Source organism: Centroberyx gerrardi, chromosome 2 (assembly GCF_048128805.1).
Source record: "Centroberyx gerrardi isolate f3 chromosome 2, fCenGer3.hap1.cur.20231027, whole genome shotgun sequence".
Classification (NCBI taxonomy): Eukaryota; Metazoa; Chordata; class Actinopteri; order Beryciformes; family Berycidae; genus Centroberyx; species Centroberyx gerrardi.
The window spans coordinates 34,655,702-34,719,263 of NC_135998.1; the positions used below are offsets into that span (position 1 = coordinate 34,655,702).

Below are 63,562 nucleotides of genomic sequence, written 5' to 3' on the forward strand. Positions count from 1 at the left end.
GAGGAGAGGAGCGAGGGTGAAGGGAGGACAGGAGGAGAGGAGAGGTGAGGAGAGAGGGTGAAGGGAGGACAGGAGGAGAGGAGAGGAGAGGAGAGAGGGTGAAGGGAGGACAGGAGGAGAGGAGAGGAGAGGAGCGAGGGTGAAGGGAGGACAGGAGGAGAGGAGAGGAGAGGAGCGAGGGTGAAGGGAGGACAGGAGGAGAGGAGAGGAGCGAGGGTGAAGGGAGGACAGGAGGAGAGGAGAGGAGAGGAGAGAGGGTGAAGGGAGGACAGGAGGAGAGGAGAGGAGAGGAGCGAGGGTGAAGGGAGGACAGGAGGAGAGGAGAGGAGAGGAGCGAGGGTGAAGGGAGGACAGGAGGAGAGGAGAGGAGCGAGGGTGAAGGGAGGACAGGAGGAGAGGAGAGGAGAGGAGTGAGGGTGAAGGGAGGACAGGAGGAGAGGAGAGGAGAGGAGCGAGGGTGAAGGGAGGACAGGAGGAGAGGAGAGGAGCGAGGGTGAAGGGAGGACAGGAGGAGAGGAGAGGAGAGGAGCGAGGGTGAAGGGAGGACAGGAGGAGAGGAGAGGAGAGGAGCGAGGGTGAAGGGAGGACAGGAGGAGAGGAGAGAGGAGAGGAGCGAGGGTGAAAGGAGGACAGGAGGAGAGGAGAGGAGAGGAGCGAGGGTGAAGGGAGGACAGGAGGAGAGGAGAGGAGCGAGGGTGAAGGGAGGACAGGAGGAGAGGAGAGGAGCGAGGGTGAAGGGAGGACAGGAGGAGAGGAGAGGAGCGAGGGTGAAGGGAGGACAGGAGGAGAGGAGAGGAGAGGAGCGAGGGTGAAGGGAGGACAGGAGGAGAGAGGAGAGGAGCGAGGGTGAAAGGAGGACAGGAGGAGAGGAGAGGAGAGGAGCGAGGGTGAAGGGAGGACAGGAGGAGAGGAGAGGAGCGAGGGTGAAGGGAGGACAGGAGGAGAGGAGAGGAGAGGAGCGAGGGTGAAGGGAGGACAGGAGGAGAGGAGAGGAGAGGAGCGAGGGTGAAGGGAGGACAGGAGGAGAGGAGAGGAGAGGAGCGAGGGTGAAGGGAGGACAGGAGGAGAGGAGAGGAGCGAGGGTGAAGGGAGGACAGGAGGAGAGGAGAGGAGAGGAGAGAGGGTGAAGGGAGGACAGGAGGAGAGGAGAGGAGAGGAGCGAGGGTGAAGGGAGGACAGGAGGAGAGGAGAGGAGCGAGGGTGAAGGGAGGACAGGAGGAGAGGAGAGGAGCGAGGGTGAAGGGAGGACAGGAGGAGAGGAGAGGAGGAGAGGAGAGGAGCGAGGGTGAAGGGAGGACAGGAGGAGAGATGAAACGGGGAGAGAAGAGGAGGACTGAGCGTTATTTACATTTAGAATATTTACATTTTAGGAGTTTAGCTGATGCTCTTATCCAGAGCTACGTTCACATGTTCATAACTAATAACATCCATGTGTGTGTGTGTGTGTGTGTATGCATGTGTGTGAGAGTGTGTATGTTTGAGTGTGTTTGTGTGTTGAGTTATTTAATGATGAAGTGTTGATATTTACTTTTTTGGTGAACCCACTTTCCCTCAACCTGCCTCATCTACTTCTGGTCACCTGGTTTTAAACATCATAACTCAGCTACAACACCCCAGTTAAAGCTCTGTGTGATAACATGGCACAACAGCAGCTCCTCTGGTCAGAATTCACAACGTCGCTCTGTGGATTTTACTGCTGTCGCACTTTTAATAACGTCAGACAACAAAGCAGCGTGAGCTTATTGATCAGTAAACTCTCCTGACTCTGCAGGCTGCTGGGATCAAACTGTTTGGACACAGAAACACTCACAATACTGTGAGATGCAAATGAAACACTGCGCCTGCTGCTGTAGAATACTACTCACACTAAAAGCTAATATATAGCTACGATGCTAATGTGGTAGCATCTACTAACATAGTACTCAGATGTTACGGAAAACGCATCACTTCCTGTGCGACTTCTACTATTTCCCTCAACCTGATCTCACAAAAAAAACATGAAATGAACACGACTCGTTAACACCAAATTACATGTTGGTGGCACGTAAAGTGTTAAAACTCCGTGTTCCTAGTGTGAAACATGAAGGAGACGCGACTATAAACACACTGCAGCAGCTCAGCGGACAGTCAGGGTGTTGTGGTCGGGTGGAGGATGGACGGACGAGTTTGACTTCTGAGTTCAAATCCCAGCATTTACGGAGGATATGTTTACTGTGAGTCACATTTTAATTTTTTTTCTTATTTAACCATGACCGAAGCCTTTCCCAAACCTTAACCAAGTTGTTCCAGTTGCCTAAACTTAACCGTTACCCAACCTTTAGAGCGTAATTCAATTTGTGGTGGAGAAACGTTATTTTCACATAATTCGTGTCCACAGCACGTAAATCTGTGTTTTCGTTTCAGAGTTTGTGTTAATTCCACGTATTTGTGTGAGATCATGTTGGTTTCCCTCCAGTCTTCTATCAGCACACCTGTCACATGTGACGTTGATGGTTTGGTTGGAGCTTGGAAAGGCAAACTGTAACACTAAGAGACATTAAAAGTGAATCTTTTACCACAAGTACAGATCCTGTACAGGCCCACGGTGCATGTGTTTACCGTAAATCCTCTAATAGTGGCCGGTAGTCAATTAAAAGCCGGGTCTCCGATAATGGCTGGGGCCGTCGTCGACACGAAAATAAAGGCCGGTCTCAAATACAGGCCGGGGGAAAAAACAAAGGAAACAAGACTAGGTCAAAACCTAGTATATGGCTGGACCGTGTCCGTCTCCTCTCTCCGCCGCTGCCTCTCCACCGCGCCCACGGCACGCATTGATCCTCCCGATCCGAGCCCCGGACCCCCGCCGAAATCTCTGCCAGATCACCGGGAACACATCGGCGCCCAGGTTCAGTTAGCTTCAGTTAGCTTCAGTTAGCTTCAGCTTACATGCAAACAACGGTGGATACCGGTAAACTCCTGCTGCCTGTTATACATGTAACTGTAGTTTGTAGTAACGTACAAGTGCCACAAGATGGCTCGGCCGGCGGAAGTCTCTGGAGCGTGCCGTCGTCGATTACCGTAATTATCGTAATGCATTGCAGTAACAAAAAAACGGCTACCTAACGAACCCCAACAGAAGCAGATCAGAAAACAAGGAGGCTTCATACTAAAATATGAGCAAATATACTTATCAAACAGAGGGAATTAGAAATAAAGGCCTGTCTCTAATATAAGCCTGCTTCCAATAAAGGCCTGGTACCCTCTGCAGTTGAGGTAAATAAAGGCCCGGGCCAATATTAGAGGATTTACGGTAATTCCACTAACATTACTTAAACGCACACTATGTAATTTCTGCCGCTAGGGGTCTCTCAATCAAAACAATAACAAAAGACGTAGTTTGATGACATCGTGAAGTAGCGTGGGATCATGGGAGTGTTTTTTACGGGGACAGCTTCGGCAACAGAACGCGCAGCAAACGGGAATGAATAATCGTGATCCATCAAGAGTGAGCAATAAAAACAATAGAATGAAAAAAAAAACAACAGAGTGGCTAGCTAGCTAGTTGGCCGACTTCCTTCCTCACTCTCTGACGTATCATCTGGTGTTTCCTGTGTTTCCCCGGAGGTTAGGGGGTAAAGGGGATATGACGCCATTGACAGGCGACCAAATGAAACGCATCGTTACCTTGAATAAAATTACGGATTTCTCTGGGTTTGAACATTGTTGGAAACATTTGGGATAATGTAAGTACACAACTCAAAAAAATATATAACATAGGTCTAGTCGTTTTTAGATATTTTAATGCGGAAATGTTACAGATTATACCTTTAAATACTACAGGTAGTAACGTTACCTACCGTTAAAGTTCGTAGGGCAGCAGAAGAAGTAAATTAACGGCGGAGAGTGGGGTTCACTGTGTGGGACTCAATGTGGCATTTAGCCCATGATAGGCGAGAGGCCAACTCTTAGTGAAAGACGCCCTCTAGAGGCCATCTGAAGCCACAGGTGTCTCTTCTGTATGACTGATTGCCTGACCTGAATTTGGCTCCTGACGCCGTGGGAAAAAAAGTCGTCACACAGCTTTAAAGTCGAGATGAAACGGCATTTCGAGAGTATCTAACCTCCGTATCGTGACGTATTTCCGAGTGAAACAGGAAAGACAGGCGGGACGTAACGTTGGGAGGAATTTGATTTGAACGTTGAAAAGTGGGCGTGTCATAACACCCGAAGACACACCGAAGTACCGTGCTGTTGCTAGCTAGCTAACTAATGAATCTTAGCTCTGTGCGCTAAAAGTTGAAGATTGATTGATGGGTGGATGTCATGATATTATTGGTTGAAATTGGTTGAGGCATGCTTACGCAAGCACACGGCATATTTTGTTTTACAGGAAGAAAACATGATTGAATTTTGATATAAGTATACAAAGAAATAGATTTTTTGTATTTTTTTGGCATATATTGTTAAATAGGTGCACAATATGACTGGGGATGTGATCTAAAAGGGTTAAAAAGGCATTTTTCATTTCATCTCGACTTTAAGATCTTACTCTGGTCATAGAAACCCAGTTAAAGGAACAAAATCCCTCCTCAGATTCTCTTGTTATATCTCATCAATCTGTGATGTTCAAAACATTCCAGGAGTTATTTAGTGATGAAGTGTTGTCTTTTACTTTTTTGGTGAACCCACTTTCTCTCAACCTGCTTCGTCTACTTCTACTTGACTTGATTTCCTACATTTCCCACAATGCTGATGACAGATCTTCAAAGATGCTGCAGTGCATTCTGGTCTCTCTCCTGCTCCTGTGGGTGGAGAAACTGGTCTCTCTCCTCTTCTACGATGGATTTCTCCCTGTATGATTGTTGAACGTCTCTTGGTGCAAAATGGCGGCTCTAGAAAGAAGCCCTCGCTCTTTGATTCTGAGGGACTGACACCAAAACCTGACGTTTACCGCTGAGGTTTTACATCCTGAAACATTTTCTCATATCAAACTCACGCTGGAAACTCGAAGGAACATCGCCAATAGCTGTTTTGAATAGTGTTTTTGACACACACACACACACACACACACACACACACACACAATGATTCTCTAGTTTCTGTCCTTTGCACTCATTCATCACAGCAGGAAAGGAAGCCGTGAATGTTGAGTTATTCATGTGTTGCATCACAAGAGGAAAATACTTTGTTTTTATGATTTGAAACAGAGAAAAGGATGAAGGTGAAAGAATGAGAAATGAAAGAGGAAGGAGAGCAAGTGATGGTTGAGGAGAAGGCGAGGGAAGAAAAGAAGAAGAAGAGAGGAAAAGAAGGAGGGAGTGGTTGAGTGGAAGGGTAATGGACTGCAATTACACAGAATAGGCAACAACCAGTACACACACACACACACACACACACACAGTACTTACTGACAGTGGAAACGTTTTAAACTGTTTTACACATATACACACCCACTCACACATACAGTAAGACACACACACACACACACACACACACACACACACACACTCAAACATACACACTCTCACACACATGCATACACACACACACACACACGGATATATACACACACATGCATGCATGCACACACCAGTTCTGACTTTTTTCACTTGTACACAAACTCTAAAATTAATTCATAATTTAAGAGACAAAATCTTCATATTTGTGAGAATTTTATGAGCCATTCAATCACATTCTCTTTAAAAAAATTATAAATTTTTGATGTGTTGTAAGAGTAAATGTATGTTTTGGATAACAATCAAAGAACATATTTAAAAAATTTAAAGTGTAATACCCACAATTATGTTTGGAATAAAATCGTCAAAATAAATGCTTGAAACATAAAATAAAATGTTAAAAATGCCATCTTGCCATTTATCTCAAATGTATGCCATTATATGTGATGATGGCAATGATATTTTGCCGCAACATGTTTGTTTAGCTGTTAAATATTTTTAAATTCCTAAGACTGATGTTCCCCGGCATGCTCAGGCAATTATTATTAAGGAATTTACAATCAAATTTACATATACAGTATGAAAAGAGGTTTTATGTGGTTTTATTTTGCAAACTTTTAGGTATCCAAAAGTGCCTGAAAATGAAGAATCACCCCTTAATTCAATAATCCTAAATTTACAGTAAAGTCACACATTATCAGCAATCATCACCGGTTATCTATGATTGTGTGTGTGTGTGTGTGTGTGTGTGTGTGTGTGTGTGTGTTAGTGTGTGTGTGCATCTACAGAAACAGCCATTGTAAGTCCCACATTTCCCTGAATGCTTAATGCACTACTGCTGCACTGTTGCTCCACCTATATTTACAAAATGTAAATTCTGGACACCTTGAAGCAAATCAAAAGGTGCAAAAATGATCTTACAAGTGCTGATTTGAAAGCTCAGATTTATGCAGCGTTACAATAAGCCTGCTGACTTCTACCTACATTACTCTAGAAAGCACAGGGTGATGAACTAGTGGAAGATACTTACAGTGTAGTTCTGACTTTTTGCTGTTTTATGTCGTATAATCCTACAATCTACATATTATATTCCCTTTTCTAACATGTTTCTGAGCAATCCAACAACTATCATATCATATAATAGTAATACTGGTAATAGTAATAAAAAGTTAAATCTGAGTTTTGGTTTTCATGTCATTCAGTTTTGTTTCATTCTTCATTTTATTTTGTCATATACATTTTTGCTTGTAACATGCACTTGTGTTTTCTGTAAAGTGTAAAGCAAAAAGTCAATAAACATATCTATTATGTAAAAAAAAAAGTAACTAAAGTTTGCAGGGAGTCATTGACTGTCAGAGAGAGTTGTGAACTGGTGGATTGTGCGCAGTACCTGCAGTGAACCACTAGATGACGTTATTGACTAATTCTGGATTGACACTTGCAGTTCAATAAAGTCTCACTACTTCCATCCTCTGTCCATGCCTGTTTTAGTCTCGCACATGCAGGAGATTCACTGTTGGCCACTAGAGAGCAGCATCACTGCTGCACCCACAGCTCAGAAACGCTCTCAGGAACCTCAAAGATGGAGGGCTTCATTTCAAAACACTGTCTTTGAAGTTTGAAAAAAAAAAAAATGTTACTTGGAATTCATTATTTCAAAGACACAGATGTTTCTACCCTCAAAAAATAAGTATTTTGTAAGCCATGGTCTTGATTTGATTCACAACTTTAATAGCAAAGCATCATGATACTTTACTTTCATGGCAGCAGTCAGTTTAAGGGAAGTCGGGATTTTTCTCATTTTGGGATGAATCTCTTCAAATATTTATTCTTCCAGATAATTTAATGACTTATAAGATGTGATCCTCTGATCTATTTTGTGACCCAATATAGTTTTACAATGGTCTGTGCTACACATTATGTGGCATTTGACCCCAAACTGTGTGTACTTGTGTTCAACTTCAGTCTCAAACAACATTTTTTTTTTTCTGTGAGGACTTTGAAGCTATGGATCATTAAATGGCTGTAAATTGGTCTCTGGATTACAAGTCTGTCCCACAATAAGAGAACCAGACAGCTTTTCAGTCTTTCTCCACATGTAGCCCAGAGGCCTAAAGCCGTTTAGCTCTGCAACTCTAAGAAAACTCACATTGTTGTAGATTGGACAGATCCTTAAAGGGGCAGCAAGTAAATAAGACCCAAGGCCCCAGGTGTAGAATTTTTTAAATGTAAAAAAAAAATACAAAACATTAGATGCATAAATGTCATAGTAATTTGTGTACTTTACAAAAAGTGACAAATACAGACTACATCAGATCAATTAAAAAATGCATCCCTAATACATAATAATGAGGTGTTGCTTATGATAATTTGTGCAGTCAGGTATGAGATGTTACTTTTTTAAATCATTTTCAATACACAAAAGAGAACCCACAAGAGACATCACAAAATCACAATTAAAAGGAGAAAATATTTAGAAATAATTGTAAAAAGTGCAGAAAGGAAGTAGCCTCTAAATAGAAATAAACTGTCGTCACACAAGCCATCGCACAATTACCAAAGATCACCTCTTCATTCAAACCAAAGGACAGAGATGAAGAAAGAGTTGGTGAAACTCTCTGTCGCTCGACCCCGGGGGGCGAATACGCTATGTAAGCCCCGCCCCCCGCTCCACTTTGTGGTCACTGGAGTCCTTCCGCCCGACCCTGAGCTCCGTCAGTAGTTGTAAACCCCAAGAGAAGACAACACACTGGCTAAGAAATAAAAGAGCAAAACTTTTTATAAGATATTGCAACCCTTCATTGAATATATAGAGAAGCTTCCACCAGACCAGATATTTTTCTTCTCTGTTTGAATGTCTGTTATTGTTTTGTATTGTCTTAGATGTCTTGTTAAATTTGAAAAAGTAAAATAAAATATATATATAAAAAAAAAAACAGTTCCACTCAACACTGATTTTCTGATTGCGGAAAAACATCAGTGATTAACGCATTTAAGACAACTATTGAATAGAGACATTTTGAATTAAAAATTAAGAATTAAACATCACTCGCAGAACGCCTTTTCAATACAGGAAGTTGCTGATAGAACCGGGCAATGAGCTTGTAGTCCTTTGTAGTTTTTCAGTGTTTTATCAGAGAATTTGGAAACTCTGATCTATTGAAGCACTTTGACTTCATGTGGGCAAGACCCGACCGAAAATTTGCCAATCTGATAAGCTTTCTGAAATCCTTGAACCCCTTTCTGTTACACGAGTAAAACATATTGTTTGAAAATAATTTGCAATATTGGAGGGGATACTGAGAGAGATATTGACCGCGTTTACATGGACTTGAGTATCCCGGTTCGGGTTTTTGAAGTATCCCGTTTTTGTGTTTGTGCATGTAAACATCATATCCCCATTTCAGAAACCTGGATAAGCCCTTATCCCGGTTTTGAGAAACCCGATTATGCTAGCTGGAGTACTCCGAAAGAAACCGGGATACTGTTGCATGTATACATCTTATCCCGGTTTCTGACCGCTGCCGACTACCTTCAGCCAAGTGACAGAAAAACACAAACAACGGCAGCAACGAGAGCGTCTCACTTCTGGAGCGATGAGGAAACGGAGCTTTGTCTTTCGGTGATGAAAGAATTAAATATACTTGGCAGTTTAGATGGGAGAAAGCATCGAAATGCTGACCTATTCAAGTCTGTAGTATACAGACTACAGGACGCCGGTTTCCCAACACGTACAGTGGAGCAAGTCAGCTCACGGTGGAAAATACTAAAGAAACATTAATTTACTATGTGGCCAAACATCAAAACAAAACAGTCAAATTAATTTAAGGTTAACAGTTACAGAGGAATATCAGATTAACGATTTCAAAATTGCACGTTTGTGTTGTAAACATCACAGGCGCCTGCACAAATAGCATGCAGTAATCAGTAACCGGGATACTAGTATTGATCATGTATACGGGGATATGAATAACCAGATTTCTCTGTGTTCCATGTAAACGCCATATCCCGAATATGATCAAAACCGGGATAAGCCTCATAACCGGGATACTCAAGTCCATGTAAACGCAGTCACTGAGACAGAGAAACACTCCAGAAACAATTAGAGGAACCTGAAGAGCAGTGAGTGACCAACACACACACACACACACACACACACACACACACACACACATTGATCAACTTGTGTTTTTGATACTTGTTCCATTCCCATTTGAACTGTATTATTTATTGTTGAACTGTTGAACTGACTATTGATACTCATTATGTGGTGTCAACCCAGCACACACACACACACACACACACACACACACACACACACACACAAAGTTTGATCTGTATTTTAATGCTTTTGCAATATTGTTGTTAACTTTCAGGTCAGTAAAGCCTGTTCAATTTAACTGAACTGAATTGAATCAACAAGTCAGTCAGACAGAAAGATAGAGAAACAGAAAGATAGAGAAACAGAAAGATAGAGAAAGAAAGCAGGAGAAAGAGACAGAGAGAGCGTGAGTTCAAGGGAAAGAAAAAGCGATCGACAGAGCCGCAGCGAGAGGAAGGAAGAGATGACTCAGAAACAGTAAGAGAGACAGTCAGAGGGAGAGAGAGAGAGAGAGCGAGAGACAAAGAGGCTCACAGAGCCAGTGAGAGTCAGTTCTGTTTGGTGCTGTGGTTAAATATGTTTCCTGTCAGCGATAATAATAGAGCTGCGTGTTCCTCTCAGCGAGAAGCGTGGGAGGAGTGGCGTTGTGACACGTGGGACGGCCGCTCTTACTGTCACTACAGGGGAAATAGCAACATCCCCTCTAACACACACACACACACACATGAAAAGGGAGAGGGGGTGTTTCAGCATCGTTTGAAATCCAAAAATACTCTCCCCAAGAATTATCTTGTTCCACACTACTTAATGATTTTTTTTCACAATTGTAAGAAACAATTTCTGCTTATTCAGTACATATTTCACACACACATGTATTGGAAAAATACTGCCTGCATGTGGAGTCTAAGGCTGCTGCCAATCTGCAATCAGCATTAGCAAGTATCATGTAGTACAGGCTACTGGGGATGGGACAATATATCGAAATTCAATCTATTATAATACAAAAATATGACAATCTGTATGGTGGGTCGGGAACATGAATGGTGATATCAGCTCCATGTTATTCTGCTGTAGTAATCACAAATGAGACGCTTGACCATCACAGTTTCACAAGCTCTCCATCCAAATTATATTATTTACACTTTGTTATGACATTTTAAAGTTGTTGTTTACATTCTAGCGAGCCAATGGCATCGCTAGAAAGATTTGAAATAAACATAATTCTGCACAGTCAGACTTTGTTGTCATTGAACTTTTATTTATCACATCTTATCCCGGTTGTATTGAATTGTGAACCCCATATTGTGTATAGAATCGTATCGTGAGAGAAGCAGATCCTCCCTTCCCTATAGGCTACAGCAGAGAGAGATAGATATAGATATAGATATAGATATATCAGTGTGTCATCTGCATAACAGTGAAACTTAATATTATGTTTATGGATGGTGTCACCAAGCGGAAGCATATAAATGGAGAATAAGTGAGGGCCTAAGATTGACCCTTGTGGAACACCATATTTGGGAAGAGCTGAGTTACCTAGCACAACAGAGGAGGTTCTATTCATAAAATCCGACTTAAACCAATTCACAGCTGTGTCAGTGATCCCTACCCAACTGTCCTGGTGATTAAGCAATATGTTTGGATCAATCAGGATGCAAGTCACCTTTAATCAGCAGCAAGGCGGAGGTTGTTGGTGGAGAACTCTAAAGCCTCACATGCTGTTTTTTATTCATGAATGATATTATTTCAGAGGGTTAAGGGTTACACAACTTTTTCCAGTACCTTGGGTAAAATTGGTAATTTGGAGATAGTAATGTTGAGAGAATAAAAAGATGCAGGTTAGTGTTTTTTCAGTAGAGGATAATGCCATGTTTAAAGTAAGTATGATGGTATGGTACATACATACACACATGTATACAGTACTGTGCAAAAGTCTTAGGAACCCTAGATTTTTTATATATAAATTTTGTCTTAGATGTTTATTTATTTGTTTTCTGCATTAGTGTCAGTAGACTGCTCTTTATAATAGTAAGTAATTTTTTTGATATTTAGAAACTAGAAACATTATTTTTGCAGGCATCTTTGCTTTACAGATTTTTTTACATGTGCCTAAGACTTTTGCACAGTACTGTACATAGACACACATACATACATACAGAAATACATGCATACATACATATGCATACATACATACGTACATACATACATACACACATACATACACACATCCATTTATAAATGATAGGCAGACAGATAAATGATGGCGGTGTGGGTCAGAGGATGTGACACAGGAAGAGTTTTGCGTGGGTTGCTTCAGGAGAGGAAGTCGTAAACCGTGGGCATGTTGTTGTTGTCATGTGTCTTCTTGTGTACGTGACTGCAAGTTAGCATGGAAACACACACACACACACACACACACACACACACACACAACACACACATACATCGATCTCAACCTGTTTCCCCCCACCCACTGAGATGACCTTCAGACAACTAACTTGGTACTAAATATACCCACATAATGCTCACACTGCTGTGAAACTGATGTGAAAAATAACCTCATCATTTGCAAATACAAGCCTGGGAAACAGTTTTGAAAGGGTCTTTGATTACTGAGGGGGATTTTAAACATTTGATGATGGATACACATTGCAGGAATCAGACGTGTGACCTTTTGGTTTGGGGGGAAATGCTCAAAATTACATAGATTAGATTAGATTAGATTAGACAGATGGGTGAACTCTAAATTAACTCTAAAGCGCATGGAGGTCAAGCTGAAAAAATACATATTTCTTAGTTTCGGAAAAGTTGACAGATACAAGGTTTTCCCTGGACAGTGATGACATATTTTTGAAGTCAACTAGATTAAGGACAAATTAAGGGGAACAAATAGGCAATTTCCAAAATTTACTCCCATGTTTGGTGTAATCTGTCAGATGTTTCAGAAACTTTAATGCAAAGTCAAGCATCTGGGAAAAAACAAATGAAGTACCTGATGAAGGGGAAGAGAGAAGTTGATGCAGCATTTTGAGGCCTTGTGACAGTTGAGGCAAGGACTGAAGTAGACGTAAGTAAGTTGGTGACCAAATAAATTGGTGGCGTTTCAAGTTATTTATGAACATAACACTGTCACAGTCAGATCTATGAAGAGTGAGGGAGTCACACAAGGAGTGGGATGGATAACAACCACAAGACCAAGGAAACAAGCCGACTCCTATTTGTCAGCAAAACAAACTGAAGACAAGTCAAACGGCCAGGGCTGCATGTTCGAGATGAAAATCTGCTTGTAGATGAGATGAAACTTTATTGATCACTGTGGGGAAATTTGGTCAACAAATTGGCAACAAAAGTCATGGGATTCAGCAGGGAAAAGGAAATAAGCCAAAAGCACACAACTAGAATATAAAAATAAACTATAATGATGGTAGAAATAATGAAATAATGTAAATATAAACAATCAAGTAGAATATAAATAATAATTATGTAAACATGCTGCTGACAGTTTCAACATGTGAAGTCGACTGTAAGAGTGGGAAGAAGTGGATTACTTTCATGGATTTAATTACAGTTGTTATTTACTGTTATGTTACTGCCAGTCTCAACTGCTTACTTAAACATGGATTACTACATATCATGAAAAATGTGTTGTATGTGTACATATAAGTAGATATAAATAAACATATATACAAATTTGCTATATATGTATAAATATAAGCATGTATAAACAGTGTTATGCTCTGTTATGTTCAGCCCTGGGCAAAACCTGTTTTAAAATGTTTTTTCTTATTGTAAAATTATTATATGAGCTTGATGTCAAGTACTTGAACAGCTGCAAAGGTGAAACCTTGAAGTTGCAAAATAAAGTAAAGCTCTTTTTAATGTTTGAAACATATTCAACAACAGTCTCAGCCTGGATTTGACTTGTATTGTTCAATCCAGTTCAGTTCAGTTCAAATCTTGATTACATTACATTACGTCATTTAGCAGACGCTGTTGTCCAAAGCGACTTACAGTATTGTCCTATAAGGGGAATTCAATTTGCAGGCAGGGTTTCACATAAAAACACACAACAAATCATCAGCTGATAAAACCAGAGAGCGTGTTAATACATCAATACAGTACAATAAAGTCACTCACCAGTGATAAATATTTAGCTCTTATACAGGCAAATCATACTTTGTGTTGTGAGTTGTGAGTAGCAGCTTTACGAAGTGAAATATCTGTGAATGGGAGGACTTGTAAAGGTTTTTAGTAAAGGTTTACAAAGGGAAAGATTTCCACAAGTCCTACAGCGGCCCAGAGTTTCTAAACAAATAATCTTTACCAAATAAGTAGATTCCTGCTCACACAGATCACTTCTGCTTATTTTAGACGTTTCGGTCCTTCTGCCTTTCTCCAGACTTTACATCCACATAGACACACAGTGTATATATACAGCGGTTAATAGGTGCATAATAGTTTGACCATCAACACCTGTGCAAGGGCCTCAGGCTCCATGGACAATACAAGACTATTTAAACTATGTATAATTGAATCCATGGCTCTTCAGATAGAGTAAATGTACAATCTGAGCAGGGCAAAGCAGGAAAAAAAAAAACAGGAAAAACAAATACCTGTACAAGATAGGTGAATAGACAAAAATGGGGAGAAATAATATACAAGGTTGTCTATAAACCAAAAAAAGGGACCATGGTCGAGGAGTGCATATCTATCAAAAATCAATTTCAGTCTCAATCACAATTAGAGAAGGAAGCAGTACCCATCTGGCCTTCTAATCTACCTACACACACCGCCCACTTTCTTTACTTAGCCACCACATCTTCACACACCTACATCCTACCATCTCCCCCAGTCCCTTCTTCAGAAGAATTCTGCAACATGCAAATCAGCCGTAACATGGTAACTCCCACACAGTTAGAGAGAATTCATCTTTTCAAGCAACAATACATTTGCATATTTGTTTTGCCAAATCTTTGAAACCTTACCACAGCAGCTGCAGCTCGCCCATCACTCTCTAAGCAGGGAGGAAGTCAGAGGGGAAAGAAGTGGTGACAAATGACCTTATGCACACGGCAGCCATTTTGAAACTTGGGGTGGGAAACTTTACCCCGAAGATTGTCGTATAAAACTAGCGTTACTTCAGCACGTAAGTGGGGACTTCAGATAAGATAGACCTAAAAGTTATCAATTAGTTATCAATTTTGGGAACAACAATCACAACAACTTGAATTTAGCAGGGAAGCCAGTTAGCTAGCTTACTAGCTAGTAAGCTAATCGCTAGACTCTGCTAGCTAGCAATAATGGGCCAAATAGGCCTACATTAAACCTGCAATAAGCGATTTCAGACCTTCTAACCAATCCTGAAACTAATGTGTGCTATGTGGAGATTTCCTTGAGACGTAACAACAAATATCAGCAGCAGCTGTGTTGCTGATTTCACGTATTTTCTAAAGCTTGTTGTCAAATTCCGCTCCTGAACGAAGCTCCTCCCGCTCCATTCAGCAGCTTTTCATTTTTTTTAAACTAGCTTGTCTCCTCCCTCGCTGTTTAAAACCGGCCCTCACCCAATCCTGAAAAAATTCTCGTAATGTAGGAGTCGATGAAGCGAGCGAGTAAACTAGTAAACTCGCTACCTGCCTCTTCACTTGTCATTGTGGGACATGTGACCTTCAGCAGGAGAAAGATCTGGCAAAGCGAGACCGGTAACCGACGACACTTCTCCGTACAGTTAGCTTTGCTAATAGCCTCAATGCATGTTTGTCCTTAGAGGCCTCCGTAGTCCAGTAGTTTTGCTGTGCTTTATTACCTCCGCCAAGGAGGTTATGTTTTCGGTGCCGTTTGTTTGTTTGTTTGTTTTTTGAACTTTGTGGAAGGGTGTAGCATGGGCCAAGGAAGAACCCATTACATTTTGCCCGAAATGTAATGCGAACCTTGGCGGAGGTCTGCGCTCTCCGATTGCCCTTCTAGTTTACAAATGTGTTGAGATTTCTGTCACCCTCTGGTGGTCGGAAAATTGCTTATTGCAGCTTTAAAATGTGAACCTATACCTCTGGATTCTTGAGATCCATTTGTTTCTATTGTTTTGCATCTCGGCACACAACAGTAGGACAGAGCTGGGCTGGACTTGCTCCGGCTCAGTAAACACATTTGTTAATCACACAATGTTGCACACAAGATTGGTACCAACACAGCTTCTTTACATCTTACAAATAACATTAGCAATGGGCCTCTTCTGTTATTACGTGGTTGGAGCCCACTTTACACAGTGACAACCTACCTGGGACTTTAAGCACCAAGCCAATTATTTTATTCCCGTTTGGTTGGTGCCACCTTTACTTAGGGACAGCCGAGCCAGGGGATTTACATGACTACCTCAATATGGCACTTTACATTGTTTGGTTAGAGCAACATTACAGACAACCTGCCATGGAGATTTGTCATATTGCACTTTGATTCCCATTTGATTGGTGCCAACCTTACAAAAGGGCGACCTGCCTGGAGAATCATATGTTGCATTTAGATGACTGATTAGCGAGCTAACTTTATATTCATGCAACCTGGCCTGGAGATTATAAAACCCGTGCTCCACCCCAAGTGCTCAAAATGGCCGCCCAACTGAATAGCAGCAATGCTGACTCGCCTATCCTTGAAAGATTAGTTTCATGTGGGGAAGCTCAAGTGTTGGAACAGCTCGAGTTTGCAGATGTCAATGCTTGAAAAACAAAAGGCTGCACACTCAGATTCACCTTTCTCAAAACTAAATTCTAATCTAATAAACAGTGACGTTTACATAGAAATAAATGTCTGTTTTGCTGCTGTCTATCTCATTGCTATAACACAACAGTGATTCAACCTATATCCAGTTCATGAAGCTTTTCCACTGTCTGTTCTAAACAGCCGGTGTCTGGTCGCTCTTTCCTGGGAAAATTCCTCTGCCGCACAGGAAGTGATGCGCTTTACGTTTCCGTTTTTTTTTTTTTTTTTTTGAATCAACAGAAGAAGAAGAACTGGGTAGTTAGCATGAGCAGCGATAGCCGCCATGGCTGAACAGACAGAGAAAAGAGAAACTCAAACTGCATCAACAGAAAATCCAAGCTCCGCCCACACTGTTTGATTGACAGGTGATCTGTGGGAAGAGCAGTGCAGAAACACCACAGGTGAGGCTGAGCAACAAAGATGGAGACTACATAAAAGACCTTGCAGATCTCATACACAGTGGAATACACCGCCTGCCAGTAGAAATATAATGAATGGTTATAAATCCATGCGTTGTGTGAACTCTACTCGGAAGGGTTGGTTCTATTTTGTAGCGTTTTTATGGACCCAAGATCGGGATGCTATTTCTGAGATGGAGAAACTAAAATAAAACAGATCTGGAACCACAAGATTTAAGAAGGTTCCCCATATGCTGCAGCCTGCTGGTGAAAAATAGTGGTGAATTATTCATTTTTCTCAAAATCTATTCTCTATACAACAGGACAAGACCTAAAACAGCAACTCTGCGCCTGGGAAACTGGCTGAGTAAGATTATGAGACGATGAATCCGATTTCACGGTGCACTTTGCCCTCAAAGTCTGCCCACAGACTCTTTTTTTGTCGCTCAGTTTCTAACATTTCTGCAGACAGCTAGTCTAAAATAGCTGTGGCCTGCACGTTGCATGGGCGTGTATGTAGTTCTCTCTGCAACTTTCTGGCTATCTATTTAACTGAGCAGCTGCAGAAAGGAGGGAGATTCACCCCAAGTGCCTTGTCTAGCTCAAGGGAGTTTGTGTCGTTGCATATTTCCAACTCTAATACACCCAAAGAAAGTTGTTTAAGTCAAACTTTTTAGCTTCGTAGTCAGGAAACTAAATGTTTAAACTGCTCTCTCTGAACTTTGAAAGTGCTGGGCATCAAACAGTATTAAATCAGGGGAGAAAGTATGCATTCCTCCCATATGAAACCAACATAACCACACGTAAAAACCCACATATATCAACTAATATTTGTCAAAAGAGCGTTCAGACATATACAAAGCGAAGCCATTGCATTTTCTCTGCATGCTTGCTGAACTACTGCTTTCCCCAAGAGGAATTGTTTTGGAAAAATAAAAGTTTTGCTCTCTTTGCAGCTGTGGAAAGTTGCTGGAAATGATCTGGTAATGAGCAGAAAGAGGAACAGTAGAACTTTTAAAATAATTATGCTAATATTTTTCCACGGAAACAAGGATTGTCTGCAGTACTAATACAGGATAGATGCAGTATTAATACACGAAGGAGGACTTCTTCAGCATCTCCCTCTACTCAAAGTAGGAAGATGTTTCGATTTATATCCCAATCTCCATCACAGGAGTTGGCGTTTGAAGCCCCGGCTTTACAGCGAAGGGTGTGTTTATCTTGTGGCGAGGTTTTCTAGCGGTATATCCTTCTCCAAACCAGCGCAAAGCCCAGACTACACAGACGCTTTGGCAGACAAGCTTTGGTGGAGGAGAGCTGCATTTCCACTTGCTAGCTCCTCCATAGTCAAAGGAAAGGGAGAGGTTTTGTTTTTTTGTTGTTTTTTAATGAGGGAGTGTTTACTCTCTGTCTACTACAGTCTGACAAAGGCAAGCAGCAATTACTTTTCCTGTCAAATGCCATGACTCAGGATTAGATTTCATAGCAATACAATTAGACTCAGAAATGCTATTAAATGATGTGCTATCTAGTTCTGTACATGCAATGCTTTTGGCAGGACAGGAGATAAAAAAGTGAGGTGATTTTTCTCCAGTTTACTGCTTTTGTGTAGTAACCACACACACACTTCCTGCTTATTCGGCTTTGCAGGGCCGCACAGTAGCTAACTCTAGGCCAAACAGTGTGTGGGTGTTTGTTTCTGTAATAATTGCTGACCAGATGTAAAAAGGAGTGGTTCCATCTACACTTTAAAAGGGAAGTTAGTCAGGATGTTTGGGCTGCAGTCATACAGTAGGCGAATCTCTGGGTGAAATATTTAAACAGCTTTTTTGGAAGGCATACAAGCATTCAAGCAAGAATCCTGCAAAAGAGGTTTAGCAGGAGGATTATTGCTTGAATTAGGATACTCATAACACAACAAAACATATTGCTGATCATGATTAGGACAAGGGAAAACTACTTTATTGTTCATGCTGGTAATTACAATTAGTTTCTTTTCTCTTTGTGCCTGTTTATATGTTTGTCTGCCTGCCTGTCTGTCTGCCTGCCTGCCTGTCTGTCTCTCTCTGTGTGAGCACTGTAACCGTAGCCAGCTTCTCTCGTGGTGGGAGGGAGGATGTCATGACACTTTATAGCTCTGAAGCGCCACGCCAGGAAGTGAACTGGGCTGAAGTGGAGCTCTGCACGGCTAACTACTGATGACAGAGACGCAGACAGAGGAGCTACACAGCTGATGCAGCACTCTATGGGTGAGTCTCGTCCTAAAACGCTTCGTTTGTAAGCTAATTCAAGACATACGTTTTATGGACAGTTTGGCTTTTATAGACTATTATTAAGGGGATGGATGCATGGATGCTAAGTTTGTTTCACCAGAGAGGGTTTGCTCTACACAGCTGTGCAACTCTCTGTGGGGGCGAGTGTCATTCAACTTCACTGCACTGAACTTTTTGATATGGGTTACTTCAAGAGAAAGTTCATATGCTGTTTATTCGCAGTTTTTAATGGATAAGTCTATGGATATTAAGTTTGCTTCAACATACAGGCAGAGGGAGGGGCTTCACAGCTAATGAAGCTCTCTGTGTGTTGCAGCTTCACTCAAAACAGTTGCTTTTTGTGTCATTTATTGTGGTGTTAATGTTAAGAGTTTACAGAGTTTTAGTGGGGGAATGTATGGATGAAGTTTATATCTGTTTGAAGCCGAGCTTTTAACTCGTCTGTGAAGCCATGCTAAGCTGTCTTGGTGGTAGGGCAGAGGGGTTACAGCAGCGCACAAATCTCTTTTATTGTCTAGTTAGTGGTGAGATGCACATAAAGTTTGTTTACTCTGTTTGAAGGCAGGATTTCAAGTCTGCCTTCTGTGGAGCCATGCAAAGCTAGAGCAAGAGAGTACCACTATACTGCCTGTGGTACAGCGCTGCATGATTCTCTTGTTGTCTCCTTTATAAATTTATGTCGACTGTTTAGTGGTTAAATGGATGTAAAGTTGGTTTAATCTCTTTGAGGGGTGTTTCATTCTGCTTTCTGCGGGACAGCGGTAATAAAGCAGAGTTGATGAAGCCAGGGAAACTCAGCCGGGAGCAGAAAATCAAGAGAGCACTTTGGATTGGATTTGGATAAGATCACCTCAAAATAATGTCACAGAAGATCACATCAAAGCGTGACATCGGAGCCTGTTGACCCAGATCATATCATGAGCCCAGATCTGTAGTTTGGCCCGCTGTTGGGTTTTGACGTGTGGATGACCTCAGGTGAGCAAGTGTAGCTGAGGCTTTGTTCACACTGCAGCTGAGAGTGTCCAAATTCAGATTTTTTTCCCCCTCACATGTGACTCAGATCTGATGTTTTCTAATCAGTGTGAACAGTAAAAAGCTGCATGGAGTCGTATTTTGGCAACTCCCATCTGTACAACATGGATATGTGGCACTAATTCGGATCCTGACACATGCAACTTAAATGTGACTGTCGGCATTGCCGTGACAACAAGTAAATCTGATGTCATTCACCTGAGACAACTGTCATTTTGTCAGCTTAATTGGCTGAGCAGCGTTGGCATGGAGGACAACGAGACAGCTGGACTCACAAGAGAAGGAGAGACAAATAGGCGACTTGATTGGTATTTGTGGAGACACTTGAGTCAAAACTCGACGGCTCATACTGTAACCAAAAGTCTTTTGTTACTGTTACTCTTCAACATCGCTGTCAGTTCATCTTGGTATCAGATATGTGCCAGAATAGATATGAACAGTCATCCAAAAACAAAACAGCAATGCAGAATTGAGCATGAAAGCCTGAAATTGTCGAATTGTTGAACATTGAGTTAAACCCGCTTCTCTAGTAGAACAATTTAGTAGAGAAGACTTTTGATTCGTATCTGTCCGGTGGTTTTTCGACTGGGCGGGTGACTCACCCTAAGAGGAACCAGTCGTCCTCGCTATGAATATCATGTCACACCAAACACGCTACGTTAGTCCGACTGTGTGTTACAGTAGGATCACAGCGCTGCGTGTCTAGCATTTTTCCACTAAGATACTAAGAAAAAAGTTATGCCTCACACCAAAATGTATCTATTCGTTTGATAACATCGATTGATGATGCTCACAGTCAAGAACAGGCCTGAATAACAGATCATTAATTAAGCCTATATGAACATCCTTATTAGAGACTTCGCACTGTAAATAAGTACAGGCCAATTTTAGGCTGCCACTAGTAACAATGGCCCCAATAAGTTAACCTGCACCCATCTGGTCGCAGCTTATCACCAATTCTGTGCTTGTTTATTTCAAAATAAGAGCATATTACTGTGGGCACAGAGGAAAAACATGTGGATAAGTGATGTAGGGAGGAGAGGGAGACATCAGATACTTCCTGAAGAGATGAGTTTTCAATCGAATGACTTTGATGTCGTGTACCACATGTACAAAATTACGATATATTTCATTGTCATTCATTTTGTGGAAGACAAACCATTCATTTCAAAATGTCAAAATATCACAAAGTCAAACATTTTTTCCCAATTCCTGAATTTAATCCTTGTGTCCTGGAGCAAGTTTCCTCTAAATGTGCCACAAAACACCTGTTGATTATACCCAGATGAGTTAAATAAGAGATGAAACAAAGAATTAAAAATCTTCAACAAATACAATAGAAGTTCTTTTCACTGCAGACTTACAGAGGCAGGACAGATACATGAAGACTGACGCAATACAACCACATTGTTTCCTTATTTAGCCAAAAGTGGTCACTGTTGTATCAGTTACAGAAGTTGTCACAAGTTTATAGCACATTTTGTATATATAATATATTTTATGTAGTCACACTTTATGCGTCCTTCCTCAGCAGCAAACTGCCTCTTGGTGAAAGGTGAGCTTAATTTACAGGATGTGTAATATTAATGATAAATAATGACGTGCTGCTGTAGTGATCCCCATAGGGAGATCCCCCTTTTCTCATGCTCCCCTCCACAGCGAGGTCAGAGGTCAGAGGTCAGTTACAGACTAACTCAGCGTCTTGCTCAAGGACACTTCAGCAGGGCAGATGCTTGCCGACACATGAGCTTGAACCCTGGATCCTCAGTTCAAGAGCGTCCCATTCCCTCTAACTGAGACCCAGCAGATTCACTCTATTTGCCTAAATCCTGGAGTCAGGTTCGGTCACTTCTTCTTCTCTGTATATATGGTGTATAGGGTGTATACAAGGATGTATAACATGTATACGAGGATGTATAAGGTGTATACGAGGATGTATAAGGTGTATACGAGGATGTATAAGGTGTATACAGTGATATGAGATAGGAGGTACAGGCAGCAAAGTAACAGTTACATACTTGGACTTGAGAAACCATAAACCATGAAGTAGTGTGTGAGTCCACCTGCAGCCACACAGAGGAATGACTATGTTTGAGGTATTATGACTTAGCAGACGAGGTTTTATGTGTGTGTGTGTGTGTGTGTGTGTGTGTGTGTGTGTGTGTGTGTCCTCTCTATTGTTCCAGTCTGGGGGGGATGGAAAGTCCCCCAGTCTCTTCCTCAGGTCTTGTGTGTTTGTCCACATACGACTTGTGTGAGGTGTGTGTATATGTGTGTACGTGCGTGCGTGCATGTGTGTGTGTTTGTGTGTGGACCTGTGGGTTGCGGCCATCAGCCAATCACGCACTCCATCTGAGGAAGCAGGAAGTAGCATGTGGGCCAATGAGAGGCCCCGGCTGGTAGAGGAGGCCCCCTTCAGGAAACGACTCGGGGAGTTTCAAGGGTTTCACACAACTGACACACTCTTTCCTCTAAACACGACCGACTCGTCTATCCGTCCGTCTATCCTCTGATTTAAGGCATCGATCCCTCTATCCATCTATTCTTCTCTCTATCCTGTCGTTTATATATCTGTATTCCGACTCCATCCTTCCACATCTAACCCCTCGTCGGTCCCAGTCGGGCTGATTCTTCTGTCCCGCCGACCCACGGTTTTTCTTGCATCCGCCCCGTCCATCCATCGGTCGATCCATCCATCCTCCGTCGCTCCCTCCCGGTGAAAAGTATGATGGTGTATTGTGCGGTGCTGCTGCTGCTGTCATGTCCGCCGTCATGTCTGCTCCGTCCATGAGGAAGAAGAAGTCTTTCGCGCTGAACTCCAAGCCGAGCGTCAGGATGTGCATACGGGAACAGAGGGATAGCATGTAAGTCTGTTCTGCTGAGCCCGGGTCGCTCTCTAGTTTGGAACATCTGTCTTCTTGTTGTTTTGTTCTTCTACTCTGATGCCAAGTATTATATTGTTTAAGGGAACAAAAACAACATAATCTATAGTATATTGTGTGTGGGTGTGTTGAAAAACTTTGTCAGCTGGAGGTTGTCTGTGCCTGCTTTTGTTGTAGTTTGGCTCGGTGACTTTTCTGCCCAGTGTCAAGATGTGTAAATGGGGTTTTTTTTTGGTCTGGTGTCTTTCTCCCTTGGCGAACCTGGTCTCTATCCGGGATGGGTGCATTGCAAGAGGATTACATCATCAGCCTCGGTTATTTATTGATTCGGTGATTTTCCTGCCAGGCTTCAAGATGTGTACAAGGGAACGGAGGGATATCATGTAAAGTGGTTTCTGCTGGCTTTCTGCTGAGCCTGGTTCGCTTTGTTAATGTGGGATGCCTTTCGGTTTTTTTGAGATATCCGGCGTCTGGTGTCTTTCTCCCTTGGCAAACCTGGTCTCTGTCGGGTATGAGTGCATTACAAGTCAGCTGGAGGATTACATCATCAGCCTCGGTCATTGACTGATTTGGTGATTTTCCTGCCAGGCTTCAAGATGTGTACAAGGGAACGGAGGGGCATCGTGTAAATTTGTTTCTGTTTCTGAGCCTGGTTTGCTTTATCAATGTGGGATGCCTTTCAGTTTTTGGGATATCCGGCGTCTGGTGTCTTTCTCCCTTGGCAAACCTGGTCTCTGTCGGGTATGAGGGCATTACAAGTCAGCTGGAGGATTACATCATCTGCCTCGGTCATTGATTGATTTGGTGATTTTCCTGCCCGGTTTCAAGATGTGTACAAGGGAACTGGGAGGGAGTGTCATGATAGGTTTCGACTCTCTCTCCGTCACGCTGAGTTTACTCTGAAGAACTCCTGATCTGAGTTGTCCTCACAGCTGTGGCTGTTACTGCTGAGTCTCCTCATTTTACATTGGCATGTAGATTTTAGGCCTTTTGCTGATGTTGTAACTCACATATAATCTACAGGATTTTTTCAATCCAAAGCACCTTTTAGTTTCCTGAGTGCAAAAATCCCCATGCTTTACTCATTAAGATGTATAGGACTTACAGTGAATGAGTAGGTGTGAGTTTGTGTCCTTGTCTTGTTGCCTACTGGATAACACATGGTTTGCTCTCTTGAAACTCTTGTGCAGGGAGCAAGGAGCTAAGGGATTTCAGATAAATTGGATTCTCCATACTGGAGAGGGGCGATATTGTTGAAATCAATATCATGATAATCATGAGGAGGTTTTTCAATATTGATATATATATATTTCACGATATGCCTCACATATGCAAAATGACATGTTAAACAATCAAAGTAATGTTCATCCTATTGAATTGAATGGTAATGTTTTCAAATAATATTCCTTAAAATATTTCACACCTCATTTTGTCAGTTTTAAATAACATTTTCTTTACAAAATCACCAAATCATCATGATGTGATTCCACTGAAAGACGAGAAACGATAATATTGACGACTGATTGATAACTATTCTGTACTTGATCTGGGTTATTGGAGCGAGAATCACTTTATTCACCAAGTGCACTAAATGTAAAGAGATTTGACTTGGTGGTGTTGGTACAGAGACAGACTGACAACACACTCAGTAACATGAGGACATCCAAGGACAACAGCACCTCAATGGGAATGCAATGCAAATGGGAATCAACAGCACATTATACATATCGCCACGGCAACAAGGTTTTTCAATTTCAAAAGGTTTTCCTGAAAGCCGGAAAAGAACGTTTATTTTCTCATTAACACCCACTGACTGCCATTAAACTTTTTAATGAGTCACACACACACACACACACACACACTTTGGTAACATATGTAACATTTTCCACATATTCTCTCATAAGGAACATGCTGCTTTGCATATATAGGTTACATTTGCACAGTTTACTTTTTGTATCTGTATTTATTCTTCATTCTTATTTTTTCTTATGTATTTGGATTTTTGCTTTGTCCTATGTGTGGTGTCTTAAGTGTCTTGCTGCTGTAACAATTTGAATTTTCCTCTGGGTTTAATACAGTTGTTATCTATCTATCTATCTACCTATCTATCTATCTATCTATCTATCTATCTATCTATCTATCTATCTATCTATCTATCTACCTACCTATCTATCTATCTACCTACCTATCTATCTATCTATCTATCTATCTACCTATCTATCTATCTATCTATCTATCTATCTATCTATCTATCTATCTATCTATCTACCTATCTCTATGTAGAAAACAAGTAATGGGGTTTTGGCAGCTTTCACAGGCCTAAGGAGCATGAAACTCACTCAAAATAGAAATGAACATATAGCCTACAATTTCAATTTCAACAAATAAAACAACAAAAAACAGAAGTGCATTGAAGCAGCAGGAATACAGTGAGTTTACAGCTGTAAAGCAGATATACTGGACTGTCCAGAAGTGCAATAAACCAGTGTACCATGAGGAAGTTCTACTGAATAGAATGAGATGTGGTAAAGTGGTAAAGTGGGAATTTACTTTCAACTGGGTTTTCTGTATACTTCACTGCAAAAAACACCCATCTTAACAAGTCATTTAGTCTCATATTCAGCCTTCTAATCACATTTTGAGATAAATTCTGCCAATGAGGAGAGATGACTCCACTTGTTTCCAATGCAGCTTCACAGGAATGTTCTAGAAATGAGTGTCAAGTCTGTTGAAACCAGTCAGAATAAAGCAGATCACTGCACTGCTGTCAAGAAAATGACACTCGATTCTACAAAATTCTTAAAACAAATTGATTTGCATTGGAAACAAGAGAAATGATCAAACCCGAGTCAGACTCGAGTCATAATTCCAACTGCTTGAGACTCAGACTCGAGTCACAGTTTTAATAGTTTGGGACTTGACTTGATGCATGAAGAGAAGACTTGAGACTTGACTTGACTTGGGTTCTGGTGACTTGGGTCTTGACTCTGACTTGTACTTTGATGACTTGAAAAGGTTTCTAAAGTCTTGACTTGAGATCTTGTGTTTGTGTAAATGACTCAGATTGAAAGTGATGAGATTTGTTCCAGCGGACGACTGAATTTAAATTCTGTTTTCTGAATTTGTATGGAATGATTGAATTTATTGAAGTTGAAACTGATTATAGAAATCAAACTCATGATGCTCTTACCAAGTTTTTATCCTATTAAAACCATATTGCATTGAAAAGTCCTAGATATTTAGTTTTCTTTAAGATATTAAATTGATACTGGACTCTTGATTTGTTCTGACTTGACTTGCTGTTCTACATTTAGACTTGAGACTTGACATTAATGACATGGACTTGACTTGGACTTGACTTGGTGATCTACATTTAGACTTGAGCCTTGACTTAAGACTTGTGCCTCAAGACTTGAGACTGACTTGGGACTCGGGTAAAGTTGACATGGTCACACCTCTGGTTGCTAGTGATGATAATTTAAAATAGCAATAGTAATAAATAAAATAATGTTTCCTTATCTCTCTTAACTGTTGACTGTTACTTCTGGCAAACTTGTTTTCCACCATTGTTTTGCCCCGTTAATGTTCAATTCCTAAAATAAAACCGGTCACACTTTATTTGGACAGTCACTGCCGATACACAACTTACTGTCAGGAGAGGAGAATGTGTCAGTGAAGAGTCTGCTGAGTTTCAGGAGATACAACAGTGTGAAGAGTCTCTAAAGGTACTGAGTGTTAGTGTTGGGGTCGGGCTGAGGTCGGGCTGAGGTCGGGCTGAGGTGAGTTTCTGTTCCGTCCGTTTGTATCTGAAGGGTCGGATCAGATGCAGCTGCTGCCGGATCTGAAACAGAGCCGGGTCCCAGTTCTTTTTTTGCCTTTATTAGTGTAGTGAAGAGAGAGGGGAGAGAGAGACGGGAGAGAGAGAAGGGAGAGAGAGAGAGGGGAGAGAGAGAGGGGAGAGAGAGGGGGGAGAGAGGGGAGAGAGAGAGAGGAGAAAGACGGGAGAGAGGGGAGAGAGAGAGAAAGGAGAGAGAGAGGAGAGGGGAGAGAGGGGAGAGAGAGAGAGGGGAGAGAGAGAGGAGAGAAAGACGGGAGAGAGGGGAGAGAGAGAGAAAGGAGAGAGAGAGGAGAGGGGAGAGAGAGAAGGGAGAGAGAGGGGAGAGAGAGAAGAGAGAGAAGGGAGAGATAGAGGGGAGAGAGAGATGGGAGAGAGGGGAGAGAGAGGGGAGAGGAGAGGGGAGAAAGACGGGAGAGAGGGGAGAGAGAGAGAAAGGAGAGAGAGGAGAGGGGAGAGAGGGGAGAGAGAGAAGGGAGAGAAAGAGGGGAGAGAGAGAGAAGGGAGAGAGAGAAGAGAGAGAAGGGAGAGAGAGAGAGAAGGGAGAGAGAGAAGAGAGAGAAGGGAGAGAGAGGGGAGAGAGAGAGAAGGGAGAGAGAGAAGAGAGAGAAGGGAGAGAGAGGGGAGAGAGAGAGAAGGGAGAGAGAGAAGAGAGAGAGGGGAGAGAGAGAGAGGAGAAAGACGGGAGAGAGGGGAGAGAGAGAGAAAGGAGAGAGAGAGGAGAGGGGAGAGAGAGAAGGGAGAGAGAGGGGAGAGAGAGAAGAGAGAGAAGGGAGAGATAGAGGGGAGAGAGAGATGGGAGAGAGGGGAGAGAGAGGGGAGAGGAAAGGGGAGAAAGACGGGAGAGAGGGGAGAGAGAGAGAAAGGAGAGAGAGGAGAGGGGAGAGAGGGGAGAGAGAGAAGGGAGAGAAAGAGGGGAGAGAGAGAGAAGGGAGAGAGAGAAGAGAGAGAAGGGAGAGAGAGAGAGAAGAGAGAGAAGGGAGAGAGAGGGGAGAGAGAGAGAAGGGAGAGAGAGAAGAGAGAGAAGGGAGAGAGAGAGAGAGAAGGGAGAGAGAGAAGGGAGAGAGAGGGGAGAGAGAGAAGAGAGAGAAGGGAGAGATAGAGGGGAGAGAGAGATGGGAGAGAGGGGAGAGGAGAGGGGAGAAAGACGGGAGAGAGGGGAGAGAGAGAGAAAGGAGAGAGAGGAGAGGGGAGAGAGGGGAGAGAGAGAAGGGAGAGAAAGAGGGGAGAGAGAGAGAAGGGAGAGAGAGAAGAGAGAGAAGGGAGAGAGAGAAGAGAGAGAAGGGAGAGAGAGAGAGAGAAGGGAGAGAGAGAAGAGAGAGAAGGGAGAGAGAGGGGAGACAGAGAGACGGGAGAGAGAGGGGAGAGGGAGACAGAGAGAGACGGGAGAGAGAGGGGAGAGAGAGAGGGGAGACAGAGAGAGAGAAGGGAGAGAGAGAGGGGGTGACATGGAACAACTGTCACTGAACCCCAACCTGCTCACTTAGTGCAACTGTAATTCCTTAGCATCTGTGTGTGTGTGTGTGTGTGTGTGTGTGTGTGTGTGTGTATGTTTGCGTGTGTGTGTGAAGATGACTTACAGGAAATGCATTCTCATTTCGCCCCCAGACCTCTTTGGGGAAAAAGTAAAGTCAGTCCAGATCTCTCTCTCTCTCTCTCTCTCTCTCTCTCTCTCAGTTTCAATTCAATTCAATGTGCTTTATTGGCATGACAGTTTACAAACAATATTACACAATATTGCCAAAGCATGTAACAAGAAATTAATCATCAATTAACCAACATTTCAGAAAATGACTCCCATCCCCTTCCATGTATCATTGTGTGTGTGTGTGTGTGTGTGTGTGTGTGTGTGTGTGTGTGTGTGTGTGTGTGTGTGTGTGTTGCTGTGCCTCCACTGTTTCTGTGTTGATGTAACTTGTGTTTGTGAGGAAACATAAACCAGCAAAATATAACATTAGCCATTAAAAACAAAACTTTTCACATGCATTCATACTCTCTGTCTCTCTCTCTCTCTCTCTCTCTCTCTCTCTCTCTCTCTCACTCTCTCTCTCTCTCTCTATTTTTCATTGTGGTTTTTACTCAAGAATCACAGAATTACAAAACACAACTACTGTACAGCATATCATAAAGCCTCAACTGTAAATTCGAAATCTCTGAAAAGTAAAAGTAGTGGTGTGTGTTTGTGTGTGTGTGTGTGTGTGTGTGTGTGTCAGTTACTGTAGCCGTTATCAGTGTGAGAACTGATCTGTGATCCTTCCTGTCGAGAGGCTTCACCATATTTGGACAGAGGAAGTGACGCTGCGTTGAGAAAACCACAGAAAGAGAAAGAGGACCTGGCTTCACTGTTACAGCTCACTGTAGCTCACAGTATTGCAGGTGTGTGTGTGTGTGTGTGTGTGTGTATGTGTGTGTGTGTGTGCATCCTGAGGGTGCGATCACACCTACAGTTTGTTTTCTTTCATTTGTACTTTGTTTCATTTTCGTATTTTATTCCTTTAAACTCCAGATACAAGTGAGCAAGGACTTGCTCACTTGTAAAAAAGTCACATGACTCTCACACAGCTGTTTATTGGACAGAGTTTGAACCGGTCATCCTGCAGGTTACCTGCAGACTTCCTGTAACTTTATCTCAGCATGATGGACTTGTCTGTCTCTTCTTCTGTGGTGTTCACACCAGTTAAGAACACACGAAGAAACAGCTGAATATGAGCATCAGTCCAGACTTCAATTTGTTCTGCTGGGCTTTCCAAGCATGAGGAACCTGCATCCGTCCCCTTATTACCCATAATCCCTTGTGTTTTGGGGAGACTCTCGGGGCCACCGGAGTTCAAAGGTCGTCGTTCTCACCTGGACAAACCAACCGAACTAAAAGGAGGAGACGCCGCAGAGTTCAGATAAGCCGCTGTGTCCTGTTTGTCTTGCCGGCCCGCTGCGCACATCATCAACTTCCTCACTGAAAAATAACAGACATTTGAATGAATTTGAATACTTCGCCTACGTATTCTGCACAACACAAAATCCCGGAGAAAATATGAAGCGCGCCATCAGCGGAGGAGCGGCTGCGGTCGGCCGGGGAGGGGAACCGAAAGCGGCAGGAGGGGAAGACGAGCTGCAGCGCGCCGTACAGCAGCCTGTTTCCTGGCCAGGGGCGCTGGCGTTTCTCTGAACCGCCGCATCTGCTGCAGCGCTATGGCCTTTCCATCTGTGTGTGTGTGTGTGTGTGTGTGTGTGTGTGTGTGTGTGTGTGTGTGTGTGTGTGGTTAACCTATAACCTTTTGCTGCCAATTAGTTTATCATGAGAAAAGCGTATGGTGGGTTTAGACCTTTTCGACAAGCCCCCCCTCTCCTCCCCAACACACCCACACACACACACACACACAACACACACACACACTGCGTTGTACCACAGCAATCTTTGTAACAGACACCTGTTAGAAGACGTGTCTGCGGCTGCTTTGAACGTTGCCAAATAGATTTACTATAAATGAAGAGTTGAACTCTGAAATGCTGTCGCTACCTGAAGCTGAAGATGATCAGCTCAGTATCTGTTTGTAAAACAGCGACTTGAGTTACCTGCTATCCTCAAGTATCTTTTCTTTTTGTGAGAGCATAAGTGTCACTTTTCTTCAAATATTGGATATCTGATTTTGGAATGAAACTAATTAAATGAGATGAGCACAAACTCTGAACTGCAGATTAGGTGTTGTGGACACAAATGATGTGAAAATGTGTACATTCCTCCACCATGAAAGGATCACGTGACAACAGCAGCAATCGGACACAACATTTCCACCTGCTGGTCACATGAAAGGGTTGGTCTGCGGTTAGTTTTAGCAAAAGTAAGAAGAAGAAATAAAACTACTTCCATTAAGGTCAGGGTTAGGCAACTCAAACATCTTGGTTAAGGTTTGGGTTAAGGTTTTTGGTCATGGCTAAATAAGAAGAACTTTCTTTGAACTTCCCTCCCAGTAGAAAGCTTGTTGAACTGAATCCGGGTCGTCAGAGTTGAAGCCTTGAGTTATTTCAATATCAAACTGCATCCTGTTTCTGTTTGTGTTTCCTCCACCTAATCCTCTCCTGCTGGGGAAACAGATTTCTCTCGTTTGTCGTGCAGGAAGCGTCTTATTTGCATTTCGAGACGTTGTGCTCATTTCACTAAACTTCATAAGACCAGTCGGTCCTGAACATCATCACGGTACACTGCAAAAAAACATCCAAACCTCCATCTTAACGAGTCATTTAGTCTCATATTCAGCCTTCAAATCTTAAACCAAGAGAAACATTCTGCAGTGAGGAGAGATAACACTTGGAGTTTTCTAGAAATGAGTGTCAGTCTGTTGAAACCAGTCAGAATAAGGCAGATCACTGCACTGCTGTCAAGAAAATGACTCTTGATTCTACTAAATCACAACAAGAAGTTGATTTGTATTGGAAACAAGTGAAATGATCAAACTGCACTGGCAGATTTTTTCACTTGTTATAAGAAAATTACGATTTTAGGACTCGATCATAGACTAAATGACTGATTGTTAAGATGGAGATTTTTGCAGCGTATGAATAGATACAGAGAAGTGCCAGGGGTATAAATCAGGGTATTATTCTAGATCAATATATTATTGTCCCTGATGGTGGATTCAGCCCGCAGCAACACTTACAAAATACACGTCAGTTCGCATGTTCCCCTCCTGCCACAGTCGAGTTGTGGTCAGAACGGTGAAGAGGAATTATGTCCTGTCGCTCTGTCACAGCAGACTTCTCTTTGATGTGATTCATCAGGGGATTTCCATCACACAGCTGCACTAGTTTCACTTTCAGTGTCCTGAAAAGACACGGACACAAGTCAGCAAAGCCTAGTCCGTCTATTCTGGTGAGTCTGCTTCAGCCCTTCTTTGTCCCAGATAAGAGGCTTTAAAGCACTATTCCACTAAGATCTATTCTATTCTTGGTTTACGCAAAAAGTAGTATTTAAACAATGAAAGTAGATCCAGTCTCCCAAACAGGACGTATCTCTCCTAAATGGTATCCCTCCGCTGTGTTCTCTTCTATCAATAAAAATGCTATTCGGCATTTGGACCAACAGTCAGCTGAGAATCACAGCAGCAGGATCTGATGTTGAATCTGTTCACCAACGTGTTCAACGTCAGTTTCCATTCAAATGAATGGGAAGTCAAAATCTGAACGCCACAAACTGGTCCAGCTGCATCTGGTTCTTGGTCAATAGATTATATTCTGGTTTTCATGGTCAAGTGCTGAATAACCCCCATGTTAAAACTAAGTGGAATATTGATTTAAAGCTTTTTCTGAAGAGACTCACGTTCTCAAAAGAAATGTTCTCAAAACTGATGTACTGGTTCTTATTGAGGTTTATCAAACAAAACTCTGTTCCTGTTTTCATGCTAATGCTGTTCTAAAGCAGCGGGTCTCAAACTGGTCGGGACAATACAGCCCACAGCAAATAGTATACGCCCCCAAAACGTCCCAACATCTACTAACGAATCCGGCCAAGGATCTTTGTCACATGTCATCCCCCTCTCTCTCTCCCAATCTTATGTCTCCCTCCACTTTCATCTAATAAAAGGCAAACGGGGGAATTTAGGCCTGAACTCACACAGTCACAGTGTCAACAACGCTGTGGGAAAAATAGATGCCAGGTTTAAATCGCTTTTGAACCTAGCCATTGTTTTCTGTTTTCTGTGTGTGTGTATGTGAGGATGCAAGTGTGTGTGTGTGTGTGTAGGGAGGAAATGTGTTTGAATGAGCCCAGTATGCGAGCAGCCACTCCTTCTCTGTGCTTCCCTTCCTGGCAAACAGGAGCTCTGATTAGCATCTGCCTCACCAACATCAACAGAGTTCAGGACAGGGTGAGAGGGTTCAAACCTGAGACTCACTCTTATTCTCTTTAAATAATGTTGACAGTGTGACTGTAATTTTATGGAATCAGGTTTGTATCATACATAAATACACACACAAACAAGAACACTGAGATACCCACCATTTAAAATAATGCCACCCACTCTCCCATATTGACTGCTAGCATGGAAGTGAAGCACATTATGGGTCAGTGGGCTAGTTATTTCCTTATAAAGAGCGATGAGCCGGTCATGACAGGAAAGAGCTAAGTGGGTGATAGTGGAAAAAGGCAGAGCAGAGCGAACTTGTGTTACTTCAACTCAACATGAGTCAGCAGAGACTTTGCATATTAATCACAAATCTTCCTTCAACCAGGCTGGATAAAGATACCTGAGTCAGCTTGTTGTGGTGTGGCTGTAGATCCATTCAGTAACGTTCTCAGTAAAAGTGAATAGTGTGATAAGGTGGATTTGGTTACTGTGACACAGTAAACTGTCTTGTCTTTAGCCCTAGTCTCTACTCCAAAACACTCTGAGTTGTAGCTTGAGAAGAGTCAGCTCAGTTAACCTGAACAAACTGTTAGCTAGCTAACTAGCCAGCAAACACACTGATGTTAATGTAAACATGCTAACGCTAGCTGCTACTAGATACGTTAGCTAGTGTGCTAATCAGATATGTTAACAACAAGACAGTGATGTTAGCTGACCAGATACTATGGTTAGCTAGCTAACAAGCTGACATTATCTAAACACTAAATCAATCAGATGGATCAGTGATGAAATGATCAGTTCATTTATTTAGAAACGCAGACTGCTGTTTACAACCACTGTTACCTAAGAGCTGTGAAACTACAATATGGCCGCCAGAAGTTGTGTTACATCACCTTGGTCTTAGAACAAAAGTTACCTGCACCACCAACATCTACAAAAAGCTATACAGGAAATACTGCTTATGTTAATGATAAAGGAATAATTCACCCAAAAATGAAAATTCTGTCATCATCTACTCACCCTCATGCCAGTTGAAACACAGGTGAAGTTTGTCCATATAACACACAGGGAGGCTGCCAGCACAACTCCATAGCAGCCTTCTCCAAAACAACTGAAGTCAGTGGGGACCAGTTCTTCAGAGCTCCAAAAAGACCTACAGTATATTTACACCATAATTTAGTGCAAATCTTAACTACAGCTGATTGATTTGCAACAAATAATGGTGTATAGGTCTTTCTATTCAGTGTGATTGTTTGGCTGTTTTTGTTTTGGAACTCTAAAGAACCGGTCCCCATTGACTTCAGTTGTTTTGGAGAAGGCTGCTACCAAGTTGTAACCTGGCAACCTCCCTGTGTGTTATATGGACTAACAAATTTCACCTGTGTTTCATTTGGCATGAGGGTGAGTAGATGATGACAGAATTTTCATTTTTGGGTGAACTATTCCTTTAAGTTTCAATAGCCTGCTGCTTGTGAAGCCACAGGGCCTGGGGCCAAAAATGAATTGTGGGTCTGTTTGTGGTGAGTAGTCTGTCTTCATGAGCGTGGGGCTCAGGGGAGAATAAGTTCACAAAGTTTGGGTCCTGGCCGCAAATAATTTAAGAACCAAGCTGACAGAATTGGTGTACAGCGGTTCACACTTAGTGATTTAGACTGATATGACGGGGGGATTTTTGCATAAAAAAAAAAGTCAAAGGCATATTCCCCACACTGCCAAAAATCTAGCAAAAATAATCAATTTATTAGCACAAATGCATAGTGACAAACTTAAAGGTGCATCAACAATACATTTGCGTCTCGCCTATTCTGTCTCTTTCGCAGGCCTTCCTACTCTCTCAGTGAAAGAAAAGTGGACTTCCCGCTTCCCATAAAAAACAAGAAAACGCTGAGTGGACGATCCAAATATCTCAATATTGTTTCAGCGTTGCCTGCTGACTCAGTCTGTCTGCAGCTGTGAGCTCATTGGTTTAAAGGAAATCCTCTGTGCGGATGATAAGCAGCTAGTGAACGCTGAACTCTCAGACTCAGAGATGTAGTCTTAACTGTAACCCCAAATGAAGAGTATCTATCTATCTGTGTGTGTGTGTGTGTGTGTGTGTGTGTGTGTGTGTGTGTGTGTGTGTGGCTGTGGCTGTGTCAGCTGGTTATCAGTTCCACTTCAGAATAAACATCAGAGAGGACGGGACAGCGATAAAGTCTGCTACTGATAGCCTTTCATGTCCTCTTGAAGTCCTCACACACACACACACACACACACACACACACGCACACACACACACACACTCCAGGGCACAGAGAGGTCAGAAACAACCTACACACACCCTGCTGATTGATAGCGTCCAAGGCATTTTTCCTCTAATTCCCCCTCTCCTCTACATCTGATCTACTTTCCATCCCCCCTCCTTTTTTTCCATTCCAAACTCCCATATCACTCCTTCTCTCTTCTTCTTCTTTATGTTTCCCTTCACATTCTCAGAGCGAGACGCCACGCTGGGCGCGTTGCCAACAGGGCGTTAACGGTTTTTGACTGATGATACAGCTCGCCATGATAAAACGTACAACATTGTTTGGTTTATTTTGCTTGATATTCATACCTGCCTCATTCTGTTTAGCTGATGTGTGTATCTGGAGCGACTTCATTCACTCCAAGCATATTTGGATCGACTTATTTGAACTTATTTGAACAAAAGAGGTGAATTTTGTTTACCTCTTTAGTTCGGTTTAATTTGTCCAGGTGAGAACGATGACCTTTGAACTCTGGTGTCACCAAATAACGGCACCGAGAGTCTGAGTCCTCTAACAAGAGAACTGAGGTGCGGTTTGTTAGGAGTGAGAACGCAATCTGAACCAACCACAGGAAACAATGTGAAAACGCAAGGGATTATGGGTAGAAGGAGACAGATGCGGTTCCTCATGCTTGGAAAGCCTAGCAGATACAAAATGAAGTCTGGACTGATGCTCATATTCAGCTGTTCCTTCATGTGTTCTTAACCGGTATGAACACCACAGAAGAAGAGACAGACAAGTCCATCATGCTGAGATACAGTTACAGGAAGTGGATCAGATGTGTTTTGACTCTCTAACCTGCAGGATGACAGGTCACCAAAACTCTGTCCAATAAACAAGCTGCTTGTGAGTCCATGTGACTTTTGTTTACAAGTCCTGGTTCTCTTCTAATTGGTCAGTTTGAACCTAAACGAACAAAATACAAAAACACAACAAAGTCAACTGAGACATAAATGATGTCACAGCGCTGAATATGACACCATACCTCCCTCCCTCCTCGCCGTTTCTTCCTTCTTCCTTGTTCCTTCCCTCCATCCCTGTCATTCCTTCCTCCTTACATCACTCCTTCACCGCGCCGCTCCCTTTCATTCCTTCATCCTACCTCCCTCTCCCCTCCCTCCTTTCTTCCTTCCCTTTCTCCCCTCCTTTCCTCCCTCTCCCCCCTCCCTCCTTTCCTCCTTCCCTTTCTCCCCTCCCTACTTTCTTCCTTCCCTTTCTCCCCTCCCTACTTTCTTCCTTCCCTTTCTCCCCTCCTTTCCTCCCTCTCCCCTAACTCCCTTCCCCTTCCCTTTCTACCCTACAGTTTCCTCTCTCTCTCTCCTCTCTCTCCTATCCTCCTTCCCTTTCTCACCTCCCTCCTGTCTTCCTTCTCCTTCCCCCCCACTTTCCTCCTTCTCCCCTCCCTCTCCTCCTCCTTCCCTTTCTCCCCTCCTCTCTCTCTCTCTCTCTCCCCTCCCTCCTTTCTTCCATCCCTTTCTCCCCTCCTATCCTCCTTCTCCCCTCTGTCCTTTCCACCTTCCCTTTCTCCCCTCCTTTCCTCCCTCCCTCTCTCCCCTCCTTCCCCTCCACCTCGCTCTCCTTCTCACTCTTCTTTCCTCCCTGCCCCCTCTCTCCCTCCTTCATCTCCTCCCTCCCTCCCTCCTTCATCTCCTCCCTCCCTCCCTCTTCCTCTTAGATGTGTTGATAGACTGGAAGTTGAGCATAAACACATTAGAGGATGAAGGACTTGACTTGAGATGTTTATTTTGACTATTGGTCTGTCTACTTCTGTCTCTCTCTCTCTCCCCCTCTCTCTCTCTCTCTCTCTCTGTCTCTCTCTCACACACACACACACACACACTTGACTTAAGCTCTCCTCTCTTCAGTGAAGCTACAGCACATTAGCTTTAATTTGTTAAGGCATGCCTCATTTTCACTCTCAATTACTGCTGGACCCTGTCATTTCACTCTCTCTCTCTCTCTCTCTCTCTCTCTCTCTCACACACACACACACACATGCATGCATAGACACACACACTCAAACCTCTCTCTATCTCTCTCTCAATCACTCACTCTCACACAGACATGCATGCAAAAACACACGTACATACTTTCTCTCTCTCTCTCTCTCTCTCTCTCTCTCTCTCACTCCTGCACACACACACACACACACACACACACACCTATTATCTGAAACCTTGACCCTGGAGTAGTGAACAAGCGGTCAGGAAGCTGGAGGCTTCCTTTGGACCCTGAGCATTATGTGTTTCCTGTCTGGACCGAATGCTGTGACACACTGCCTGTGTGTGTGTGTGTGTGTGTGTGCAGAAGTCTGCGCGTGTGGGGGAGGCTTGTGTGTGTGTGTGGGTGTGTTTGTATTGAAGTCTCTGTATGCGTAGAAATCTGTGTGTTTGTGTAAGTAAAGATCTGAGTACGAGTGTGTTTACGTGAGAGTGAGAGCGAGAGAGATAGAAATCTAGAAAGGCATGCAGAGAGAGAGAGAGAGAGAGAGAGAGAGAGACAGATAGACATCAGGCAGAAGGAGAAAATGAAAAAGAGAGAGAGAGAGAGAGAGAGAGAGAGACAGAAAGAGAGGAATCAAAAGAAAGGCTGTGATCGAAGGAGGCAGGCGTCTAAAACAAGGCAGACAAATCCCTCTCAGTGTGCGTCTGACTCTCCGGCAGACGGCACGCTCCGCTAAACCCGCCGAGAAGAAAAAAAAAACAGAACAGAAAGGATGAAAAAATGATTTGAAGACCAGAACACGGGAGAAATCCTCCTCAGTTTGAGAGAGAGAGAGTCTCCGACAGGCAGCGTTAATGCTTTGAGTCGGTCTGAAGTCTGAACCAGACGGCGCTCTGTGGCTGGAGGGCACGCATCATGGACTTGCTGCCGGTCTTGGCCTCCACAGCCAGCATGCTGAGGGAGAGCGCTGCCGTTCAAACCATCAAGAGGAGGCTCAACAGGAGGTAGGCGGCCTCTGAGGAGAGTCTCTCCGAAAACTAGATACGCACCGTTTGAAAAAAAAAAAGGTCTTTAAAGGCGATTGATAGGACAAAATGAAAATTATGCCAAATTTGGAAATGATAGTGGGTCAGCTGTCCTTGCCTGACAAATACTGACATTTACAGACTGAATCCTCTATGGAAAGATGAATTATTTTTTTCCCCCAGAGAGATACAGTATATTGCATTTTGGAAATTAACTCTTAGTTTACTCAGTGGGAAACAGCATGCAGCCTGCAGCCATCCGCCATGCTGATGATCACTGGCTGGTTGAGCTTCAAAAGGAAATCCTGTGTGGTTCAATGGGTACAGCAAGGCCTGTGCTGACACTGCTTGTGCTTGTGTGTGTGTGTGTGTGTGTGTGTGTGTGTGTGTGTGTGTCTTCTCCTCACCTTTGTATTAGATAATGGCCTCTCCGCCTCTCCTCTCCTCTCCCCTCCTCTCCTCTCCTCTCCCCTCCCCTCCTCTCCTCTCCTCTCCTCCAGATCTTTCCATGGTATTTTGCTTGTTGTGTTTCCTCACCTCCTCACCTCCTCTCCTGTCTCCTTTCCTAGAACCATGTCGTCTCCTGAGGTGTGCTGGCCGGTGCCGATGCGAGCCATCGGGGCGCAGAACCTCCTCACCATGCCAGGAGGAGTTTCCACGGCGGGATACCTCCACAAGAAGGGAGGGAGCCAGTTCAGCCTCATGAAGTGTGAGTTCAGGATTACATTTTGGATTATTACCACGGCTTTGTTGAATACTCAATTCTGATTGGCCGATGAAAGCATTTCTGATGTCTGTTGTTTCAGAATATCAGACCGCTGTTTCACATCAAATCACTCTGAAGTCTGGTGAATCTTCTTGTCTCATCTTAGGGAATTAGCTGACTCTCTCATCCAGAGTGACTTACAATGAGAGTCAACCAGAGGACAGTGGTTCTCAAACTGGGGTCTGGGGACCCCCAGGGGTCCTTGAGGGGTTCCCACCCAGGAGGTTTATTTACAAGAAATTATCCCATTTAGAGAATGTATAAGATTAACTCTTCTAATCATAGTTTATTATCTCCCCACACATTGTGGACTGTTATATGATTCAATACTAAATCAGCAACACAAATCTTCCCATATGAGTTGGTGGGATAAAATCTGATCAAATGGGGGTCTGTGGCCTGATGAGTGTCTGTGTGGGGGTTCAGGTCATTGAAGACATTTGAGAACCCCTGAACCTGGGAAATAACATGACACACGGGGAAGTCCCCTCTCTGTATACTGCCAGACACATCATGACACATCATGACACATCATGACACATCATGACTGGTTGGCAGAGGTTGAGGATGCCCGGTGCACAGCAGTTCTCTTCTCAGGCGCTGGTTAGAGCAGGAATTAATAAATAGTCCAATAGTTAATAAAAAGGTTCAGGGGGCAAAGCATGTAGCTGCAACGTCCCGGGTTCCTCTGTCCCATGTCGTCCCCCTCTCTCTGTACCCCAAGCTTTCCTGTCTCTCTCCACTTTCAACTCTCTAATCAAGGCAAAAAATGCCAAAAAAATATATATATATAAAAACAAACAAACAGTGAAAGTTTTCTACTTTGCATCTTTATCAGTGAACTTGATGAGTCGTCTTCACTCATATTAAAGCTGCACTAGGCAAGATATTGATGTGAAAATGCACTTGTCTTATCAGCCTAAATCAAGTGGGGCTGAGAGGGGATGAAGCTGCTGCCAAAAGATGTTCACTCACCATCTGCACCCCTAGGTTATCCTTTTTATTTTTTTGCATTTTTAATGCAGCTTTCCTGATTTTTTTAACTTGATTTTTCTGATTTTTGAACTATGTAAAGTGTCTGAGAATGGTGCTCTTAAATCAAATTTACTATTATCATTATTATTATTATTAGGTGTGAGGAGTTTCCTGATGTCACTACATGTCATTACATGATTTCTGGGTTTGAAATCACAAAATTCAAATAGCTATCCTTTGCTGCCAGCTGGGGCCATCAACATGCAAAATTTCCTATTGCAGCTTTAAAGATATGTAAATATGAAACAGGTCTGAAGCATGTGCCACAATACTTTCATCGTTGTGTGGATGATTTGTTGGCACTTAATATATTACCATTTATATTTATATTTACCCCCCCCCCCCCCCCCCCAAACTTCATCAACTTGTTTGTAACCAGTTGAAGTGCCACTATGTTAATTTGCGTTGTCCCTATCAAGTAAATTATATTTATTAATTAATTAATTAATAACCACTATGTAACTGTCTTGTCTGTCTTGCAGGGCCGCTGCGATACATCATCATCCACAAAGGCTGTGTGTACTACTTCAAGAGCAGCACCTCTCCGGCCCCACAGGGGGCGTTCTCCCTCAACGGCTACAACAGGTCAGTGACGTCTCTCTGGAAAGACCTGCTGCAAAACCTCCAGTAATGACCTGGTGCTCCCAGGTTATGGAACTGCTCTCCTACTTCCATCCACACAGCTAATTCAGTTTAAAAAACACTTAAAAACCAGAGGTGTGACCAAGTTGACTTTGCTCGAGTCCCAAGTCAGTCTCAAGTCTTGAAGCACAAACACCAAGTCAAGTCCAAGTCAAGTCCATGTCATTAATGTCAAGTCTCAAGTCTAAATGTAGAACAGCAAGTCAAGTCAGAACAAATCAAGAGTCCAGTATCAATTTAATATCTTAAAGAAAACTAAATATCTAGGACTTTTCAATGCAATATGGTTTTAATAGGATAAAAACTTGGTAAGAGCATCATGAGTTTGATTTCTATAATCAGTTTCAACTTCAATAAATTCAATCATTCCATACAAATTCAGAAAACAGAATTTAAATTCAGTCGTCTGCTGGAACAAATCTCATCACTTTCAATCTGAGTCATTTACACAAACACAAGATCTCAAGTCAAGACTTTAGAAACCTTTTCAAGTCATCAAAGTACAAGTCAGAGTCAAGTCCCAAGTCACCAGAACCCAAGTCAAGTCCAGTCTCAAGTCTTCTCTTCATGCATCAAGTCAAGTCTCAAGTATTTAAAACTGTGACTTGAGTCTGACTCGAGTCCAAATCATGTGACTCGAGTCCCCACCTCTGCTAGAAACGTATCTTTTTACTTTGGCTTTTAGTTGTATTAGTTATTATTCTATTTAGTTTTTATTACTGATTTTATCAATGTATTTGTTGCTTACTGGTGCTGCTCTAATCTGCATTGAAATACCTTTTAGCTGCTACTGTATTGCATCGCCTGAATTTTGCATGCTCTTTTATTTATTGTATTTATAAAGTATGTTTTTATTTTATCACGTGAAGCATACACTGTTTTGTAGTTTATATATTGAAGTATTGCTCCTCCTCCTCAGAGTGATGAGAGCGGCGGAGGAGACGACGTCCAGCAACGTGTTTCCCTTTAAGATCGTCCACTTCAGCAAGAAACACAGAACCTGGTTCTTCTCTGCAGCCAGCGAGGACGAGAGGAGGGTGAGAGCACACACACACACACACACACACACACACACACACACATAAACACCTGCTACATCAGTGTTGCTGTCTTACAGAAATGGATGCGACACCTGCGGAGGGAGATAGATCATTATAACGACAGACGAGACTCAAACATCCCAAGGTAAGAAAATCACAATTCACGATATTACGTATAGTTTAAGCGTCTTTTAATTTGTCATATAGAATACGTTTAATACATAAATTATAGTTGAGGGTTCATTTTTAGGAATAAGTGACTGCACAAAGCTCAGAACTATATTCAAATTATAAATACAACGTCACTGAACTGCAAAAATACAACATAATGGAAAAAAGCTGCGTACAACATGAGTTTGTGCAGAAGCTCCTTCTATTCTGGCTCCTCTCACCTTCGTTTCCTTCCTCCACACTTCACACACTTCTCTTTTCTGACTGACTGAAGACAGACGGTGGCTTAACCAGTGTGACTTTGGCCACTTTTAACTCTTTGTACCTTCAACTTAAAGTGATGTTGAAACTGGCAGTAGAGACGATTGGAGAATTGTGTTTTTTTTCTCTCTCTCTCCATTCGCTGCCATTATAACGAGGAACAGGTCTGAAAATCACACTTCTAGCACATAAACCAATGCAAATGAACTGTTTTGCATGTAAAACCTTATTCTGCAAAGTAGGGGAGAGCAGGGCATGTTGTCACGCATGTTGTCACGCATGTTTTACTCATTGGTCTATTTCTCAGCACTGCCTTACTACTGTGATACGATATATATTTTCCTAGCTAGATTAAGGTCTTCTTTAAAAAAATGGCATTTTTACATTTTGAATTATTTACTGGAAGAAGTTTTGTGACAAGTTGCCCCGCTCTCCCCTAACTGGTAACTACAGTAGCTACTACGAGGAAGTAGTACAATAGTAAGTACAATATTCCCTCTGAAATGTAGTGGAGGAAAAGTAGAAAGTCTCACAATTGAAATACTCAAGTAAAGTGCCAGTACCTCCAAATTGTACTTAAGTATTGTACTTTTACTCAAGTGTGTAGATTCATTTCAGTCTTCCAGGTAGTAAGAAACAAAATCCACTGGACTAAAAACTCATCCTAGAGGTTTCTTCAGTTCTACTTAGTGCTGGAGAAACGTCTTAATTTAAGTCCGGTGGATTTTGTTTCTATTTTTTTACATACTGTAAGTACATAAAACTTAACCAATAAATCTAAACAAGCAATCAACTAAATTCTTGAGTAAAAGCACTTAGTTACTTCCCACCTCTGCCAGCAGTAGAAGACTGTGGTTTTACTGGGAATGAATGTCTTTAACTGAATGAATGTAAATCAGTGTGTGGCTGGAAAACAGGACACATGCTCAGCACAGTAAAAAAAAAAAAAAAAAAAAAAAAAAAACGTTAAGAAGTGACTAACGCTGCTGAAAGCCGTTGGGCCACAGGAAGCCGTGACTCAGACTGTTGTGATCAAACAGCTCTGAAGCAGGATGACCCACATCAGTAGGGTTTCTCTAAAGCGTCTGACATCACTGCTGCTCCACCGCCATGCGTCACGCTCCAACACACACACACACACACACACACACACACGTGGGAAAACCGCCACACACCTTCTGCCTGTCCGTCTTGTCACACCTTCTCAAGCTCTTGTCAATATAAAGGCTGCTGGAAGCTGTGGGAAGTCTATTTTTATCTTCTCTGCTCTGTTTTTATTTCCTGTATATTGTTTTATCGGGGTTTTTGTGTTACTACTCCATTGGCATTTATTGAAATTGTCTAAAACTGTCACACTGTATTCTGGGAAAAACTACATTTCTGATTTGCATCCAAGGCACAAAGTTTAAGGACTTAATAATAATAATAATAATAATAATAATAATAATAATAATAATAATAAACTTTATTTATATAGCACTTTTCTTAACAATGTTACAAAGTGCTTCACAAAAGGATAAAATACAATAAAACAATAATAATACAATATAAGTGAGTAAAATGAAATAATAAAATAAAATAATAATAATAATAATAAAATCCACACAGAGATAAAGTGTACCTGTTTTAGACTTGCTGTCTAAAACAGAAATATAGCATGTTAATGTAGCAGAAATATAAAAGGAGTATAAAATATAGCATATTAATGTAGTAGGAATCATTTATTTGTTTGCTTGATGTCTTTTTTACTTACATATTTGCATATTTATTTGCTGTTGATTTATTGGTTAGTTTTATGTACTTACAGTGTGTCCAAAAAAGTAGAAACAAAATCCACTGGAGTTAAATGAAGAGTTGAAGAGGTTTCCCCAGCAGCGGTGAAACGTTTCAACTCTTCATTTGAAGTCCAGTGGATTTTATTTCTTACTACCTGGAAGACTGAAATTAATCCATACAGACGCACTTACAGTATCTATCTATCTATTTATGCCATATATTATATCATATATTATAATAATATATATCATATATAAGGTTTTCAATTGAATCTTTTTCTGTGCTCCTGTAAATATTAACTGTGAACACGAGCAGTTTTTTTCCGACCGCTGCAAATTTTTGACAAAAAAATAATCCATTACATATAAAAATCTTCTTTGTTGCCGCAGTGACTCCGACTCTGATGCCGACAGTTTCTACGGGTCCATTGAGAGGCCGATGGATATTAAACACTCCGTCGATAACGCAGAAGATGGTAAACACACACACACACACACTCACACACAAAACACACATAGACACACACACAAAAATGTCATACATAATGTTATTTATTTAATCAATCATCTTTAATATTAATCTTTATTTTTATAGTGCTTCTTAAAAACAGAGTTTACAAAGCTGCTTTGTAGATAAAAGAACAGCAAAGGAATTAAATAAACCGAATTGAATGAATGCATGAAAATTGGATCTAAAGTACAAAATTGCCAGTTTAAACAAATGATTTTTTTTAATTTATGTTATTAATCTGTGTCTCTTCTCTTTGTACAGATTACATGGAGGATGAAGATGATGAAGATGAGGAGGATTATCTGAAGCCTGACAGCGACTGCTCACCAACATCCACAGGTGCCGTACACACACACACACACACACACACACACATAAACATGCATATATATGAACATGTACCAACACATTTACATTTTAGTCATTTTATCTGACTCTCCTATCCAGAGTGACTTACAGTGAGTGTAACAGTAGAATAAGCTTCAATTCCTAGATCATCAACATTACAGCCAACAGTAAGGAGGTCAAAGGTCAAAGGTCAAAGCCAGAGTGCCTTGACAATATTCCTGACCTCCTGGAATGATCTTGTAGAGGAAAAGAGATGAAATAAGAGCTGAGGAGAGAGTGGGAAGGGATTTGAGTCTAGTATCGGTTTATTGGTTTATTGGTTTATTGGTTTATTACTTCCTGTCACTGATTGGGTTCCTTGGTGTCCCTGTTCCAGGCAGACCCACCGGCCCGCCCCCCTCCTACCCCCCTCCCCCGGTGCCGGCGGCGCTCCAGCACCGCCAAGACTCCATCACAAGTTTCCACAAAGGCCCGCCTCCCCCCGTCCCGCCGCACAACAAAACGCCCACCAGTCCGCTCCCCAAAAAGCCGCCTCCGTCTTTCCCCCCTCCCTGCATCCAGAAGGACCCCCCCAAGGGCCTCCCCCCCCCGCTGCCCTTCGCCCCCCACCTGCAGACGCCCTCGTCCCTCACCCCCCCTCTCCCGCCGCCGCCCAACGCCAAGCGGTCGCTCCCGGGCAGGATGGCGTCGATGCCGGAGCCCGGCAGCGACAAGAGGGGGGGGAGGCCTCTGCCGGCCGTGAGCGTCCAATCCCCCGCCACTCTGCCCATCTGCAACCAATTAGAAAGCAGAATGGTCCTGAACGGCCCCTCCCACAGTTCTGCCGGAGGAAGCCACTCGCCGGGCGTCAGCCGCCACCTGGGGCTCGGCAGGCCGGGCCCCCCGCTTCCTCCTCCCCCTAATATCGGGGGCTCGCCCCGCGGGTTCCTCACCCCCCGATCCGGGACGTTGGACCCCCCGCCGCCCGCCCACACGCCCCCCTCCCTCCCTCCTCCCCTCTCTCCGCATCCTAAACCCGGGCCGCACAAGCCCAAGCCTCCTCCGCCGTGCTTCAAGCCCCCCGTCCCGACAGCCAGGCCCAAGCAGGGAGGAGCCAACCTCCAGTAAGTTCAACTCACACACACACACACACACACACGCACACACACACACACACGCACACACACAGGACTCCCACCCGCCCCGCTGACTGGCTCTGCACTGTGTGGTCCAGTTCCGAGGCGTCCCGTTAAGAACTTTGCGGAAAAAATCTTTACGGCACTTTGACTTGATGTGGAGAAGCTTTCTGAAGTCCTTCAACCCTTTTCTGTTACATGAGTAAAACATATTGTGTGAAAATATTTGCAATAAAGTATAAAATCTCACCTTTGTGTGGCTTCTCCCAGTTGGTTTCGTACGCATGTCTTAAAAATGGCCGCTACTCTTCTTCTACGCCTCTTCTCTCCGCGGCCCAACGGGGCTAACGCTAACGTTTTCTAGCTCGCCGTACAGACAAGAGGCGTAGAAGAAGAGTAGCGGCCATTTTTTATTAAGACATGTATATGAAAACAAGTGAGACAAGCCACACAGAAAAGGGTTGAAGGATTTCAGGATTCCTTCAACTGACGTTAAAACATTAAAAAGCATCAAAATGTCGTACAACAGCGACGGTTTATTGTTATTTTAATGTCAGAATTTGCATGTGTGCGCACAGTAACCCTGTTTTCCCCTCAGAAGAGCGTCTCCGGAGGGACAGAGTTTCCGGATCTCGGGAGAGGAGCTGCCGGCCGAGTGCAGGAGGAGACGAGACCCGGCTAAACACGGAGGAGAGGAAGAGTCCGACGAAGACTACGAGAATGTAAGAGTCGAGCGTTATTAACTTCCCCCCCCCCAGGGTCATTAGAGGTTAATCTGAACTGCTGTGTGCTGTAGATGCTGCTGTAGATAACAACACATATCACTTAAGGAAACTGCTCTCTACTCTTTTCTGCTCAATTAAACTCCACTTCACTTGATTTTGACCCTGTTCTGCTCTACTCCAGTCAATAACACTCTATTGAACTTTTGTCTACTTCATTGATTCATTCATTCATTTGTATTCATGGCATCATTTTCTCTTCAGGAACGAATTAATGTTTTATAACTCCGGCCTCCAACCTGCCTCCATTGTAGAATTAACTGCGGAGTTTCATTACAAATGATCTAAATAAGATAAGATTGTAAAACCTGACAGCTGCTGTTGCAAAGCAGCTGCTGGCATGAAAGTAAAACTGGAATATTATTGAATGTATTTGCTATCATTAAACCTTTGTCAACACAATAACCACCGTTAAGAGGAAAGGAAAGGAAAATCTGTATTTTTCCAAATAGTCTTGAATTTGAGGACAGTTTATTCTCAATATGGACATTTTTGGAATCAAATCCTGAAATGATATACTATAATTTCAGGCTGAGACGTCCCTCTGTATTTGCACTTCACATTTGATAAAACAACATAAGTATACGCATAAAAACACAAACTGAAGACAAAAGACAGCATGTTTTAAGCAGCGTCTGGGAAATAAAACCTCACACTTAATGCATCTGTGCCTCTATTCCAGTCACTTCTCTGACTCAGAGCAGAGTTAGGAGGATGTTTTCGAGCTTTGCGCTCCAGTAGACTCTTTGTTTACGTTGTGTTTAACCCGATGATGTCTCCATCTACAGGTGCAGCTGCCAAACTCTGTGTTCATCGACACAACGGAAACATGCAGCGTGGAAAAGTAAGACGTCCACTCTGTTTTTATGAAGTTCCTGGAAATAGAAATATTGCCTCAGCTGGCCGCCGCTTTGCTGCTTTGCAGAGTATTTTCCCCCCTCTGGTGGCAGAAAAGGAAATAGCAGAGTTGGGGTCCAGCCTGTGTGTGTGTGTGTGTGTGTGTGTGTGTGTGTGTGTGTGTGTGTGTGTGTGTGTGTGTGTGTGTGTGTGAGAGAGAGAGAGAGAGAGAGAGACATACATTTTTGCATTTATATATTAACTTTCATCATTTGATCATCATTTTTTGTTCTACTTTTATTGTCATTACCAGATTTTATTGTTAATACCGTTCTCTTTGTTTTTCCTTTATTTATCTATCATTTTCACCTCTATATGCTTTGGCAACACCAATTAAAATTGAAATTGAAAGGGAGAGAGAGAGAGAGAGACTATTTGGCAATAAATACTGTTGTGCTTCATCAATAAAGTTCATTTGAGAGAGAGATAAAGATGCATTTAATTAATGGCATTTAACACAATATTTAGCTAACCTGTGTGTCTATATGTGTGTGTGTGTGTGTGTGTGTGTGTGTGTGTGTGTGTGTGTCGGACTGCTCATATTGCCCCTCTGTAACCGGTGGTTCTGGTTGTACCTGCAGGTTGTTCAGGGACAGCCGCTCCCCTCCGCAGGACGGCCTGTACGGCATCAGGAACTCCGGCACCAAAACCTCAAAGGTACAAAATAAAGACTTTCATTCATTCATAAATTCATCTAAAAGAGATCAAACATACATTGTTGCATTGTGGGAGATGTTTGTTGCATTATGGGAGATGTTTGTTGCATTGTGGGAGATGTTTGTTGCATTGTGGGAGATGTTTGTTGCATTGTTGGAAATGTTTTTTACGCCAGAGATGTTTGTTGCATCATTGGTTGCAACAGATTCCGATACTTTTTTAAAGGATTTGAGGTCATTTGTTTGAGGAAATGACGAGGAAACAGTTCAGTCTTCAGTTCCCACAGTCTGTGACCTTTGACCCCAAACGTCTTTTCAGCTGCAGGACAGATTTAAATATCTTCCCTATATATCACCAACAGGTTTATAATCTGTATATAATATAATATCATACAGATTATATACCTTATATATAATAAGATGTTTGTTGCATTGTTGGAGATGTTTGTTACATTGTGGAAAATGTTTGTTGCAAAATAGAAAGATGTCTTTTGCATCGTTGGAGAAGTTTGTTGCATCATTGGATGCAACAGATTCCGATACTTTTTTAAAGGATATGAGGTCATTTAGTTGAGGAAATGATGAGGAAACAGTTCAGTCTTCAGACTGTGACCTTTGACCCCAAACTGTCTTTCCAGTCCTTCAGTACAGAGTTAAAAATCCTCCCTGCACAACCAACAGGTTTATAATCTGTATATAATATAATATAATATAATATAATATAATACAATATAATATAATATAACCTCCGTCTGCTCACCAGGTGCTGGTGGTGTGGGACGTCAGTTTAGGCAAAGCCAGAAACTACAGACTGTTTGAAGAGGTAAGAAACCTGCGATTTATCTTTTACTGTCTCTGTGTGTCTGGTTACCGCCAACCCATAATCACATTGATAATAATATTATAAATAATTACCAATGAATTAAATAGTTCAAGATTACCAGCAAGAACAAGAAACACAATGAAACTTTATTTCGAAATTATTAATTTACTAAATTAGGTCATTTCAGCAGCAGAGGTAATAGAAATTCTGGAGCTATATAAGTGTATGTATGTATATAAATATATGCTGGTGACCATTTCAACATGTTAAGTAAGTGTATTGGCAGGAAATATGGATATATGTGAGTGTTAAATATTATAAAAAAGGCTTTCCTGAACAAGTGTGTTTTGAGAAGTGATTTAAAAGATGATCCTGCTCTATTTAGCCTATAAATACACATATCTCTGCTTAATATATTTAAATATAATAAACTTAATGAAAGTGTCTCTCTCCACAGGAGCAGCGGGTGTTTCTGGACAGCGAGGTGAGCTTCCCCTCCCTGGCGGCTCTGATCGAACACTACCACAGCCACCCGCTGCCCCACCACGGCTCCCTCTGCCTCCAGTGGCCTTATGGGTACTCGCCGCCCAGGTGACCTTTGACCTCTCTGTCGGTGTGTTTAAAGGACTATCGGCCCGCTCACTGAGACAGGAACTACGGCTCTGCTGACCAGACCTAAAACCCCCTGCAGTGACACAAACACCAGTGAATCTCTGCAGCAGACTCATGGATACGGTCAGCCAAAAAAGTGACCTTTGACCCCTGACTGTGGACGCCTTCTAGCTGCTCACAGCCCGGGATGCTCTCCTGATGCCTAAAAAGGAAATGTCCTCCATCTGAACGCTGGAAAGTAACTTACACAAGAATAGATGGAGCAATGAATATAAAAAACACGACAGATGATGGGATGAGAAAAAGAAAAAGAGAGAGAGGAGATGAGATCTGCTGAAGGACATAAGAGACTTTGGATGGAGACAGACAGAGAGAGAAAGACAGAGGGATCTCTGGGTGACAAAGCACACTCCAGAGAGGTTTTCCCCTGTACGGTTTTCTTTCACTTGTACAGTTTGTGCGTCCCGACTTGAGCCGGGCTGAATCCTCACGGACGGATGCGCTGCGTTCGGCCACAGGGGGGCGCTGCCACACCAAATGACGGCATGAGAGAAAGTCAATCCGGCTGCACAGAGAAGCACTTTTCAACGTTAAGGCACTGGAGGATGAGAACGCGACTGACTGAAACAGACCGGGCGACGAGAGGACTGTGTCCGGAAACTAGTCCGAGGAGACCCGAGTTAGAGCTCCACAGCCTCATTACATCATTTATTTATTTTCGATATTTATCCAGGGAAGACTTGCTGAGCTTGTACGCTCTTTTGCAGCAACATTTTTATACATTTTATACACACATTTCAGACTGGAAGCTGCGCAGTCCTCTGCTGTCGGACAGACGAACAGCAAGATATTATCCGCTGGGTTAAGAGGAGATCAGGGGAAACACTGAAAACAAATTACAGCTAAGTGCCTAAAATGTAAATGTAACCTTTGCTGCAAATCTGTATTATCCAGATAGATGTTCTGGGTAATGCTGTTCAACTCTGTAATGCAGGGATGGAGAAATATTTCAGTCTATTTTCAGGGACTGGAGGCAGAGGTGTGAAGTCTTAGGAAGGCTACTATTCCAAAATTGTATATGTACAGTATGAATTTTGGGGTGAATTGTGTCTGATTTTGGTGGAAAATCATAACCCAAAGTTCATCATTCAGTGTCTCCACAATATAGAAGATCCAGTGTGTAAAAATCAAATGTTATGGTTTTGTCAACCCGTTATAAATGTCCTAATTTGTTTTAATCTTCCGCTATCAGTCATTTTGTAAGAGCAGCTGTCACATTTTATGAAGTCGCACATATCTCATCTTGCAACAAAAGTTTTCATTTCCCCGAGGGAGTAAATCTCCTCCAGGTCTATCAAGGTCTTTTCAAATCTGAAAAATAATTTATGGATGATGTCCTGAGACACATTTGAGACGTTTGCTTACATTTATCCACCATACATATGATTCAGTCCCAACAATATTCATGAATCTCCAACATTGTAAGAAGCCAAATAATTAAGAAATCCAATGGACAACAATCCAGTAGATAGAGATTTTTGGAAGTAGAGGAAAACGAAGAACATACTTTACATTTTAAAGTACGTTCTTGGTTTTCCTCTACATCTACTTCCTCTACTTTTTAAAGTTTAAAAAGATTCATTATGGACTTTGATTTGGGTTAGTCGTTTTTCTTTTTTTCAGGAGCTCTTTCATTTAAAGTGCCCTCTTTTGTTAAACACACTTATAAATCACTGGATGGATGAAAACCATTTTTACATTTTTGGCACTTCAGTATAATTTCGGGGGTTTTGTTCCAAATGGTGACATCCACCATTTGAAAAAAGTGACACCTACTCTTCTAAAATGGTTGTTGGCACAACATTAAAAACAAACCATGCTACTTTTTAAAGCATAGTAGGCGATATAAGTCCCTGGTTGACAAAAAGAAAACACTTTTCCAGACCAGATCCTCTGCATTTTATAGATATTGAATGATTTCATGTGAAGATTTGTTTCCAAAATGGATAAATAGCATTTTGGAATACAACCTGTTGATTATATAGTCGCAACTTAACTATTCTGTTATTTCATAGAGATTATCAAGCCCCAATAACATGTGCAAAGCATCCACAATATCTCTCAGTACTCATAGACACAGTAAACATACTACTCTTAATAATGATGCGTCACTAGTTGGGGACAACACACATTTGTGTTACTCGTCGATACAATAATAACAACATATACTGTATTATATCATGCAGTTTACCAAGTCTGACCTCACTTAACAGCAAACTGAGTTACAACCTGCCAAACTAGTCGTACTGAGGCTTCCTCAGATGAGCAATCGCTCTGCAAACCTTATCACCCTCATTTAGAAACACAGCTTCCTCTTCTGGACTTCTTCAACCTAAAATTAAAGATTTCTAGTTAAATCTAAAGTTGTAGACTTCTGGTTAAGCCTTAAATTAAAGATTTCTGGTCAAGCCTTATCGTTAAAGACTTGTGGTTAAATCTATATAGAGTTCTGGTTAAATCTAAAGTTAAAGGCTTCTGGTTAAAGATATTTACCTTGCAGTGCGTTCCCAGTCTGCAGAAACTCCTCTGTTACAGCCAGAAAGCCTAAAACCCTCCAGGCAGCTCAGGTCAGAGTGAGGAGGGCGACGGATGAACAGTCACTCATCCAAGAGATGAAGAGAGCTGACTGTCTTCTCAAAAATTATAGGTTTAATGAAAAATCGAGTTCTGGCGACAAGAACAGATTATCTACAGTGTGGCAAACAAATGCAAAAATCCAAAAAGGATAAAACTTACAAAAGGTGACAAAATTGTTTAAGAAAAGTTTGTTTTCTGGGGTTACAAAGAGACTGAACAGCACTAAGACTGACACTGAGGAGTAAACCTCTCTCAATCTAACAAAAATGTCAGCCATCATTTTTTTCTGTGTGTGTGTGTGTGTGTGTGTGTATATTGTCCATATCTCAAGGTGTATGACGCTTCTGAGCCTCCATTCACTCAATCTTATAGTTTTATTGCCTCCTGCTTTATGCACAGGATCCCTAACCTGAAGGGAAAAAATACAGTGAACCACAGTTACAGTTACATTTCTCCAACTTTTGACCCTTTCCAAAAAACTTCTTGTTCTTATCGCTGTTGTCGTAACTCCACTTTTCATGTTTTGCACTCCAACTGAAGGATTACATGCTCATCTAGGTTCTCTCCTATAGGCTGAGAAAACCGTTGCTCATGAAACCTTTTCGAAACCCTACTTGTTAAAGTCAAAAAATGCAGCTAAAAACAAGGCTGCTTCTCTCGGTTCCCAAAGAGTCGACATTTCTATACGAGGAGATGTGAGGTTTTCTCCCTTCTCCTTGTGGGTTTTCCTTCATGCACCATTAAACACGGAGATGCACATTTTATTCATTTTAATGTCCTTTCTGTTGTCTGTCAGACCTGTAAACATATAGTCATCCTCTCCAGGTTTCCTCCAGTGTTATTCTCCTTTTCTCTAGTGTGGATGAGCAGTCCTTTTGAGAAATGTTTTTCTCCAATATGTCAAAGGTTTCATATGTGATCCTGGGAAATCATCAGAGTCTTTATCTTGAGTTTTCCTCTGGGTGTCTTAGGGTGCTCTTGTCTCAAACTAAACACAGATGTGCTGAAACTGACGTCATCAAAATCAGAATCGTTACCTCAGTTATTTTTCTGTATTTAAAAGCCCACAGCAGCATCTCCCCTGTGCAGAAAATGGTTTGTGAGTGTACTGGATTAAGCCGGACCATTAATCATGCAATATATAAAATGTCAGTGGGAATTTATATGTTTCTCAACTCCAAAAAATGTTAACTTTCTGGAAATACACAGTTTCTGCAGCACATTGACTTTGATGCTGTAAATCTCTATATATTTATATGTAAATGTTATGTATGTATTGTAAAAATGTTTTTGTACAGATGTAAATACACTGTTTTTCTATAGGAATATGTTGAGGATGTAGAAAACTTCAAGTTGTCAGTGAGGAGTCTGGGATTACTGTAAGCCTCCAGTTTTCTGTAGCTAAACTGTGAGGTGGCAGCAGGGTGTTAGAGAGACCGGCAGCAGGGTGTTAGAGAGACCGGCAGCAGGGTGTTAGAGAGACCGGCAGCAGGGTGTTAGAGAGACCGGCAGCAGGGTGTTAGAGAGACCGGCAGCAGGGTGTTAGGGAGACCAGCAGCAGGGTGTTAGAGAGACCAACAGCAGGGTGGTAGCAGGGTGTTAGAGAGACCAGCAGCAGGGTGGCAGCAGGGTGTTAGAGAGACCAACAGCAGGGTGGCAGCAGGGTGTTAGAGAGACCGGCAGCAGGGTGGCAGCAGGGTGTTAGAGAGACCGGCAGCAGGGTGTTAGAGAGACCGGCAGCAGGGTGTTAGAGAGACCAGCAGCAGGGTGTTAGAGAGACCAGCAGCAGGGTGTTAGAGAGACCAACAGCAGGGTGGTAGCAGGGTGTTAGAGAGACCAGCAGCAGGGTGTTAGAGAGACCAGCAGCAGGGTGTTAGAGAGACCAGCAGCAGGGTGTTAGAGAGACCAGCAGCAGGGTGGCAGCAGGGTGTTAGAGAGACCAGCAGCAGGGTGGCAGCAGGGTGTTAGAGAGACCAACAGCAGGGTGGCAGCAGGGTGTTAGAGAGACCGGCAGCAGGGTGGCAGCAGAGTGTTAGAGAGACCGGCAGCAGGGTGGCAGCAGGGTGTTAGAGAGACCGGCAGCAGGGTGGCAGCAGGGTGTTAGAGAGACCGGCAGCAGGGTGGCAGCAGGGTGTTAGAGAGACCGGCAGCAGGGTGGCAGCAGAGTGTTAGAGAGACCGGCAGCAGGGTGGCAGCAGAGTGTTAGAGAGACCGGCAGCAGAGTGTTAGAGAGACCAGCAGCAGGGTGTTAGAGAGACCGGCAGCAGGGTGGCAGCAGGGTGTTAGAGAGACCGGCAGCAGAGTGGCAGCAGGGTGTTAGAGAGACCAGCAGCAGGGTGTTAGAGAGACCAGCAGCAGGGTGTTAGAGAGACCAGCAGCAGGGTGGCAGCAGGGTGTTAGAGAGACCAGCAGCAGGGTGTTAGAGAGACCGGCAGCAGGGTGGCAGCAGGGTGTTAGAGAGACCAGCAGCAGGGTGGCAGCAGGGTGTTAGAGAGACCAGCAGCAGGGTGTTAGAGAGACCAGCAGCAGGGTGGCAGCAGGGTGTTAGAGAGACCAGCAGCAGGGTGTTAGAGAGAGCAGCAGCAGGGTGGCAGCAGGGTGTTAGAGAGACCAGCAGCAGGGTGGCAGCAGGGTGTTAGAGAGACCAGCAGCAGGGTGTTAGAGAGACCGGCAGCAGGGTGGCAGCAGGGTGTTAGAGAGACCAGCAGCAGGGTGGCAGCAGGGTGTTAGAGAGACCAGCAGCAGGGTGTTAGAGAGACCAGCAGCAGGGTGGCAGCAGGGTGTTAGAGAGACCAGCAGCAGGGTGTTAGAGAGACCAGCAGCAGGGTGGCAGCAGGGTGTTAGAGAGACCAGCAGCAGGGTGGCAGCAGGGTGTTAGAGAGACCAGCAGCAGGGTGTTAGAGAGACAAGTCACAGGTTCCATCAGCAGCACCCTCCAGCAGCATGTGTCCTGCTGAAGTGTCCCGGGGCAACACACTGAACCGGCCCGCTCACCCAGTGCGAGGCACAGACTGCAGTTTTAGTTCTACAAACATTTCTCAGAAATAATCTGATTGGTCGAGTTAAACCTCAGTGGGCGGAGCCAGAGAACAAATGTTTTTCAGAGCGCAAGCTAGCAAACTGGCAGCAAACTTGAATGTCAAACAAGGAACTCTGGTGAAAATATAAATAAAATAATATAAATTGCAATGACATCTTTGTTTCATTCCTTCATGTCCATGACATCCATGATGTTATAGTACAGGTTAGTATGGCTAGTTTGAATTTAGAAGGTCAGCTAGCTAACTAGCTAATCTAGATCAGTGGTTCTCAAGCTGGGGTCCAGGGACCACCAGGGGGTCCCCAGCAAACTGATGAATTGTTAAACTTCAACATTATTTCATTTACAAGAAGTTAACACAATTAGAGAACGTAGAAGAATGACTGTTTTGATCATAGTTTCTCTGTTATCTCTCTACCTACAATACAGACAGTCATGGGATTCTGGACTAAATCATATCTGACAATAAAAATATTCTCAGATTTGCGTCTGAGAGACAAAATCTCATCAAATGGGGGTCTGTGGCTCTAATGTGGACTAAATTAGGGTCCTTGATATGGAAAATGTTGAAAATCACTGACCTAGATAACTCAGTATGGATAGATTAATTCTAGGCTTTATAATATTAGCTTCTTCCTCTCTTACCTCTTCTCTTTTTCTCTGAGCTTCGTCTTAAATGACTTGCCGTCTAGACTGAACACAAAAGGTGATCAGTCTGAGCAAAGTCAGTGTGTTCTTATAAATCTCTTCTCATGGCACACTTTTATGAACAATTGCTTTTAAGTAATTGTTTCTCTTGTGTCACTCTCTGTAAAGCACTTTGTAAACTCTGTTAGTCACTCAGGGTCAGAGCATCAGCTAAATGCTTAAGATGTAAATAATAATAATAATAATAATAATAATAATAAAACTTTATTTATATAGCACCTTTCAAAACAATTGTTACAAAGTGCTTTACAATAAATAAATAAAAGCAAGGAATAAAAACACTAGGAAAAAAAAAAGAAGAAGAATAGAAAGTAAGCACAAATAAATAAAATGAAATGAAAATCATTATTTTAAAAAAAATGGCTACAGCAACAAGATCAGTGGAGTAATAAAAATAGAGCTAAGGAACAAGGAATAAAAGTAAAACACAACTAAGAAATAAAAATCATAGTAAAAAAGCTTTTACATAAAATGTGTTTTGAATGTAACCTCTGTTTATCAGCAAGGTGGATAGATGATATTTAACAGTGTAGAGCAGGAGGGATGGAGAGAGGTAGAGAAGATAAAAAAAAAATCATTTTCTTAAGTTTATCTTCTTATTCAGTTAAAATACAGAGGAGTCGGTCTGTAACAGTGGCAATCATTTATTTCAGCCAATGATTTAAGTTTTCTACTATCAGATATTTATTAAAAAGTTACATAATTTGTTCTGCTTTTGTGTTATCAATCATTTTGTAATACCTGGTGTCACTTTTCTCAATTTGTCATTTTGGAATAAAATCACTTCCTATGTTAAATGTGTTGAGTGTTTGAAGAGTAAGGATGTGCTGTACTTAGAGCGAGATGAAAATAAAACAGCGGGACTGACGAGTTAATCTGTAAAACCATGTATAATATATATATATAATATAAAGTGGATTACAAATCTCCTGCTGCAGACAGATTAATTGTTCATTTAACTCCCTCGCTTGTCTTCATTCACAGTGGACTCCTCCGTCGGCTCCATTCAGCTCTGAAACTAAATAAATCTCTGTGCATGTGTTGTGATTACTGTTGGTTCCTCCCATGATGCACTCTGTTAGTGAAGTGAGAGAGAGCACAGAGTCCGGCTCAGACCTGACAGAGCGACTGAAGATCCTCTGATCCTGTAATCTGTGCCCTTCCTCTTCCTCTCTCTCTCTCCGTCTCTCTCTCCCTCTTCCTCTCTCCCTCTCTCTCTCTCCCTCTGTCTCTCTCCCTCTTCCTCTCTCCCTCTCTCTCTCTCCCTCTTCCTCTCTCTTCCTCTGTCTCTATCTCCCTCTTCCTCTCTCTCTCTCCCTCTGTCTCTCTCTCATTCGCTTTCTTTCTGTCTCTCCATCTCACTCCCTCTGTCTCTCCTTCCCTCTTCCTCTCTCCCTCTCTCTCTCCCTCTTCCTCTCTCTCCCTCTGTCTCTCCTTCCCTCTTCCTCTCTCCCTCTCTCTCTCCCTCTTCCTCTCTCTCCCTCTGTCTCTATCCCTCTTCCTTTCTCCGTCTCTTGCTCCCTCTTCCTCTCTCTCTCTCCGTCTCTCTCTCCCTCTGTCTCTCTCTCATTCGCTTTCTTTCTGTCTCTCCATCTCACTCCCTCTGTCTCTCCTTCCCTCTTCCTCTCTCCCTCTCTCTCTCCCTCTTCCTCTCTCTCCCTCTGTCTCTCCTTCCCTCTTCCTCTCTCCCTCTCTCTCTCCCTCTTCCTCTCTCTCCCTCTGTCTCTATCCCTCTTCCTTTCTCCGTCTCTTGCTCCCTCTTCCTCTCTCTCTCTCCGTCTCTCTCTCCCTCTGTCTCTCTCCCTCTTCCTCTCTCTCCCTCTTCCTCTCTCTCCCTCTTCCTCTCTCTCTCCCTCTCTCTCCCTCCGTCTCTCTCTCCCTCTGTCTCTCTCTCCCTCTTCCTCTCTCTCCCTCCGTCTCTCTCTCCCTCTGTCTCTCTCTCCCTCTTCCTCTCTCCCTCTCTCTCCCTCTGTCTCTCTCTCCCTCTTCCTCTCTCTCTCCCTCCATCAAATATCATCTCTCCTTCTCCCTCCCTCTGTCCTTCAGCCTATCTCTCTCTTATCCTCTTCCTCTCTCTCTCTCCCTCTCTCTCTGTCTCGCTCTCTCTTTCTCTCTCTCTCTCTCTCTCTCTCTCTCTCTCTCTCTCTCTCTCGCTCTCCCTGGCTGCGTTCACACTGCAGATGAAAATATCCAAATTCTGATTTTTCCTCCCTCATGTGTGACTCTGATCTGAATTTTTCAATCTGGACCACATGGACAATTACATGATTATGTCACTGTATTTTGAATAGAATATACTGTATATCTTGTATGTATTTTTGTATTCATTGATATTTAAGTTAAATCAGAATTTGTCAGCGTTGCCATGACAATAAGTAACTCTCACATCGTTCACCTGACAGCTGTCTGGTTAGGACAGTGAGACACAGCTATGCAGAGAAAGCCATCCTTAGCCATCTTTATGATTTGGGGAAACGCCTCAATTCAGTCAAAACTCGAAGGCACAAACTGTCTTTTGTTATATTTACTCTTCACACATGAGTCTTTTCAACATCGCTGTCAGTTCATATTGGTATCAGATGGGTTACATCCTAGAATAGATATGAACAGTCATCCAAAAAAAACAGATATCAGCAGAAATTCAGAATTAAACATGAAAGTCTGCGGTGTGAGCCTCTGTCTCTCTCTCTCTCTCTCTCTGTCTCTCTCTCTGTCTCTCTCTCTCTTTCGCCGCCTCCTACCCGATGACTCTCCTTCTCTTACTTCCTCTTCTTCTCTTCATTTCTCATCCCTAAGTTTCTCACTTCCCTCCCTCTCGCCCTCTTCCCCTTTTGCCTCTTTCCTGTCTCCTTTGACCATGACATCACCGCATCAGCTGCTACTGACACACACCTCTCCACTCCCCTCCCCTCCTCTCCTCTCCCCTCCTCTCCTCTCCTTTCCTTTCCCTCCTCTCCTCTCCTCCTCTCCTCTCCTCTCCCCTCCTCTCCTTTCCTTTCCCTCCTCTCCTCCTCTCCTCTCCTCTCCCCTCCTCTCCTTTCCTTTCCTCTCATCTCCTCTCCCCTCCCCTCCACCTTTCCTCTCCTCTCCTGCTCTCTCCTCTCCTCTCCTCTCCTCTCCTCTCCTCTCCTCTCCCCTACCCTCCCCTCCTCTCCTTTCCTTTCCCTCCTCTCCTCCTCTCTTCTCCTCTCCTTTCCTCTCCTCTCCTCTCCTCTCCTCTCCTTTCCTCTCATCTCCTCTCCCCTCCCTTCCTCTCCACCTTTCCTCTCTTCTCCTCTCCTCCCCTCTCCTCTCCTCGCCGTTCATCTGTCCCCTCCCCCCTCTTTCATGTGGTTTCTCCTCTTTCCCCTCTCCTCTCCCCTCCCCGCTTTCATTTTCATCTCCTTCCCCCCTCCCTCCCTCCCTCCCTCGCTCCCTCCCTCCTTACTGCCCCACTATAGGAACATAACCAGAAGCCATTTATCGGCTGGGCAAGTTAATAGCGGCCCCCAGTCTGTAAACTGTGGAGTGAGCTCAGATTACACTCTGTGCTGTTCAGAATAAATAACAGCGCGGCCTGATGCTGTTGTCTCAGTAATTGCTGTTAGCTGTTTTGCAGCGTCAGCTCTGTGTGGAGGTGTTATGAAATCCACCGTACACCGACTCACTCCTTCGTCCTGTGAGTGATGACATGCGGTTTCTCTGACGCATTAAGGGTGAAGAAAAGAAGGAAGACAGATATCAGAATGAAATTTCACATGTTGATTATGGATGCAAGTGCAAAACACTTTGTATTATGACCATTATTGATTTTGTTATTAACAAATTCAAATGAGCTAATATTTCATAAAAATGTGAGAAGTTAGAATAAAGAGTGCATTTTCCTGTTTTCATTCTGATGCTATGGCAATGTAAATTAAAGAGATGTGTAAAAAGTTTGTTTTTTGATTATTTAACAAAAATCTCAGATTTTTCTGAGATTTTTCTTTTCATTGTTTTCGTGTAAAATATCCCATAAAATAGAACTGGCCAAATATATTAAAAAAACAACAACATATAAATGAACTATTTCTAGTTGTTTTTTATGATTGTTTTATATATTTCAATAAACTACAGTAGTTACAGAAGGAAAATGTTATATCAAAACTGATCAATCTAGCCAAAATCATCATTTACCTGGAGAATTCCCACAAAATTTCTATTATTCTACCACGATTCTGGTCGATCTATTGGTAATTGTTGCTATCATGGTTAGTTTTAATGTGAGACTAGCTTTAGTTAGAGTAAACTCACCACATACTGCATCTTCCATCTGCTCTTCCCACACAGGCAGACTGTGAAGCTTTTAATCAATAATCGCTCTAATATCAGGTATGGAGGCCCAGAAAATCCATTCTGTGTAAAAGCCTCGACCTTCGTTCACCTCTGATTTTAGCACACGGAGCATCTTTTGTCGTCCTGGTGCTTAACGGGTCCTCAGGGTCGCCTGGATGACAGGCAGTGCTGCTGCAACATCTGTTTCACCAGGATGGAGACACAAGGCTGACATTACATTAAGAAGCCTAGAGAACATTTTAGAAAAAAAATATTTCAAAACAATTACAATTATTCATTTTACTTAATATGATTCACAAACTTTTTCAAACTCTCACACCATATTGTAAGCATGATGTGAACCTCAGTTGTTTTATCTTATATTTCATTTCATTCAATGTGTTTAATTCATTGTGTTAATGAAATATAACTCCCACCATCGCTATGTTAGCAGTTAGCTGCTAGCACTGTCAGCAGTTAGCCCATCACTTTGTTAGCCGTTAGCTGCCTCATTGTTTTGCTAGCAGCTAGCAGGCTATTCCCCGCTACTCCTCTTCCTCTGCATGTCCTCTCCCTTTTCCTCTGCTCCTCCCTTCTGTGTCTCCTTTCTCTCTTCCATCTCTCATTTCGCTGTCCCCTCCATTATTTTTCCCATCTTCCCACCGTTCCTCTCATGCTTTCCTATCTTGCCTCCCATCACCATGTTAGCATGTAGCAGGATACTGGCACCATGCAGAACTCACTGAGTGATTATGAAGCAGCTGAGAGCAGGCAGGAGGCAACAGCAATGCAAATGAGAATGTATCAGAGATTACAAGACTCAGTCCCTGTGAATTAATTAACACTAAGTAGACTGGCTGATGACACACATAGGCTACATGTGCAAAACCTACACACACACACACACACACACACACACGCTTCATTTGAATCCACAAAATTACAATTATAATACATCCAATTTGAATATTGCAGAAGTTCATCCAATGGGGTCTAAACTGACTTCTGTGTTGGCGACTCTTTTCTAAAGAAAGTATTGGCTGCTCAGAAAGTCTCTAGAAGTCGCCAGATGGCGTCATATGCTAATTTGCATATCAATATATAACCTACAGTCCCCGCTCTGTAGCACTGTGATCATTTGGATTAGACAAACAAGTACAAATCAGCATCAGCCATGCCAAATTGTCGCCAAATACTTTAGGATTTAACACGTTAACATTGTTCCACATGGGCAGAATAAGTCAGCAGATTTGTCACTAGTCGCTTTTGAGAAATAAAGTCACCAGGACGGTCTGAAAAGTCACTAAATCTAGCGTCAAAGTCACCAAATTGACAATAGTGACCGACTCTGACTTTCTGAAGCCAACACAGAGGTTCTGGGAGAGACGGTCGCTCTGTGGACCGTTTACACAAACATGGCTGAGGGATGTGAAGAATGTGAAGAAGCCAATTAACTTTCTCTCTCCTCCGACTCCGTCTGTCATCATTTATTCTGTGTTTCATTATAGTGTAGGATACAATACAGCTGTCGTCTCTGACATAGCTGTCTGTTTCTGTTGTCAGAAGACTGCACCGCTATAGAAAAGCTATTAGCTTTGCTGTACGCCTTGGTTAGTCCTGGTCAAGCAACCACAAAATCCTAAACTAAAAGACACACACAGAGACACACACACACAGAGAGAGAGAGACACACACACACATCACTGAAGAGATAGCACTCAGCGTGTCACTTCCCCGAAATAAAGGGATCAAAAGAAATCAGGCTAGCTGGGAATGAGACTACAGGCGAGGTGAATATCGACTGACAGGTGACGGGCGGGGCTCAGCTGGGGAACAAAGAGCAGGCGGCCGGCTTTGAAGACAGGAAGCTTTGATACGGGCCGACGGCAGACAGAGACGGGCGGTGTCAAACAATTTCAACTCCGCTTAAAGTCAGATACAGAGAATCAAGCGGAACATGTCAGAAATCAAAGCCAGGAAAAGGAAAAGTGGAGCATGTGCGCTCTTTTCAGGCAACACACAGAGGAAACTGTCTCAAACCAAAACTCTCCTCCACTGTCGGCCTCTCAGCAGTGTGTGTGTGTGTGTGTGTGTGTGTGTGTGTGTGGGGCGATGAAGAGCCTTGCTCAGAGGCACCTCAGCAGCGGTTGGTGAGGGAGGAAACAGTGTGTGTCGTTCAGTTACACATCACTCAAAAATCAGTGTAAAGTCACTTGATTTTCTTTGTTTTTCTCACAGAAGGACGTTACATCTCTTTAATAACTTGCCCTGCAATAATTATGTTGTTATGTTCTTTTATTTCCCTCTTAATTACCCTAAGGTCCTTCATGCCCCTCATCATTACAGACACGTTTCATGGCCGAGCTTTGTTCAAACCCACCGAACTTTATTTTAAATTCTAGTCGAGATCCCAAGGTTTCCAAAGATGCCAAACATGTCAGGATGAATTACAGGGAAATGTGTAGAAAATGATGCACAAGACAGCTAGATTTTTTTTCCATTTGATGTAATGGAGCAGCTCTAAAGAAATGGCGTCTTGGGTTTGAATGTGTCACTCAGTATCAGCAGCTGTAGCTTCAACGAAGCGTTAAGTAACTCTAGGCGTTAAATTGAGTTTTTGTATTTTTTATTTTAGTTCTTTATTATGTCTTGATTGATTGTTGATGTTGTTGATTATATGTTTCTTTTTCTTTTTAATACCCAGCATACAAGCATTTCATTGCACTGTTTAGCCTGTGTCTGCTGTGCATATGAGAAATAAACACACTTGAACTTTAATGGAGATGAAAAAGGTTGAAAAAAAAATTATCAATCATTTTTCTCCTGTGACCACATGGGGTACGTTTGTATTTTTCAGTAAAAGTAAAAACTGTGTATCTGGTATTGGCCAATGCTTAAAATCCCACAGCCCACAACTGATATCATTATTTCAGTAGTTGGCTAAATGTATTCATATTCATCAGAGTGAATGTTAATATATTGAAACTACAGATTTCAGTTTTGCTTGGCAGTTGTTTTTTTTTTCAAGAGAGAGTGTTGCGTCATGGAAGTTGGGGAATATTCTCTTCATGTTCGTTTGAAGGCGATTAAATATGCATCAGCTTCTTCAGATGAACTGACTGATGACGCTCACAACTCCAGCAGCTTCAAACACTCGCTAAGTCTTCAGCGGGAGAAGAGAAAACCCTCCGCTCCATTCCCTCATTCTATTTGTGAAAGTTATCTGACCTTTCTACAGAACTTTATCTCTTTATCTTAATTTTACCCTGGGAGATTTTCACATCACACATCACATCTACAACGATAACTATAAAGATAAAGACTACAAAAAGATTTAACTCATTCTCAATAAATACAGCGTCCGTGTTCCCACGACAACGATAACTATAAAAACATCCAAAACGATAACCAGAGCAATATTTTCGGTTCGGTCTCAGAACCAATCTTTTTTAGATGCGGAGACAGCGATGAAACATTTTCAACCAATCAGATTAAAGTTGTAAGACAGAAGGGGGCGGAGCATACAGAAGGGGGCGGAGCATACAGCAGCTCACTGCAGCAATGCTTCGTCTGCTGAGGAAATGATCACAGATATTGTTGTACTCAATACTCAATAAAATACTCAATAAAATAAGAAATGACT

General features: G+C 42.6%; 1 protein-coding gene and 1 long non-coding RNA gene across 5 annotated transcripts; both read left to right on the forward strand.

The window, feature by feature from the left end:
* Positions 1-18,812: 18,812 nt before the first annotated feature.
* Positions 18,813-50,474, forward strand: sh3bp2 (SH3-domain binding protein 2). Of its 4 annotated transcripts, none has more exons than XM_071906679.2 (13): positions 18,813-18,940; positions 38,377-38,516; positions 40,091-40,193; positions 41,170-41,287; positions 41,368-41,435; positions 43,888-43,973; positions 44,270-44,347; positions 44,733-45,459; positions 46,070-46,193; positions 47,042-47,097; positions 47,732-47,807; positions 48,570-48,629; positions 49,087-50,474. In XM_071906679.2, the coding sequence occupies exons 2-13, from the start codon at positions 38,381-38,383 to the stop codon at positions 49,222-49,224; spliced, it is 1,770 nt and encodes a 589-aa protein (XP_071762780.1). In that variant the 5' UTR covers positions 18,813-18,940; positions 38,377-38,380; the 3' UTR covers positions 49,225-50,474. The 4 variants fall into 4 exon arrangements, with proteins under 4 accessions (XP_071762780.1, XP_071762778.2, XP_078143648.1 ...); XM_071906677.2 differs by lacking the exon at positions 18,813-18,940 and adding an exon at positions 22,757-22,860; XM_078287522.1 differs by lacking the exon at positions 18,813-18,940 and adding an exon at positions 22,757-22,860 and having other exon boundaries at positions 46,073-46,193.
* A 3,976-nt stretch (positions 50,475-54,450) lies between these two features.
* LOC144542314 (uncharacterized) lies at positions 54,451-55,072 on the forward strand. Its single transcript, XR_013507170.1, has 2 exons — positions 54,451-54,704; positions 54,782-55,072. It is a non-coding gene; the product is annotated as an uncharacterized LOC144542314 (long non-coding RNA).
* The last annotated feature ends 8,490 nt before the right edge of the window (positions 55,073-63,562 follow it).

What these genes read in the sequence shown, in the direction of transcription:
- sh3bp2 (XM_071906677.2), top strand. Translation starts at nt 22,757, where the DNA reads ATGTCCGCCGTCATGTCTGCTCCGTCCATGAGGAAGAAGAAGTCTTTC. An exon ending in CGAGACTCAAACATCCCAAG is followed by an intron (nt 41,436 to 43,887) that starts GTAAGAAAATCA and finishes TTGTTGCCGCAG; the next exon opens with TGACTCCGACTCTGATGCCG. An exon ending in CGTCGATAACGCAGAAGATG is followed by an intron (nt 43,974 to 44,269) that starts GTAAACACACAC and finishes CTCTTTGTACAG; the next exon opens with ATTACATGGAGGATGAAGAT.